Raw genomic sequence first — 71,687 nt, 5'->3', positions numbered from 1 at the left:
GGATGTGATTGAAACTTTGTAGGATTATTCTTTACATCAAAGTATTTACATCTGTAGCCTTTTACGAACGTTATCAGAAAAACAAGGGAGATAACTAGCCTTTTCTGTTCGGCAACACACAACTTAACGTTGGGCTTTTCTCGGAAACTATAAAAGTGACCGGGCTCAAATTTTATGTGAACGTGACTCATTGTGTTGTGAATAGCAATTTCTTCCTGTCCATCTGATGCCTCATATAATATTCAGAACTGCGAAAGTGACTCGATCGAGCGTTTGCTCTTCTTGTTTTAACTGTATGTACCTTTAATTTTCAGCTGCCGTCCGCTGCAGGTTGTTTTTAACCATCATTTGGACGAATGTTCGTTTGCGAACCGCTACCCTGTAGTTGGTAAGAAATCATGCATCCCGCACCGAATATGCATACCAGTGCTCATTGCCATTGGTCTAAAACATATGTAAAATTTGCAGCAAAGGGAAGCTACCCACGGGAGTTTCAGTTTAGGTTTTTGGCATAACAACGGAATTACAGTAACCGTGAACGGAAACGATGCAGACGATTTCAGTCGACCAATGAAAATAATCATCGAATATCCGACCAATGATCGCATCGGACTACTATCTCCTCGGACATACGACGATCATCATTCGCACATGATCTAATAGTCCAAGCATATTAGAGAACAACGTTGAAGTGACAATGACTAGGTTTAAAATGTCCCTTATCAGAAAGTTCAACCTCAGTCCTTTGATGTTTATTAAACACATTTTCATATAAAGTTGGCGCTTCATATGGAAAAGTGGCTTTGAAATTGACCCTAATCCTTCTTTGGGCTCTGTAAATGTCGTTTGGGGCTATGGTTGTAAAACGGTATCTACTGGTCACCCCAATGTATAAACTGAAAACTCTTTCTGCACCAGAACACGCAGAAAGGATTGTATCTGCCTGATGTCTGATGCTTTTCAAAATCCCCAACCACTAACACCTTCAAAACGGACATTAACTGACACTGTTGTTTTTCCCTATATAATCCTTACTATTTTTCCGAGACGTCGTCGTGTTGTGTATTTAGCTTGCCACAACCTCATACATGGTCCTAAAAGTTAAAGTTGAAGAAAATACTAAAGATAAATGAACAAGCTGACGCAGTGTCATTCGCACCGTGAATCCCCCCATGGGAACATACTAAAGTCTGGTTCCAAATAGGCTCAATTTCCTTCTATTTCTTTGTATTTCTGCCTCGTAGGGGTAGGGGTGTTCAAACCAAAGGCACCTTTAAACCAAAATTCAAATCACACATCTTACAATACTAAGACACTCAGCAGTGAAAGGGTGTCTGCTGGTAAAAAATTCCAAACAATCCTAAAAGTACTTCACTACTAAACGTGCTTTTAAAAAGAGCCGTTATTTTTCCCTCTATAATCAGTATTGTGTTTTCTGCGAACATGTAGTCTATTTAGATGGTTGTCATGTGCACATGAGTTGCTAAAGCGTTTTCAGTTGGGCATATGTCGAAAAGCAAAGAATTAGCCCTTTGAAAACCATCAGAACTGTCTCACAAAAATAACATTTACCTATCTCACCAACTGACCAAACATAGGGCTTTTCCTTATGTATTATGTATTGTCGTGTTTTTTGTAGCATACTTGTGAAAACAGCCACCACTGTTGTAAATGATACTTTAACCTTTGCCGGATGCCGCTTTTGACTACACACTCCCGACGATGCGGGTTTGTCTGAACCCATACATTTGAAAGAGGGTTTTTACCGTTTATTCCTCTAACGACGATGCGGGTTTGTCTGAACCCATACATTTGAAAGAGGGTTTTTACCGTTTATTTCTCTAACGACGGGGTGCCGGTTCAGGGAAACCCACAGCGCTACTTCAGTGGTTGCATCGAGTTTCTCCCTTCACCGACCTCTTGCAGGGGAGGGAGAGGGGGAGGGAGAGGGGGAGGGAGAGGGGGAGGGAGAGACTGAGAGAGACTGAGAGACTAAGAAAGAGAGAGAGAGAGAGAGAGAGAGAGAAACTAAGAAAGAGAGAGAGAGACTAAGAAAGAGAGAGAGAGAGACTAAGAAAGAGAGAGAGAGAGACTAAGAAAGAGAGAGAGAGAGTCTAAGAAAGAGAGTGAGAGACTAAGAAAGAGAGAGAGAGAGACTAAGAAAGAGAGAGAGGGAGACTAAGAAAGAGAGAGAGAGACTAAGAAAGAGAGAGAGACTAAGAAAGAGAGAGAGAGAGAGACTAAGAAAGAGAGAGAGAGAGTCTAAGAAAGAGAGTGAGAGACTAAGAAAGAGAGAGAGAGAGACTAAGAAAGAAAGAGAGACTAAGAAAGAGAGAGAGAGAGAGACTAAGAAAGAGAGAGAGACTAAAAAAGAAAGAGAGACTAAGAAAGAGAGAGAGACTAAGAGAGAGAGAGAGAGACTAAGAGAGAGAAAGAGAGACTAAGAAAGAGAGAGAGAGAGACTAAGAAAGATAGAGAGAGAGAGACATAAAGAGAGAGAGAGCCAAATAAAGAGAGAGAGAGAGAGACTAAGAAAGAGAGAGAGAGAGAGACTAAGAAAGAGAGAGAGAGACTAAGAGAGAGAGAGAGAGACTAAGAAAGAGAGAGGGAGAGACTAAGAAAGAGAGAGAGGGAGACTAAGAAAGAGAGAGAGACTAAGAAAGAGAGAGAGAGAGACAAAGAAAGAGAGAGAGAGAGACTAAGAAAGAGAGAGAGAGAGACTAAGAAAGAGAGAGAGAGAGACTAAGAAAGAGAGAGAGAGAGACTAAGAAAGAGAGAGAGAGAGAGAGACTAAGAAAGAGAGAGAGAGACTAAAAAGGAGAGAGAGACTAAGAGAGAGAAAGAGAGACTAAGAAAGAGAGAGAGACTAAGAGAGAGAGAGAGAGACTAAGAAAGAGAGAGAGAGACTAAGAGAGAGAGAGAGAGAGACTAAGAAAGAGAGAGAGAGACTAAGAAAGAGAGAGAGAGAGACTAAAAAAAAGAGAGAGAGACTAAGAAAGAGAGAGAAAGAGAGAGAGACTAAAAAAAAGAGAGAGAGACTAAGAAAGAGAGAGAAAGAGAGAGAAAGAGAGACTAAGAAAGAGAGAGAGACTAAGAGAGAGAGAGAGACTAAGAAAGAGAGAGAGAGACTAAGAGAGAGAGACTAAGAAAGAGAGAGAGAGACTAAGAAAGAGAGAGAGAGAGACTAAGAAAGAGAGAGACTAAGAAAGAGAGAGAGAGAGACTAAGAAAGAGAGACAGAGAGACTAAGAAAGAGAGAGAGAGAGACTAAGAAAGAGAGAGAGAGAGACTAAGAAAGAGAGAGAGAGAGACTAAGAAAGAGAGAGAAAGAGAGACTAAGAAAGAGCTAGAGAGAGAGAGAGAGAGACTAAGAAAGAGAGAGAGAGACTAAGAGAGAGAGAGACTAAGAAAGAGAGAGAGAGAGAGACTAAAAAAGAGAGAGAGAGACTAAGAAAGAGAGAGACTAAGAAAGAGAGAGAGCGAGAGACTAAGAAAGAGAGAGAGACTAAGAGAGAGAGAGAGACTAAGAGAGAGAGAGAGACTAAGAGAGAGAGAGAGAGAGACTAAGAAAGAGAGAGAGAGAGACTAAGAAAGAGAGAGAGAGAGACTAAGAAAGAGAGAGAGAGACTAAGAAAGAGAGAGAGCGAGAGACTAAGAAAGAGATAGAGAGAGACTAAGAGAGAGAGAGAGACTAAGAAAGAGAGAGAGAGAGACTAAGAAAGAGAGAGAGAGAGACTAAGAAAGAGAGACAGAGAGAGACTAAGAAAGAGAGAGAGAGAGACTAAGAAAGAGAGAGAGAGAGACTAAGAAAGAGAGAGAGGGAGACTAAGAAAGAGAGACAGAGAGAGACTAAGAGAGAGAGACAGAGAGAGAGACAGAGAGAGAGACTAAGAGAGAGAGACAGAAAGAGAGACAGAGAGAGAGACAGACAGAGAGAGAGACAGACAGAGACAGACAGTCAGATAGACAGACAGTCAGATAGACGGATAGACAGACAGACAGACAGACAGAGCAACTGACAACAGACATACAGACAGAGAGATACGGACAGACAAACAGAGAGACAGACAGTCTCTTGGAGACAAACAGGCAGACAGACACTGTTCCGCCGCTTTGGTAATTATGGGTGTAGCAGAACCCGCGCCGTCGGCAGAGGGATAGTTACAATCACTACTACTCTTTAAAAGTATGGGTATGTGTGAACCCGCGCCATCGGTAGTGTTTATGTAAATTATCATAATCAATTAATTCTGATGTTTTGTCATGTACACACTAAAAATTTGCAGACAGAGAGCAAATTAGGTGTGTGAGAGATACTTAAAATTTCAAAACGATACCTTTAATGGTTCCAGAGTTACAAGGATTTTAGTGTGTCTCTGGGTACAGGTGAACCCAGGAAGCACGGCAAAGGTTAAAGAGCATTATTTCATTTTTACAGTTGAAGGACAACCTGGACTGCCGTATATTACAGCTGTTTTACAATCAGCCAAAATTTTCTTAACAAACGTATGTTAAGAACAACTCCCATAGTGAAATTGAAGGAAAACAAAGTGAAAATCCCCCTGCCATAGAGGAGCTAAAGAATCAACAATAAACGACTGCATGGATAGCTTGATGCACGAATGCATTGCGGACATGTTTGTCTCCAACCAAGAGAAAGTTCCAAAAAATCCCTTTTGTGCTTCTTATTATACAGTGACGTCAAAGACAGCCTTTTCTGCTGTTCATACATTCAGGGGTTATGGTTACACTAAACGACGTAGTTGTAGCCATACTGCCATTCAGATTTATTTTTTCCTTGCGAGCAGTCACAGGGTGTTTGTGCTGTCTGCCAACCGTTAGATGACCCCGCCAAAGTCTGTTAAGGGACCGTTTGACCGTTATAGAACGCGTCTTTTTGATTTTTTGGCACAGTTGGAAACGGTTGATTTTTATCCCTACCATTGTTTCCAAACATTATATAGGAATGTTTTGTGAACAACGGATAATAGCCGCTACTCGCATGTGTAGCAAAAGTGAGCGTACATACTCACCCTGGTCGTCCAGCCGTTGTCCGTTGCCCGTCTTTATCTGTCTGTACTGAACATTACCTTTGGATATTTCTCCAACGCTATGAAGTGAAGAAACACCAAATGTTGCAAAATGTTGTATGACCCCAAGAGCTCAAAAAAGATACTTGAGAACCTTGACCTTACCATAAGGTCAAGGTCACAGGGAGAATGAATGTGGTCTAAAAACTGCAAAATTTCCCATTGTGCCAGTTTTCTGGAAAACAAATTAAAAACAGCGGGCTTATTTTTGTATGGTATACAAGAAAAAGAAAGCCTTATCTTCTGATACCATTTTGGTTGACCTCGCTTCAATGTCAAGGTGACTTGTTCCCCTCTTCCCACTATGTTCTCTGTACATGAGCTTCCCCCAGAAGTTCGCTGACTTTTTCACTGCGAAGATCGCGCTTATTCGCGAGAAGCTTGATTCTGCTGTTGTCCCGCCTTCACCGGTTGCCGATAGGATGTATTGTGGTCCAGCCCTGCAGCGTTTTGAGCCTGTCACCAGCGAGTTTGTAAAAAAGGTGTGTTTAGGCGCTAGTCCGAAAACGTGCGAGCTTGACCCCATTCCGTCCTCTCTGCTGTGTGATTGTATTGATGACCTTCTTCCATACCTCACTCACGTCATCAACGACTCTCTGACTTCCGGCTCATTCCCAGATGAATTCAAACCTGCAATAGTTAGGCCCCTCATCAAAAAACCTTCACTTGACAAGAATTCCTTGAAAAACTTTAGGCCCGTTTCGAACTTGTCATTCCTTTCAAAAATCACTGAAAAAATTGTCCTTTCACAACTTCTCACTCACCTAGAGCAAAACCACCTTCTCAACACCCATCAGTCTGCATACAGGAAAAACCATAGTACTGAGACAGCACTTCTGAAGATTGTAAACGACATCCTTCTTAGCTTTGACGAAAATCAGGTCTCCATTCTAACACTACTGGACTTGTCTAGCGCATTCGATACGATAGACCACGAAATTCTGCTCCACAGGCTTCAGCACTCCTTTGGTGTTCATGATCTGGCCCTGTCCTGGGTTCGTTCGTACCTTACTAACCGGACGCAGACCGTTTGTGTCAACGGCATCAAATCTCAACCTTCAGCTCTCCAATACGGTGTCCCGCAAGGGTCCGTGCTTGGCCCCATACTTTTCGTTCTATATGCCTCCCCTGTGTCTGATGTTATCAGTCGCCATGCGTTGTCGCACGAGAGTTTCGCTGATGATACACAGCTTCATCAGTCTGCCCCCCTTGCTGAAGTTGACGATCTGGTATCTCGGACACAGGATTGCATTGCGGACCTCAGTGATTGGATGTCTTTAAACAAACTCCAGTTAAATAGTGACAAAACCGAAGTTATGCTGGGCTGTCCCAAGAAATTTCTCAATCCCCCTTCTCTTCCTGCCTCTCTCACTGTCAACGAACTACCTATCTCTTTCTCTCCGTCTGTCCGCAGCCTTGGCGTCACTCTCGATCCAACTCTCTCTTTCCAAAAACACATCTCTAACATCTGCAAGTCCGCCTATCTAGAGCTGCGCAAGATTAGTTCAGTCCGTCACTACCTCACCGCTGATGCAACCAAAACGTTAGTGTGTTCTTTAGTCCTCTCAAAGATAGATTATTGCAATTCTCTTCTGGCCGGTCTCCCTAAGTACCTTTTAGATAGACTTCAAAGGATCCAAAATAACGCTGCCCGCCTGGTCTTCAAATCTTCCAAGTATGAACACGCCACACCCCTTCTTCACTCTCTACACTGGCTGCCAATCACTAAAAGGATCGAATACAAACTCTCCTCTCTTTCTTTTGCCGTCGTTTCTGGTTCTGCCCCAGAATACTTGTCAGAACTCCTCAATCTCTACACCCCCTCTCGTCAGCTTCGCTCCGCCGCCGACACTCGACTCTTCCGACTCCCCACAGTGCAAACAAAAACATGTGGCGAGAGATCCTTCGCCTATCAAGCCCCTGTGACCTGGAATAGATTACCACTGCCTCTCAGACACACAGATTCTCTCACTACATTCAAGACAAATCTCAAAACACACCTCTTTCAGCGCAAGTGATTCCCCCCCCCCCCCCCCCCCCGCATCTCCCCACCCACCCCATCCCGCCCCACCTCACCCCCTACCTAGCGCCTAAAATAACGTGTATATATATTTTCTGCGCTTTGTGTCAGCACTGTGTGTGTGTGTGTAAATAGTACCGTTGACACGTTTTTATATAGAAGCCTACTGTGGTTCTTGTGCTTAGGCTGTGTATTGGACTGTCATTGTATGCCTGCATTATTAGTTGTCAGTAATTATTACATGTGCTGATTGTTCTCTTTGCCTGCGCGCGTATAGTATGTTGGTTATGTTTGGTCATAGTATGTTTGTTTATGTTTGGTCGTTATCTTGCCTGTGCGTGTATTGTATGTTTGGTCGCTTTCTTTGCCTGTGCATGTATAGTTTGTTGGTTATGTTTGGTCGGTTTCTTTGCCTGTGCGTGTATAGTATGCTTGGTCGATGTATGTATTGTAAAGCGCTAAGAGTAGACATTTTTCTAGAATAGCGCTATAAAAGTTTGCATTATTATCATTATTATTATAAGGAAAAGCCCTATGTTTGGTCAGTTGGAGAGATAGGTAAATGTTATTTTTGTGTGACAGTTCTGATGGTTTTCAAAGGGCTAATTCTTTGCTTTTCGACATATGCCCAACTGAAAACGCTTTAGCAACTCATGTGCACATGACAACCATCTAAATAGACTACATGTTCGCAGAAAACACAATACTGATTATAGAGGGAAAAATAACGGCTCTTTTTAAAAGCACGTTTAGTAGTGAAGTACTTTTAGGATTGTTTGGAATTTTTTACCAGCAGACACCCTTTCACTGCTGAGTGTCTTAGTATTGTAAGATGTGTGATTTGAATTTTGGTTTAAAGGTGCCTTTGGTTTGAACACCCCTACCCCTACGAGGCAGAAATACAAAGAAATAGAAGGAAATTGAGCCTATTTGGAACCAGACTTTAGTATGTTCCCATGGGGGGATTCACGGTGCGAATGACACTGCGTCAGCTTGTTCATTTATCTTTAGTATTTTCTTCAACTTTAACTTTTAGGACCATGTATGAGGTTGTGGCAAGCTAAATACACAACAGGACGACGTCTCGGAAAAATAGTAAGGATTATATAGGGAAAAACAACAGTGTCAGTTAATGTCCGTTTTGAAGGTGTTAGTGGTTGGGGATTTTGAAAAGCATCAGACATCAGGCAGATACAATCCTTTCTGCGTGTTCTGGTGCAGAAAGAGTTTTCAGTTTATACATTGGGGTGACCAGTAGATACCGTTTTACAACCATAGCCCCAAACGACATTTACAGAGCCCAAAGAAGGATTAGGGTCAATTTCAAAGCCACTTTTCCATATGAAGCGCCAACTTTATATGAAAATGTGTTTAATAAACATCAAAGGACTGAGGTTGAACTTTCTGATAAGGGACATTTTAAACCTAGTCATTGTCACTTCAACGTTGTTCTCTTATTTGCTTGGACTAAAAGCGGAAGAGGAAGCAGTACAATCAATCAATCAATCAATCAATATGAGGCTTATATCGCGCGTATTCCGTGGGTACAGTTCTAAGCGCAGGGATTTATTTTTTTTATTTAAATTTTTATTTTATGCAATTTATATCGCGCACATATTCAAGGCGCAGGGATTTATTTATGCCGTGTGAGATGGAATTTTGTTTACACAATACATCACGCATTCACATCGGCCAGCAGATCGCAGCCATTTCGGCGCATATCCTACTTTTCACGGCCTATTATTCCAAGTCACACGGGTATTTTGGTGGACATTTTTATCTATGCCTATACAATTTTGCCAGGAAAGACCCATTTGTCAATCGTGGGATCTTTAACGTGCACACCCCAATGTAGTGTACACGAAGGGACCTCGGTTTTTCGTCTCATCCGAAAGACTAGCACTTGAACCCACCACCTAGGTTAGGAAAGGGGGGAGAAAATTGCTAACGCCCTGACCCAGGGTCGAACTCGCAACCTCTCGCTTCCGGGCGCAAGTGCGTTACCACTCGGCCACCCAGTTCACAAACATACTCGCAAAAAACGATCTGCGCACGCGTTCAAATCAAAGGGGGGAAAAGGAAAATCGCGTGTTTGTGTGCCCGATGTAATCCTTAGAACCTTTACACTCTTTCTTTGAACACTCAAAAGCAACTTCAGGGCTGGAAGACTACAAAATTGCACTTTTTGCCGACTGAATCTACGCTTTCTCAAATCAACCGGAACAGGAAAAAGAAGAAAACACTTTAAAACAAGAGGCGAAGCCTTCAAGGCTCCCGTACGAATTATCAACAAACAGTAACATAACACAAACTCACTCACTCCGTAACACACACACCTAAAGTGTGGATGGTTACCTAAGAGGCGGCACTGGGTGTAGTGCCTTTCTAGTGCACTTGCACTACAACAGCACTGGGTGCAGTACTCGCTCCGGCATCGAAGAATTTTGCACTAAAAAATGCACAAAATTTGACCTATTTCGTCGCCTATAGAGGACGGAAAGAATGTCATTTTGAACATTGTTATGACATTCTTTCCGTCAAAAAAGTCAATTTAACGGTGTTAAATGAAGCGACCATCCACACAATTAGGTTGCCATCCAGAGTTTAGGTTGCCATCCACGTGTGGATGGTTGCCTTATGGTGATTTAGGCAACCAAACCTGTGGAAACGGGGGTACACACACACACACACACACACACACACACACACACACACACACACGCACACACACACACAGTTAAAACTAACGCATCATATCAACTCCATGTATAATTTTCAAAAGAAGGCAAACAGATAAAATGACTAGGGTAATAGGTTAGGTACCTGCCATGTGGGCACTTTTTCCACTGCTGTCCTCAGTCCTATACTTTTCATCAAGACTTGTCACCATGCCGAGTAGATCTAAATTCGGAAGTCTTCATGTGGCTGAGGCATATATCATAGCGTCGATCTTGTTGTAGGTTAACCTCCTTTCTGAAACAAATGGCAAAATGCGATTAGTTATGATGACTACAACCTACACAAATATAAACAGTGTTTTGAAACAGAATAGTCAGGTTATACAAGCCACTTTACCTATGCAGCATGGTGACCCTACAATATGCGAAACATGTCGACTGCAGCAGCCTGGTTCTTAAAATAATTCTGACGGTCAACACAGCCAGAAATGCCAACAAAGACAAGAAAGCTGTTGCAAGGTAAGCTTACCAAACGTTACATAGCGAATCATATGATAGTGCGTAAACAGCAAACAGTAGATCTACAATCAAAGAGAGGATCGAGTCTGGAATGAAACGCGATACAGATCTAGCATTCAAAAACTGTCTTTCACGTTCAAGGAAGTTGTTGCAAAGTACTTAAAGGACCAGACCACGCTGTTTTAAAGGTTATTAGAACCACTAACCGATGACTGAAGGTTAGAGAAATGCACCTAAAGATTCCAAAAATGTAAAGAAATTCACCGATTCGTAGCTTAATCATTGTGATTTAATTAAAAACGTTCCGCCAAATTCGTCTGCTAAACGAGACTTCGAAATGGCCGCCAGTAGACGAGAACCGGCTGTGACGTCACTTAGTGTTTGGAAACCGAAAGTTACAGCTTACGCTCAAGTGGGCGTTTGCCTAAATCGAGCATCAACAGCACGCCGAAGGAATGCGCACGGCTGCTGATAGCTATGAAGTATAGAAAAAAGGTTCAGGCATCAGTTGTCACCTTTTTCCGATAGGCTTAGAACTTCTGCAGCAAGACTGATTAACTGGAAACGGCCAACACGATGTGCTGTGTTTCGCGACACTTTCTTCCAATGCGAACGCAGTTAAGCCGGCAAGAAAACCTGGCACACACAAAACAGCTGTTGCCTAACGCAGTTCCAGTTCCGACAATTGTTGACCACTCACAGGAGGTCAGAAACCGGATACCAATGTCATCAGAACGATCTGCTTTCACTAAACGCAGACGAAAGGAAGTGAGTACATGTATACTGAATGTGTTCTGTGAGGGATAGGTGTTCAGTGTCACTGGGCGTTTTTGTCAGACTGACAGTATTTGTAGTGGAATGGCATCTGTTCCTAATTTTAAGCACATGTGTTAAGATTACAGATTAAAACATATATCTGTTACTACATGTCCGTCCCCATGCACCCACCTTAAAGTTCCCTCTCTCTCTCCCTCTTTTACACTCACCTGGGTAATCGATGAGTCTCAGGTTTAATCAGTGTCCGTCCATATACACATAGACATTCACACAAACACACACACGTTGTTATAGTTGTTATCTAATTCAGTGTTGTATTAAATAGATAAAGAAATCGTTAATACAGCAAGCTTGCATGAATAATTTGCTGTTGTCCTTTTTTTCAGATCAGGTTCTGTAATACAGTAATTATAATTAATACAAGTACAAATTCATGTTTGCAGTCATACTCATAGTGTGTGAGTGTGTGAGTGTGTGTGTGTGTGTGTGTGTGTGTGTGTGTGTGTGTGTGTGTGTGTGTGTGTGTGTGTGTGTGTGTGTGTGTGTGTGTGTGTGAAAAGCACTTTGATACTTAAAACATCTGTGTTATTTGATTTTATTACAAAACTGCAGTCAGAATATTAAGCAGACCTATTCCAACAATACATTTTGATCAGCAGTAAATGTAATGTCAAATTATGAACAACAATCATGTGAGCAGATATATCTAACAGAAACAAATAGTCTAGCAAAATAATACAACCAAGTACATGTATGGACATCATCATCCACATAAAAAATTGATTGTAGGAAGAGCACTCTGTGTTATTACCACTGCTTCAGTCAAACTGCCAGTTCAACTTTATCTCTGTGGGTTGTTTTTTTTCTCTCGGAGTAACATGGGGAAAAAAACCTTTAAAAAACTTGCATGCAACAGAGCTGGATTGTTTCTAGTGATCATGCAGCATGATTTATCCGCATAGAAAACTACTGAAACACCTAAACAGAAATAGCAATGTCTACAGAAAAAACCCACTGTTTGATTGCTGTCTGTAGTACTCCTCTTGCTAACAGTGGCATTAAAATAATTAAAACTAAGCTATGCTCTCTTGGGGGGGAAAAAGTGCTCTAAGTACTTTTTGTGTCTACATAGGCAAAACAAAACTATGCAATGTTTCAGATTTCCTGACCCACCCTATGTTTTTCCTCCTTATCCTGGACTATTTTGGACTCTTACAAAAATGTAGGCTACTTCAAAAATGACAAATCTTAATTTTGCAGGCTTACAAGGAAATTGACTCTTCTCTTACAACCAGAATACACCATGATTTCAAGCAAATAAAAAAACTACATGCACCTGAGAAAAAAAAAACTTTAAATCAAGAAGTTAGACCTCCTAACCCCAGCTTTTCAATTCAATTCAATACGTTGTTGATGTTGATTATGGAGCTTAACGTCCTCCCAGGTAACTAGGGACCTATATTGGGGCATGATTTTTTATACAATGTTAAAAGTGTAGGGTGTAATGGGGGGGAGGGGGACTGGAGGGTGACGGGGTGTAGTCGCTAATAAATTTAAAGGTGCGTTTATTATCTAATATACCAGACATTTTGTTTTGGCTGGTGTACAGAATAACATCACATAAAATCGCACTCGCAAAACATACAAAACACATAAAATGTACACATCAGTACACACATAACCCAAACCACACATATCCATACCAGCACCATCACACACATATCCACATACATACTCTAGTTTGTACATTATAAAAATAAATACATTATGATTAATATCATTACTAGTCAACTTAAATTAAGGCTCAAAATAGGTCTTAAGATGGATGTTATTTAGTGTAATGAAGAGATTATAAAAACCAAAAAAAGCTATGAGAAAGAAAGTATGAAAGAATTATGCCCTTTCTCCGGTGAAAGTTCTGCTGATTGTGGTAACTTTTTTTTCTGTCTAAAACAGGCATCAGGTTAACTGAACGAGCTGTTTGAGGGGGTGGTGATCCTAACACTGGCCTATGGCAACACTGGCCTATGGCAGCTACAACAAAGCTCTGCATACACAGCAAGACTACAATGCAACAGTGCCCAGACTTTGACTGCTACAGCTAGACCAGTTGACAAAGCTCAAGTTGTCACCAAGCAGGACGCCCCAACTGGCGACCAACTATATAGACTGAGGCTGCCTATCTCCAAATCTGACAAAGCAAGAATTGTTACGCAAGCTCCACATTTCTGTTTGCAGTTTAAGCCGACCTTAAGTATGCAATGGTTATGCACATCCCCCCCCCACACACACACACACCCCGCAGTTGAGAGTTGTAATGTACCTTTTATTTATCTTACATATATATATATATATATTTGAAGCCTGTGTAGCTCTGTGACAGAATATAGGCACCTCAAAAAAAGTTGTATGTACACCTTCGTGGCTGGTGATGCATTCTTGCTCCCCTGCAAGTTTTCATTCTACAATGTACCTCAGGCTAGCTTCCTCTCTCTCTCAAATCTGCCCCTCCCACACAATACAACAGGTACAGTGGCCACTCTGACACCAGTCTCTGAAATAATCAAGAACAGTTAAAACTGCGATGAGCTGTTGTTCTTTTACTCGTGAATGCAATGCATGAACACTTAAACAATATCCCACTTATTCGCGAGTGCGTTGACAAGGCGAGAGTGAAAAAATAGCACAGACTCGAAAGCAGACGATAAGTTCAGCACAGAGAGCGGGCGTGTTTACCTTTGATCGCTGAGACAAACAGTGTCGCAATTTTCATCGTCACTGTTTCACTACTGCTGGAAGTGGCCTCCGCCCTCATCTTTCATGCTTGATTCGAGGAGAGAAACCGGTAGTTCGAACATGTACGGTTCAATTTCGTCTGCAGTTACGCTTGTTGTTGTCATGTTGGTAAACTACCATCTCCACACGGTGTGACGTCACGGATAATTTATTCATAAGCCAGTCTCGCGAAGATCACGCGGCACAATGGCGGGTCGTTTTGGAGAAGAAATCCGTCGCTTCGGTCACAAAATTCGTCGGATTACGGCCTTAGAAGATTCCGAAGTAAACCAAACATTGTTGAAGACGGTAAGAAAGTGGTTTTCTAACTAACTGCAAACATCGGGAAGTGTTCGGTCGCGCAGGAACACGATTCGAAGCGTTTTTGACGCTAAAACAGCGTGGTCTGGTCCTTTAAGACTTACTAAATTGTACAGACAAAACCATGACAGTGCATGTTTTGAATCTGAGGAAAAAATCGTGATCATTTTGACTTTGAGAACAGATTCATTCTGTTTCCTTATATCTGCATGTTCAAGTAAATGGTGGACAGTTTTTTTCGGGCAGAGTAAACTTAACTTGAGACTCTACTGCAAGTCTTGAAATTCACATAAATCGAACCACGAGCAAAGACATCCAAACATTACAGGCACTTTAGATCAACTCATTTCACTAGAGGTGACTGCCTAGCACTGTGTTTGACATCCGTGTCTGCTGAAATAAAAAGAAATTAAAACAAAACGGATTAACAGTAGGTGACACGTTATCAGAGTGGGAGACACTAGATCTGTCTCTGAACTTACCGGGATACGGCTGCAAGATCGACACTGACTGCCGCGCTTTCGACAGCTCTTCCTCGCGTGGACATTGGAAACACGCTGTGCAGATCAAATTGTAGGAAATCTCCCTTTGGTATCTTCTTTATTTACTTTTCTGGAGCTTAGAAACCGAACAACATGAAATCGTCTTCCCCGGCGAATCGGCGAGGTGAGAACTGGACCACAATCCTTCGCGCGACCCCTGACCTGATCTTGACACCTGACCTGCCGTCTGCATGCCAAACACGACACAAACCAGTCAACTGCTTGTACCCCTTCAAAAACCCCCACCACCCGTTTTCTTTGGATACACGCTTTAACTACACACATGCCGACACAATGTTGATCATTGCTTCAATAATTTGAAGATGGTGCTTGAAAATTAACCACGTGAAATGAGTATTTCGGTGTTTAGCCAAAAATGTTAAAGTTTCTACCACAGACATACACACATACATACATACGCACGCACGCACGCACGCACAGACAGACAGAGTTTACCATCGCATAGGCTACACTTACGTGAGCCAAAAAACGATCTGCGGATGCGCATTTTCTCAAAAACAGGAAACCGGAAAAGAAAGAAGAAGCAAAAGTGCTCGTAGAAAAAGATGTGCGCATGTGCGAATCTAACAGGGCCGCGGCCCTGTTAATCGGTGTCATTTTTGGCTCACGTAAGTGTAGCCTATGCGATCGTAACTTTGTCTGTCTGTGCGTGCGTGTGTGCGTGTGTGCGTGTGTGTGTATGTCTGTGGTAGAAACTTTAACATTTCCGAGTCTATGTGTGAGTGGTTATCCAAGACTATGGATAAAGCTCGCATAAGATTACGTCACGGTCAAAAGTGTTTGACGTCAATTAATGCATCATGACGGCATGCCTCCCTGTAGTCTTTCTCTCTCGCGTGGTGTGTGTGGTCTCGGTCATTGTTATTTTGAGCGGGCCGAGACTATTTGGCAGTCGTGTCCCTGTAAGTAGGCTACATGCAGACACAGACAGATCTAGATCTAGTGTCTCTCTTTCTTGCACAGTCGTCACCTAAGCTTACTGTGTGTGTGGGTGTGTATGTGTGACGGAGTGATTGAGTTTGTGTTACTGTTTGTCTATTTCTTACGTGAGCCTTGAAGGCTTCGCCTCTTGTTTCGTTTTGCTCGCTCAGCATCAAACCGATCAACCAAGACTCGCCAACATATCTCGGCAGTTACATATTGTACACCGAGATCAAATGGGTTTTTTAGACATAAGAGAACGGCGTATTTTGTTGAAGCACGTCATCTTTCTGACGTCACCTTAACTTTTTATGACGTAAAATCCACAGGAAGTGAAAAAAATAGAAAATAAGACCTGTTTCCGCCAAATGTTGGAGTTTGTATGCTCTGAATGATTTCTTGTCCCATGACCGAGGCATGTATTGTGATTCAGGTGATTGAAAACCAAAGGTAAGGATTCCACGTCTGTTAAATGTAGGCGTGATGATAATACACTACGGTATGCATCTCTCTTCAGGACTTAATAAAAAGAACATTAGTCAGAAAAATGTTACGTAGCCTACATGTTGCACTTTTGATAAATAAATCATTCTTACTAAAGTGAGGGTCGCTTTCACTGGCACCGATCGTCTTATGAAGAACGATTCAGGCATGGGAATTGTCTGCGAAATCGCGGATTTCCGCAAAAAGGAAATTACGTTTCAGCGAAAATAAAAACATTTTCCGCGGCAAAAAAAGGTATATTAAATTATAATTATGCATACTAGTGTCTCGCTATTCATGATTTGCTTGCAGGAGAACTATCATACTATGTAAATATTGGTCTCAAATGCTAAAATTCGCTTTCCTCCCGGGCTCTGCCCCTGTACCCTGCCGGGGCCCAGGCGGCCCCTGGACCTCGGCCTTTTTTCTGAGTTTTTTGTGTGTTGGAATTCCCATGCCTGCGATTGCAAGCTTTCCACCTGAACGTGAGCGGGAAGTGCACCATTCAGATAGTTCTTTTCACCAAAGCAGTTGTACAGGATCTCTAGTTTTGTGACGGTAACAGGCGACTCGATACTTCTACTAAAGCACATGTCCAGATAAAACAAAAGATAAAAACCAGAAAAGGTACGTTTATGGGAAGTCCAGTTTTGTACAGAGCGAAACATTCCCGCCAACCTAAAGGTCTTAGCAATGAACGCGTCTAAAAATAAGTATGTGAACAATAAAGAGAACTGAGTAGGCATTGTTTGACCCTAAATAAGGCCACAATCGAAAGGATTATTTCGTTTCGTCAAAAATTAACGGTTGCGTAAATCAATCTGACTTGGGTTTTTTTCTCTCGGATTTTAACATGTCCAGATTGCTCTATCGCGTAACAAGACAGTTCCAGCGAAACAGCATCGGTAACGGAGAGCCACTTGGACTGTTCGTCAGGCTTTGAGAGGAACAGTATCACCAGCGTGGGAGACATGGAATGCTGTCTCTGTGTGTGGATTCTCACCATTAGTGTTGGTAAGAAGTTTGCAACAAGCATTGTTTGTTTGTTTGTTTGTGTGTGTATGTGTGTGTGTGTGTGTGTGTGTGTGTGTGTGTGTGTGTGTGTTTTAACTATTGTTCCCTCCTGATAAGGGGTTCGTTCTTCAACCACACAACTCACAAACTAACCAAGCAGACAAGCCAGAAGCAAACTATAATAAGCAAACAACTTAGAACTTTGCTAGTTCACAAACAACCAGTCACCCTACAAAGCAACTAACTACAGGGTCACCCTGTACATACATTCAGGGTCACCCTGTACATACATTCAGGGTCACCCTGTAGATACATTCAGGGTCACCCTGTAGATACATTCATGGTCACCCTGTAGATACATTCAGGATCACCCTGTACATACATTCAGGATCACCCTGTACATACATTCAGGGTCACCCTGTACATACATTCAGGGTCACCCTGTAGATACATTCAGGGTCACCCTGTAGATACATTCATGGTCACCCTGTACATACATTCATGGTCACCCTGTACATACATTCATGGTCACCCTGTACATACATTCAGGGTCACCCTGTACATACATTCATGGTCACCCTGTACATACATTCAGGGTCACCCTGTACATACATTCATGGTCACCCTGTACATACATTCAGGGTCACCCTGTACATACATTCATGGTCACCCTGTACATACATTCATGGTCACCCTGTACATACATTCATGGTCACCCTGTGCATACATTCAGGGTCACCCTGTACATACATTCATGGTGACCCTGTACATACATTCATGGTCACCCTGTACATACATTCATGGTCACCCTGTACATACATTCAGGGTCACCCTGTACATACATTCATGGTCACCCTGTGCATACATTCATGGTCACCCTGTACATACATTCATGGTCACCCTGTACATACATTCATGGTCACCCTGTACATACATTCAGGGTCACCCTGTACATACATTCATGGTCACCCTGTACATACATTCATGGTCACCCTGTAGATACATTCAGGGTCACCCTGTACATACATTCATGGTCACCCTGTACATACATTCTGGGTCACCCTGTACATACATTCATGGTCACCCTGTACATACATTCATGGTCACCCTGTACATACATTCATGGTCACCCTGTACATACATTCATGGTCACCCTGTAGATACATTCAGGATCACCCTGTACATACATTCATGGTCACCCTGTACATACATTCAGGGTCACCCTGTACATACATTCAGGATCACCCTGTAGATACATTCATGGTCACCCTGTACATACATTCATGGTCACCCTGTACATACATTCATGGTCACCCTGTAGATACATTCATGGTCACCCTGTACATACATTCAGGGTCACCCTGTACATACATTCATGGTCACCCTGTACATACGTTCATGGTCACCCTGTACATACATTCATGGTCACCCTGTACATACATTCATGGTCACCCTGTACATACATTCATGGTCACCCTGTACATACATTCAGGGTCACCCTGTACATACATTCATGGTCACCCTGTACATACATTCATGGTCACCCTGTACATACATTCATGGTCACCCTGTACATACATTCATGGTCACCCTGTACATACATTCATGGTCACCCTGTAGATACATTCAGGGTCACCCTGTACATACATTCATGGTCACCCTGTACATACATTCAGGGTCACCCTGTACATACATTCATGGTCACCCTGTACATACATTCATGGTCACCCTGTACATACATTCATGGTCACCCTGTACATACATTCAGGGTCACCCTGTACATACATTCATGGTCACCCTGTACATACATTCTGGGTCACCCTGTACATACATTCATGGTCACCCTGTACATACATTCATGGTCACCCTGTACATACATTCATGGTCACCCTGTAGATACATTCAGGATCACCCTGTACATACATTCATGGTCACCCTGTACATACATTCAGGGTCACCCTGTACATACATTCAGGATCACCCTGTAGATACATTCATGGTCACCCTGTACATACATTCATGGTCACCCTGTACATACATTCATGGTCACCCTGTAGATACATTCATGGTCACCCTGTACATACATTCAGGGTCACCCTGTACATACATTCATGGTCACCCTGTACATACGTTCATGGTCACCCTGTACATACATTCATGGTCACCCTGTACATACATTCATGGTCACCCTGTACATACATTCATGGTCACCCTGTACATACATTCAGGGTCACCCTGTACATACATTCATGGTCACCCTGTACATACATTCATGGTCACCCTGTACATACATTCATGGTCACCCTGTACATACATTCATGGTCACCCTGTACATACATTCATGGTCACCCTGTAGATACATTCAGGGTCACCCTGTACATACATTCATGGTCACCCTGTACATACATTCAGGGTCACCCTGTACATACATTCATGGTCACCCTGTACATACATTCATGGTCACCCTGTACATACATTCATGGTCACCCTGTACATACATTCAGGGTCACCCTGTACATACATTCATGGTCACCCTGTACATACATTCAGGGTCACCCTGTACATACATTCATGGTCACCCTGTACATACATTCAGGGTCACCCTGTACATACATTCATGGTCACCCTGTACATACATTCAGGGTCACCCTGTACATACATTCATGGTCACCCTGTACATACATTCATGGTCACCCTGTCCATACATTCAGGGTCACCCTGTACATACATTCATGGTCACCCTGTACATACATTCAGGGTCACCCTGTACATACATTCATGGTCACCCTGTACATACATTCATGGTCACCCTGTACATACATTCATGGTCACCCTGTACATACATTCAGGGTCACCCTGTACATACATTCATGGTCACCCTGTACATACATTCATGGTCACCCTGTACATACATTCATGGTCACCCTGTACATACATTCAGGGTCACCCTGTACATACATTCAGGGTCACCCTGTAGATACATTCAGGGTCACCCTGTAGATACATTCAGATGGATGCATGTTTTGTTTGTGTCAACAAAACTTGATGTCATTTTGATTGTGATGTGAATGGCACAAGCAAGCTAAAAAACAACAAACCAACAAAACAAGACACCAACATCAAACACAGAAAACAACTTAAAGCGTGAATAAATATACAAGTAAATTGTAGCTTGTTTGCTTATAGTCCTTTTGTTTGTTTGCTTGTTTCTGTCTTTAATCGTTTGTTTGTTTGTCTACACTTCCAACACACGTGACTAAGTGTGTGTGAGGTGTGTGTGTGTGTGTGTGTGTGTGTGTGTGTGTGTGTGTGTGTGTGTCATTTTTGTATTGTGTGTTTACGGTGCACTGTGCCCCCCCAGGTATAGCGAGTGCGACGTGGACAGAGTGGACAGCGTGCAGCAAGACGTGTGGGGGAGGAACACGAAGCAGGAACTGTGTCGCCACGTGCAGCACAGAGGACTCCCAGACTGAGCCATGTAACACCCAGGGCTGCACCTGTCGTGAGTCCACTGAGTTTGCTTGTCTGGTGATTATTAGACAGACTGAGCCATGTAACACCCAGGGCTGCACCTGTCGTGAGTCCACTGAGTTTGCTTGTCTGGTGATTATTAGACAGACTGAACCATGTAACACCCAGGGCTGCACCTGTCGTGAGTCCACTGAGTTTGCTTGTCTGGTGATTATTAGACAGACTGAACCATGTAACACCCAGGGCTGCACCTGTCGTGAGTCCACTGAGTTTGCTTGTCTGGTGATTATTAGACAGACTGAACCATGTAACACCCAGGGCTGCACCTGTCGTGAGTCCACTGAGTTTGCTTGTCTGGTGATTATTAGACAGACTGAACCATGTAACACCCAGGGCTGCACCTGTCGTGAGTCCACTGAGTTTGCTTGTCTGGTGATTATTAGACAGACTGAGCCATGTAACACCCAGGGCTGCACCTGTCGTGAGTCCACTGAGTTTGCTTGTCTGGTGATTATTAGACAGACTGAGCCATGTAACACCCAGGGCTGCACCTGTCGTGAGTCCACTGACTTTGCTTGTCTGGTGATTATTAGACAGACTGAGCCATGTAACACCCAGGGCTGCACCTGTCGTGAGTCCACTGAGTTTGCTTGTCTGGTGATTATTAGACAGACTGAGCCATGTAACACCCAGGGCTGCACCTGTCGTGAGTCCACTGAGTTTGCTTGTCTGGTGATTATTAGACAGACTGAACCATGTAACACCCAGGGCTGCACCTGTCGTGAGTCCACTGAGTTTGCTTGTCTGGTGATTATTAGACAGACTGAGCCATGTAACACCCAGGGCTGCACCTGTCGTGAGTCCACTGAGTTTGCTTGTCTGGTGATTATTAGACAGACTGAACCATGTAACACCCAGGGCTGCACCTGTCGTGAGTCCACTGAGTTTGCTTGTCTGGTGATTATTAGACAGACTGAGCCATGTAACACCCAGGGCTGCACCTGTCGTGAGTCCACTGAGTTTGCTTGTCTGGTGATTATTAGACAGACTGAGCCATGTAACACCCAGGGCTGCACCTGTCGTGAGTCCACTGACTTTGCTTGTCTGGTGATTATTAGACAGACTGAGCCATGTAACACCCAGGGCTGCACCTGTCGTGAGTCCACTGAGTTTGCTTGTCTGGTGATTATTAGACAGACTGAGCCATGTAACACCCAGGGCTGCACCTGTCGTGAGTCCACTGAGTTTGCTTGTCTGGTGATTATTAGACAGACTGAACCATGTAACACCCAGGGCTGCACCTGTCGTGAGTCCACTGAGTTTGCTTGTCTGGTGATTATTAGACAGACTGAGCCATGTAACACCCAGGGCTGCACCTGTCGTGAGTCCACTGAGTTTGCTTGTCTGGTGATTATTAGACAGACTGAACCATGTAACACCCAGGGCTGCACCTGTCGTGAGTCCACTGAGTTTGCTTGTCTGGTGATTATTAGACAGACTGAACCATGTAACACCCAGGGCTGCACCTGTCGTGAGTCCACTGAGTTTGCTTGTCTGGTGATTATTAGACAGACTGAACCATGTAACACCCAGGGCTGCACCTGTCGTGAGTCCACTGAGTTTGCTTGTCTGGTGATTATTAGACAGACTGAGCCATGTAACACCCAGGGCTGCACCTGTCGTGAGTCCACTGAGTTTACTTGTCTGGTGATTATTAGACAGACTGAGCCATGTAACACCCAGGGCTGCACCTGTCGTGAGTCCACTGAGTTTGCTTGTCTGGTGATTATTAGACAGACTGAGCCATGTAACACCCAGGGCTGCACCTGTCGTGAGTCCACTGAGTTTACTTGCACACCAAAAGTGAATACATCTATATCTATATATACTGCTTGTGTGTGTCTGTCTGTCTGTCTGTGTGTTCACGATTCACGACCATGGAATGCACGCGTATATATATATATATACTAGATGAATACCCGCTTCGCCGGGCTTTGCCGTACGAAGGAAGGGAGATAAACGCGCAAAACACTGGAGAAGATAAGGAAGAGTTACTGGGAATGGATGTACAGAAAAACCAAAATCGGTTCGGCGCTGCGAGCTGAGAGCACGCACGTGTTCAAAATTTTCCACGATTGTGTCCGGGGTCTACCTGAATATGCCCATCAAATTTGAAGCAGATCCATCGAGAACTTTGGCCGTGAATCGTGAACACACAGACAGACAGACAGACAGACACAAGCCGTATATAGATATAGATACGCGTGCATTCCATGGTCTGTGTCGATCCCCCCGAGTGCATGTCTTCGTGTAGAGCCAGGTTTTGTTCGCTTGTCGGAGTGGCTTGAGTGGGGGACGTGTTTGATGACACCTGTCTGTCTGTCTGCAGTCTGTCTGACTCTCTGTCTGTGTGTCTGTCTGCAGTCTGCCTGTATGTCTGTATGTCTGTCTGTATGTATGTATGTCTGTCTGTCTACAGTCTGCCTGTATGTCTGTATGTCTGTCTGTATGTATGTCTGTCTGTCTGTCTACAGTCTGCCTGTATGTCTGTCTGTCTGTTTGTCTGTCTGTCTGTCTGCAGTCTGCCTGTATGTCTGTCTGTCTGTTTGTCTGACTCGCTGTCTGTGTGCAGAGCCGGGTGATGTACGCTGGCAGGAGTGGAAGGAGTGGAGCGCGTGTTCGATGACTCTCGGGTCAGGCGACACGTGTGGGAACGGCTACCGGACACGGCTCCGAATGTGCTACGTTGCCAGGCGACCCACCGCCTGCAAGTCGGACTGCAGCGACATCGCAGGGACCTTCTCTATGGAGGAACCCTGTGTCGTCTGCTGCGGTAAGTGCACGTGTGAGTTTGTCAACCAAGTCTAACGAGGACAACGATTGTGGTGTGTGCTCTGGTCAAAGCAGTATACATCTGACGTTACAAATGGGGTTTTCTGGGTTTGAATTGTTTACTCCGGAGTCAATTTTTCGTGGAGTAAAAATGTCGTGTTACACCGGCTCTGAGCACAAATCCATGAGAGCGTTCGTGAGCATATCATGATGTGCGTGTGCCTGTGTGTCGACCAGACGACAACGACCGGACGTCCAGCTGGGGGGACTGGCTCCAGTGGGGTCAGTGCTCCGTCACGTGCGGTCAAGGGGAAAGGTCAAGGTCACGCACGTGCAACCCGCCCAATGTCAACGAAGCGGGGTCATGTGCGTCCACCTGTGTCGGGGACGCTACACAGTTCGACGATTTCTGTCTGGCCACCCAGCGCTGCTGCGGTTTGTATCTGTTTTAGTCATAATTATGTTGCTTATTTCTTAAGGCGGGAGTCTTCTTGTCAAATGTAGTTGGGTTTTTTAAGGCTGGAGTCTTCTTATCAATGTTAGCTCGTTTCTTAAGGTTGGAGTCTACTTGTCAAAGGTAGCTCATTTGTTAAGGCTGGAGTCTACTGTTAAGGCTGGAGTCTACTTGTTAAATGTAGCTTTTTACATTTAGTCAAGTTATGACTAAATGTTTTAACATCGAGGGGGGAATCGAGACGAGGGTCGTGGTGTATGTGTGTGTGTGTGTGTGCGTGCGTGTAGAGCGATTCAGACCAAACTACTGGACCGATCTTTATGAAATTTGACATGAGAGTTTCTGGGTATGATATGCTCAGACATTTTTTTGATAAATGTCTTTGATGACGTCATATCCGGCTTTTCGTGAAAGTTGAGGCGGCACTGTCACGCCCTCATTTTTCAACCAAATTGGTTGAAATTTTGGTCAAGTAATCTTCGACGAAGCCCGGACTTCGGTATTGCATTTCAGCGTGGTGGCTTAAAAATTAATTAATGACTTTGGTCATTAAAAATCTGAAAATTGTAAAAAAAAATAAAAATTTATAAAACGATCCAAATTTACGTTCATCTTATTTTCCATCATTTGCTGATTCCAAAAACATATAAATATGTTATATTTGGATTAACAACAAGCTCTGAAAATTAAATATATAAAAACTATTATCAAAATTAAATTTTCCAAATCAATTTAAAAACACTTTCATCTTATTTCTTGTCGGTTCCTGATTCCAAAAACATATAGATATGATATGTTTGGATTAAAAACACGCTCAGAAAGTTAAAACGAAGAGAGGTACAGAAAAGCGTTCTATCCTTCCCAGCGCAACTACTACCCCGCTCTTCTTGTCAGTTTCACTGCCTATGCCGTGAGCGGTGGACTGACGATGCTACGAGTATACGGTCTTGCTGCGTTGCATTGCGTTCAGTTTCATTCTGTGAGTTCGACAGCTACTTGACTAAATGTTGTATTTTCGCCTTACGCGACTTGTTTCTTAATGCTGCAGTCTACTGGTCTAATGTACCTCATTTCTTAAGGCTGTTTTTTTTGTCAAAGGTAACTTATTGCCTAAGGCTGGAATCTCCTGGTCAAAGGAAGCTTATTTCGTAAGGCTGGAGTCTACTGTCAAAGATAGCTTATTTCTTAAGGCTGGTGTCTATTTGTGACCCTCCACCACGAAATGAGTCGCATGTCACCTCGCGCAGTTCTGCGCTAGGCTTAATGTAAGTCCGGGGAGTGTCTGGTAACAGTGTGAAGGTCACCTTAGTCACAGGCTTATAACTCAAACATTTGTTGCTCTTTTCTAAAACGGTTTTCACCACTGGATAGAGCATAAAAAACTCTTTAGGAAAATGTAAAAATATGAAAATCATGCAAAGGTGACATGCGACTCATTCCGTGGTGGAGGGTAACATTTTTGTCAAATATAGCTTATTTCTTAAGGCTGGAGTCTACTGTCAAAGATAGCTTATTTCTTAAGGCTGGTGTCTATTTGTCAAATATACAGGGTGACCCAAAAAAAAGAGTACCCAAACAAAACGTCATAAATTGAACAAAAATAAAGCAACCTTCATAAAATTTATTTACACACACAAGTAGCCTCTGCACGATTTCAACAGAAAATGTTAGCGTTCTAGCTTGTGTTTCAGGAAAGTTATGCTCATTCTACAGAACATGCTCCAAATGGCCTCCCCCGGATTTAAATCCCCCATATTTCTATCTTTGGGGGTTCCTGAAAGACAACGTCTACAGGAACAACCCACAGACAATCGCAGAACTCAAGCGAGCCGTCACAACAACCATTCGCGGAATCTCGCAACAGGAGTGTGTGCGGGTGATTGATAACTTTGCGCGGCGAGTTCAAGTTTGCCTGAATCGGCGCGGAGGCCATTTGGAGCATGTTCTGTAGAATGAGCATAACTTTCCTGAAAGACAAGCTAGAACGCTAAAATTGTCTGTGCAAATCATTCAGAGGCTACTTGTGTGTGTAAATAAATTTTATGAAGATTGCTTTATTTTTGTTCAATTTATGACGTTTTGTTTGGGTACTCTTTTTTTTGGGTCACCCTGTAGCTTATTTCTTAAAGGACAAGTCCAAGGTTTTGAAATATCTCCAAAAGCTTGAATATCGAATGCCAAATGTTATAAACATCTCAGGAAAAATATTTTAAAAATTATTAAAAATTTTGTTGTTGTTGTAATTGAACATTTATTATTGGTGGGCTAACCAAGACAAGCCGCCTGGGGTCATGTTGTGGTCACGTGATTTTTGGTTCACTGTGACGTCGGTTCACTGTGACGTCACAGTGTTTGTTTTGGTTCAACCACAGGCGAAGGTGTCGTTCTCTGGACCACTACTTCCATAGAAAGACTACAAGGTTTGACACTCAGCTTCGAGCCTTGCTCCACTAACTTCAGAAAAAAATATGCAAAAAATAATTGCCAATGTCAAGAATCTTTGTAACTTTACATATGCCGTGATAAATGAATGTTCTAACTAGCTGTACCTTTTATATTTAGCTGCCTGTCCGCTGCATGTTTTTAAACCGTATTTTGTGCGACCAAACGTGTCTGCCAACGGCATACCACTTAGACCCTGTGAGTACGATGCCCGTCTATGTCCGAGGAGATAGTAGTTCGATGCGATCATTGGTTAATAACCGGATATTCGATGATTATTTTCCCTTTGCTACAATGAGCACTGGTATGCATATTCGGTGCGGATGCATAATTGCTTGCAACCTACAGGGTGGTGGTTTGCAAACGAACATTCGTCCAAATGATGGTTAAAAACAACCTGCAGATGACGGAAGCTGAAAATTAAAGGTACATACAGTTAAAACAATCATTCAACTGTATTTATTTGACCTCACACATACTGTAGGAAGAGACAAACCGTCTTGAACAAATAAATTGTCCGCAGGAAGCGACTCCAAGAACACAGACGACTCGAAGCTGAGTGTCAAACCTTGTAGTCTTTCTATGGAAGTAGTGGTCCAGAGAACGACACCTTCGCCTGTGGTTCAACCAGCGTGGTGTTCATGCATGTGTAAAAGTGATAACTGGGTCCGGAAGAATGCCTCGTAGGTGTGCAGCCGAAAACTGCAAAAACACGCAAACAACAAGCGGCATTTCCTTCCACAGATTTCCTACCAAAAACCTAAGTTTGTTATCGAAATGAGAGATGTTTCCACAGCTAAAGCGTGCGCATTTAAAAGTGTCTGGCAAAAGCAGGTTCATTTGCAGTGAACATTTCGTGCAAACCGACTTCATCAACTTTGAGCAAAACAGGTTGGGGTTTCAACCGAAAAGATTATTGTCGCGATTGGCAGTACCCTCCGTTCAAAGCTGCTTGAAGGTCAGTGTACTTTGATTGTAGATGTAGTAGATGTTTTTTGTTTTGACCATGCACCCACATATTGGTGCGCAGCAAATGTGAATTGGTGCAGATTAGTGTGTCTTGGTCCGGCTATTACTGCTGGATTACAAAGATGATGTATTGACGTCGAAGCGCCACAGGCAACACTGTTGCATAACGGTCTGAGCTGAGCTGTGGAAAATGGGGGCTGGGCAGGAACAAGAGCGGGTGGGGGTGATAGGGGTGGGGGGTGGCGCGGCAGATTAAGAGTAACACGTTGTCAGTTTGTTTTGTGGAGACATTACACAATATATGTGCCAAGCGTGGGGTAAATATGATCGCAAACTCCAAATGTAAATCCATGACATTGACAGTGTTTGCTTGAATTATAATTCACTATGTATAAAATATCTACTGTAAGCGTGCAGTTTTTGCTACTGAAAGACGAGAGATGTGAGAATCGTGCATGTGATTTGTCTGCATTGACTGAGACACGTAAAACCAGCTTATGTGTTGAAACTTACGCATGGATACACACATGATAATATCCATACGTCTTTCAGTGGGTATTTCAATTTTCAATGTTCTGAATAGGTCAATAGACAATACCAGACCAAGCATACTTTCAAATCAAATTATCATTAGACTAAGTGTCTTTCTTCTTTTACTTCCAGAGGAAAAGGGAACTGTCACGATTCCCAACGGCAAACGATGAGAACAAAAGGACACTCCATAACAAGCCCTGCTGTACTTGCCGCTGTCACGAAAAACCGCCAGTCATCAAAATATTTGCCTGTGCACAGACAGTCAACCCACAGCAATGTGAAAGGTGTACGTACACACACACACACACACACACACACACACACACACACACATTGATACACACACACACACACACACGTACACACACACACAAACACACACACACACACACACACACACACACACACACACACACACACATGCGCGCTAAATATAGAATTTCATGTTTTTATTATGAGCATGAAAGTTGCAAAGGATGAAGTGTTCTTTCTGTTTTAAAGGGTCACAAACTGATGATAAGGTACACCCAGCACCTCTTGTTCACATGAAAAAGGTTGATTTCTGCCAGCAGACGGATCCTGAAGAACCCAAAGGAAACCGACAACCGCTAGCAGTGCATGAACATCTTTTCAAAGTTATGGAGGAAGAGCCCGTCAGCGAGTCAGACGAGGAGGAGGGAATGGTGACAGACCGAGAAAACGAGGACTGGGAACTCAGTAACCAATCCGAGGAGAGCTGTGACACAGTTATCACTGGAAGGTACAAGCTTTTGTCATGAATCTTCTGTCGCTGTTTCTTAGATGAACATGGGGAAATGCCCAATGTCCCGTTTCACGCTTAATCACGAATTTCGCTATATCTCATGTACATTGTTGTAAACATTCCCACCCCCCACGAAAGAAAAAAAAAGATAAAAAGAAAGAAAAGGGAATTTATGCAACAGATCATGTCCGTATGTGATTGTGATGTATACTATTTCTATGTCGTCTGCTCCTGAAGCAGACAATGTTGTTTTGGAGCAACCCGGATGACACGGGGTGGGGTAAAACAGAGGATGATGGGTACATTATAAATATAGCCCACAATCATCCTGACTGTAAACAGTGACAGCCGAAATATTAGCTGAGTTTTTGAGGAGTAGAAAAGCGACAATAATCCCGGCGAGTATCATTGTTTTTTAAGCTTTTCTGTTTTGATATCGTACCACTATCATGGGCTTTCAATTGAAGTGACAAACTTCATGAGAGTGGTAGTTATAGTGTGAAAAACCTTCCTGTACTACTCTGCAACAGTTCTAACCTACTTTGGAAGCGTGGGTATTTGTTCCTTCTGTCAAGATGGTTGAACGTGCTACAGTTTTGTTTGTCGGACACTCGCATGCACGAAGACTTGGAGAATTCCACAAATAACCTCTGCTTTCAGTTTCAATGATCTCTCCCTTATGAGTATGTTTCTGAGTCATAAATTCACTATCTGATGCAAAAGTTTTGACAGACCTGAGTTTAGTGGAACTCCCACTCTATGTCCTAAAAAAGATATGTAACAAAATCAAATCTTAGAAATTAGAAAAATATATAATAGTGAGGGTAAATTTCTAAAAGTTTAACTTCAAGCAGTTCATTTAACCAAGAAAGGTAGTGAACGTTGTAACACAAGAGGGGGGGGGGTATATTTAATGTACCCGTTATACATTCATACCGATGCATATCAGCCACAAACAGTTATTTCTTGAGTCAAATTCATCGATTTAATTTGTATTTCTATTTGCGGGGCACAGGCTATGCTGACCGGCTCACAGAGTATCTGATGCGGGAGTACACCAACAGCCCCAGGAACCTGGAACTAAGTTTGTGGGATCATGTGGACCATGTACCAGACCACCTGGCATCCCAGTACCATCGTCCCACCATGCAGGAAGCTGTTCAACACAGGGTCACACGATTCCCTCCAGCTGGGGGAGTTTGAACCCCACTCTTCCTCCGTCTGGGAAAGTGTCCCTGATCGTTTTCACGGCACAAGCTGGTAGAGGCACCCTGATGCTTTTGCCTAGAAAACCCCAACACCATCGCACCAGCTGCCTGTAGGCGACATATCTGTATTTCCTGCGAAAGCAAGAAAGAAACAAGTGGTGTAAAGCAATCCCAGAATAACATTGAACGCACTGCATTTGTGTCACAAATATAATATAGGCAAATATTTAAAATCTATATATCAATAACCCGTAGCAGGGGCGGACCTGGGGGGGGGGGGGGGGGGGGGGGAGTTCCTGGGTGCCCGGACCCCCCCCCCCCCCCATCCGTTTTTTTTTGTTTATTTTTTTTTTAGTAAAAAAAATAAAGGGCTTGTGCTTTCCTTCCTTCCAAATGCAACATGCTTGAAACTGACGAGAAACTCAAAGGAGAGGCCTCCGTTTCGCCCCCCAGACCCCCCACCAGGGCTTTGCCCCTGGACCCTACCGGGGCCTAAGCGGCCCCTGACCCCTGCTCCAAATTGGAACCCCCCCCCCCCCCCCCCCTTATCCACAACTAGGTCCGCCCCTGCGTAGCAAGAAAATAGATTACAATTTCATACGAAAATCGTATAGAAAGCGTGTGGAGCGATTCCTTGAAAATGATTGCTGAGATCTTCATGAAACTTTGCATCTAAAACCTTCCAGAAGATGTCTTCCTTTTTTTCGATAAATGTCAGGCGGAAACCTCCTTTTCTTCATCCATAAAAATAAAGATATGACATGTTCACTTTAGAAATTTGTGTTGGAATCTGTTATGTAGGTATACTGTATGCAGGCAGTTATCGGACTATGACCAATGTCCGCCAAGTTCTATTACTGTAGGCTTTCACCAACGATCATCAGCTACACACCCATTCTAAGCAATGAGGTACATTTCCGATGTCAAAACTTAAAAAAATTAACAAGCTCTAATCACCACGATTGTGGTGTGTGCTCTGGTCAAAGCAGTATACATCTGACGTTACAAATGGGGTTTTCTGGGTTTGAATTGTTTACTCCGGAGTCAATTTTTCGTGGAGTAAAAATGTCGTGTTACACCGGCTCTGAGCACAAATCCATGAGAGCGTTCGTGAGCATATCATGATGTGCGTGTGCCTGTGTGTCGACCAGACGACAACGACCGGACGTCCAGCTGGGGGGACTGGCTCCAGTGGGGTCAGTGCTCCGTCACGTGCGGTCAAGGGGAAAGGTCAAGGTCACGCACGTGCAACCCGCCCAATGTCAACGAAGCGGGGTCATGTGCGTCCACCTGTGTCGGGGACGCTACACAGTTCGACGATTTCTGTCTGGCCACCCAGCGCTGCTGCGGTTTGTATCTGTTTTAGTCATAATTATGTTGCTTATTTCTTAAGGCGGGAGTCTTCTTGTCAAATGTAGTTGGGTTTTTTAAGGCTGGAGTCTTCTTATCAATGTTAGCTCGTTTCTTAAGGTTGGAGTCTACTTGTCAAAGGTAGCTCATTTGTTAAGGCTGGAGTCTACTGTTAAGGCTGGAGTCTACTTGTTAAATGTAGCTTTTTACATTTAGTCAAGTTATGACTAAATGTTTTAACATCGAGGGGGGAATCGAGACGAGGGTCGTGGTGTATGTGTGTGTGTGTGTGTGCGTGCGTGTAGAGCGATTCAGACCAAACTACTGGACCGATCTTTATGAAATTTGACATGAGAGTTTCTGGGTATGATATGCTCAGACATGTTTTTCATTTTTTTGATAAATGTCTTTGATGACGTCATATCCGGCTTTTCGTGAAAGTTGAGGCGGCACTGTCACGCCCTCATTTTTCAACCAAATTGGTTGAAATTTTGGTCAAGTAATCTTCGACGAAGCCCGGACTTCGGTATTGCATTTCAGCGTGGTGGCTTAAAAATTAATTAATGACTTTGGTCATTAAAAATCTGAAAATTGTCAAAAAAAAATAAAAATTTATAAAACGATCCACATTTACGTTCATCTTATTTTCCATCATTTGCTGATTCCAAAAACATATAAATATGTTATATTTGGATTAACAACAAGCTCTGAAAATTAAATATATAAAAATTATTATCAAAATTAAATTTTCCAAATCAATTTAAAAACACTTTCATCTTATTTCTTGTCGGTTCCTGATTCCAAAAACATATAGATATGATATGTTTGGATTAAAAACACGCTCAGAAAGTTAAAACGAAGAGAGGTACAGAAAAGCGTTCTATCCTTCCCAGCGCAACTACTACCCCGCTCTTCTTGTCAGTTTCACTGCCTATGCCGTGAGCGGTGGACTGACGATGCTACGAGTATACGGTCTTGCTGCGTTGCATTGCGTTCAGTTTCATTCTGTGAGTTCGACAGCTACTTGACTAAATGTTGTATTTTCGCCTTACGCGACTTGTTTCTTAATGCTGCAGTCTACTGGTCTAATGTACCTCATTTCTTAAGGCTGTTTTTTTTGGTCAAAGGTAACTTATTGCCTAAGGCTGGAATCTCCTGGTCAAAGGAAGCTTATTTCGTAAGGCTGGAGTCTACTGTCAAAGATAGCTTATTTCTTAAGGCTGGTGTCTATTTGTGACCCTCCACCACGAACTGAGTCGCATGTCACCTCGCGCAGTTCTGCGCTAGGCTTAATGTAAGTCCGGGGAGTGTCTGGTAACAGTGTGAAGGTCACCTTAGTCACAGGCTTATAACTCAAACATTTGTTGCTCTTTTCTAAAACGGTTTTCACCACTGGATAGAGCATAAAAAACTCTTTAGGAAAATGTAAAAATATGAAAATCATGCAAAGGTGACATGCGACTCATTCCGTGGTGGAGGGTAACATTTTTGTCAAATATAGCTTATTTCTTAAGGCTGGAGTCTACTGTCAAAGATAGCTTATTTCTTAAGGCTGGTGTCTATTTGTCAAATATACAGGGTGACCCAAAAAAAAAGAGTACCCAAACAAAACGTCATAAATTGAATAAAAATAAAGCAACCTTCATAAAATTTATTTACACACACAAGTAGCCTCTGCACGATTTCAACAGAAAATGTTAGCGTTCTAGCTTGTCTTTCAGGAAAGTTATGCTCATTCTACAGAACATGCTCCAAATGGCCTCCCCCGGATTTAAATCCCCCATATTTCTATCTTTGGGGGTTCCTGAAAGACAACGTCTACAGGAACAACCCACAGACAATCGCAGAACTCAAGCGAGCCGTCACAACAACCATTCGCGGAATCTCGCAACAGGAGTGTGTGCGGGTGATTGATAACTTTGCGCGGCGAGTTCAAGTTTGCCTGAATCGGCGCGGAGGCCATTTGGAGCATGTTCTGTAGAATGAGCATAACTTTCCTGAAAGACAAGCTAGAACGCTAAAATTGTCTGTGCAAATCATTCAGAGGCTACTTGTGTGTGTAAATAAATTTTATGAAGATTGCTTTATTTTTGTTCAATTTATGACGTTTTGTTTGGGTACTCTTTTTTTTGGGTCACCCTGTAGCTTATTTCTTAAGGCTGGAGTCTACTGTCAAAGATAGCTTATTTCTTAAGACTGGTGTCTATTTGTCAAATATAGCTTATTTCTTAAGGCTGGAGTCTACTGTCAAAGATAGCTTATTTCTTAAGGTTGGTGTCTATTTGTCAAATATAGCTTATTTCTTAAGGCTGGTGTCTATTTGTCAAATATAGCTTATTTCTTAAGGCTGGAGTCTACTGTCAAAGATAGCTTATTTCTTAAGACTGGTGTCTATTTGTCAAATATAGCTTATTTCTTAAGGCTGGAGTCTACTGTCAAAGATAGCTTATTTCTTAAGAAGAAGAAGTTTAACGTGAGTACATTGGCCGTTATTCGTTCCGTGTTCGTCATTTTAACGTGAGTACATTGCTTTTTGGTCTCTTTATTGTTCCCTCTCACATGCAGTCGCCATTGTTTAATACTTATTTCTTAAGGTTGGTGTCTATTTGTCAAATATAGCTTTTTTCTTAAGGCTGGAGTCTACTGTCAAAGGTAGCTTATTTCTTAAGGTTGCAGTCTACTTGTCAATGTTAGCTTGTTTGTCAAGACTAGAGTCTATTTGTCAAAGTTAGCTTATTTGTCAAGACTAGAGTCTTTTTGTCAATGTTAGATTATTTGTTAAGGATAGAGACTACTTGTCAAAGTTAGGTTATTTGTCAAGGCTGGAGTCTACTTGTCAAAGTTAGCTTATTTGTCAAGGTTGTAGTCTACTTGTCAATGTTAGCTTATTTCTTAAGGCTGGGGTTTACTTCTCAATTGTTGTTGTTGTTGTTGTTGTTGTTGTTGTTTGTTGTTGTTGTTGTTGTTGTTGTTGTTGTTGTTGTTGTTGTTGTTGCTGTTGTTGTTATGGTGGAGGTTGTGGTGGTGGTGTTGTTTTGTTGTTGTTGTTGTTTCTTCTTCTTCTTCTTCTTCTTCTTCTTCTTCTTCTTCTTCTATTATCGTGATATTGTTGATGATGGTTGCAATTGCAGTCGTTGTTACTGTCGTGTTTGTTGCAGCCAATCTTCTACATTGCAGTACTCACCTCCCAATTCTTATGTTGTTTCTGCTTCTCGTGAAATTGTTGTGCAGCTTCAAAGGACAAGGTGTGGGGGTCATGGCAACCTTGGAGCTCGTGCAGCGCGATCTGTGGCGAGGGTTCCAAGGCAAGGTCAAGGCCGTGCGTCAACCCCGACCCGCCGTACGACTGTACGGTGCCGTGCTCCGGGCTGAGCGGCTCGGCCGTCAGATGCTCCGTGTGCTGCGGTGTGTAGCGTGTGTCTTTAGTCCACACACAGACTGACAGACACACAGACAGACACACAGACAGACACACAGACAGACTGACAGACACACAGACACACAGACAGACACACAGACAGACTGACAGACACACAGACACACAGGCACACAGACAGACACACAGACAGACTGACAGACACACAGACAGACTGACAGACACACAGACAGACACACAGACACACAGACAGACAGACACACAGACAGACACACAGACAGACAGACACACAGACAGACACACAGACAGACAGACATACAGACTGACACACAGACAGACAGACACACACAGATACACAGACACACAGACAGACTGACAGACACACAGACAGACACACAGACAGACTGACAGACACACAGACAGACACACAGACAGACACACATACAGACACATAGGCACACAGACAGACACACAGACAGACAGACAGACACACAGACAGACACACATACAGACACACAGACAGACACACAGACAGACACACAGACAGACACACAGACAGACACACAGGCAGACTGACAGACACACAGACAGACACACATACAGACACACAGACAGACACACAGACAGACACACAAACAGACACACAGACAGACACACAGGCAGACACACAAACAGACACACAGACACACAGACAGACATACCGACACACAGACAGACACACATACAGACACACAGACAGACAGACAGACAGACACAAAGACAGACTGACAGACACACAGACAGACAGACACACAGACAGACACACAGACATACACACAGACAGACACACATACAGACAGACAGACAGACAGACACACAGACACAAAGACATACAGACAGACACACAGACATACACACAAACAGACACACATACAGACAGACAGACACACAGACAGACACACAGACAGACACACATACAGACACACATACAGACACACAGGCACACAGACACACAGACAGACAGACACACAGGCACACAGACAGACACACAGACAGACAGACACACATACAGACACACAGGCACACAGACAGACACACAGACAGACACACATACAGACTGACAGGCACACAGACACACAGACAGACACACAGACAGACACACATACAGACACACAGGCACACAGACAGGCACACAGACAGACACACATACAGACACACATACAGACACACAGGCACACAGACACACAGACAGACAGGCACACAGACACACAGGCACACAGACAGACACACAGACAGACACACAGACACACAAACAGACAGACAGACAGACACACAGGCACACAGACAGGCACACAGACAGACACACAGGCACACAGACACACAGACAGACATCACGCATGTAAGAAGGTATGCAAACGTGCATGTAGAGAGGTAGAGATGCGACACGAACAACACGCACACACTCACACATCGTATCTTATATCATCTCATCGTATCTCACCAGAAATGCTGCCCTCCACGTGTCGGGCGTGGAGCGAGTGGACACATATCTTATCATATTTAATCTCACGGCATCTCATCTCACAATATCTCATCCCATCTCAACCCATCTCACCACTGCACCAGAAACACTGGCCTCTAGTGGCAAACGTGGAACGCGTGGACTATCCCACTCTTATCATATTTAATCTCACCGCATCTCATCTCATCTCATCACTAGAGATGCTGGCCTCCACGTGGCGAGCGTGGAGCGAGTGGACAACGTGTGTGCGCGCGGTCGGCTTCCGGACAGAGAACAAGAGTAGGGGGCGCTCGTGTCGCAAGCCCGACCTGAAGGACAGGCCGCCAGGGACGTGTGCCGAGGATTGTCCAGGCGACAGCTACCAGACGGTCAAGTGTCCCCCAACTCGCATCTGTGGTGTGTATTCTTAGCAGTGTATAAGTCGGCAACAAAATGTATTGTATCCATCTTTGAACCACAATTAGATATTAATTCCCATGTCGTTTTGAACATTCAAACTTTTTATGCCATGAAAGGTTCTTGACTTGGCTAACTTTTAACCCTAACATTTCTTTTTCACTGGTCATGTGACATTTCTTTTTCAGTGTTCATGTGACCGCCCTCCAAACAAGGGAAACCCCAAAATCGACCTGACAAAAACTATCTTTGTCTGTCTGTCACTCTGTCTGTCTGTCTGTTTCCGTCTCTCTGTCTGTCTGTCTCTTTCCGTATCTTTTTCTCTCTGTCTCTGTCTCTTTCCATCTCTCTTTCTCTCTGTCTGTCTGTCTCTCTGTCTGTCTGTCTCTGTCTCTCTCTGTCTCTGTCTGTCTGTCTCTCTCTCTCTCTCTCTCTCTCTCTCTCTCTCTCTCTCTCTCAACGTCTGTGTAATACCCTGTGTGCTAGCAGAAGACAAACGTCTGTGTAATGCCCTTTGTGCTTGCAGAAGACAAACGTCTGTGTAATGCCCTTTGTGCTTGCAGAAGACAAACGTGTGTGCAATACCCTGTGTGCTAGCAGAAGACAAACGTCTGTGTAATGTCCTTTGTGCTTGCAGAAGACAAACGTCTGTGTAATGCCCTTTGTGCTTGCAGAGACAACGTGGCTGGAGTGGGGCGAGTACGGCCAGTGTTCAGAGACGTGCGGTGCGGGGGTCAAGTCCCGATCCCGCCGGTGTAGGAGTACACTGTGCATTTGTCGGGGTGAAGCCAATGACACCATTTTCTGCTCTGGGCCTGCTTGTCTTGGTACGGGTAGGTGGTAACACTTGCTTGATTCAATGAAACCATGTTCTGCTCTGGGCCCGCTTGTCGAGGTACGGGTAATAGTCATACTAATGATCATAATGATCATAATAATAATAATCATACAATAATAATGATAATCATAACAAATCACCTTTCCATAGCGCAAGTCACGATAATTGATCTTCGCGCTTTACAGTTCAATCACAAGAAACATGGGTAGTAACACGTGCATGGTTCAATTATTGTGTCGTTTTGACTTACGTTTGTACACAAATTCGACTGTATGGTATACTGTGACTGGGTTGTTTGTTGTTGTTGTTGTTGTTGTTGTTGTTGTTGTTGTTGTTGTTGTTGTTGTTGTTGTTGTTGTTGTTGGAAAGTAGACGTGTGTTTGTGCGTGTGTGTGTGTGTGTGTTTATGTGTGTGTGTGTGTGTTTATGTGTGTGTGTTTATGTGTGTGTGTGTATGTGTGTGTGTGAGAGGGAGAGGCAGACAGACAGACGGACAGACAGAGAGCAAGAAAAAAATGTCTAGATCTTCAAAACAAGTTCTTGCTACTTTCTTACCTCATGGATATAATTATATTTGTCAACTGACGACTGCTTCTCTCTGGTCCCTGCAAGGTGAACATGTGTCTTCCACGCCGGGCACGAGAGGCGACGCCGACCAACACAGCAATCCCCTCTTGAGAGGTAAGGTGACCACAGGGGGGATCTTCACTGTCATGTCTCTCACATACCATACATTACAAAGTAAGGTGACCACAGGGAAGACCTTCACTGCCATGTCTCTCACATACCATACATTACAAAGTAAGGTGACCACAGGGGGGATCTTCACTGTCATGTCTCTCACATACCATACATTACAAAGTAAGGTGACCACAGGGAAGATCTTCACTGTCATGTCTCTCACATACCATACATTACAAAGTAAGGTGACCACAGGGAAGACCTTCACTGTCATGTCTCTCACATACCATACATTACAAAGTAAGGTGACCACAGGGAGGACCTTCACTGCCATGTCTCTCACATTCCATACATTACAAAGTAAGGTGACCACAGGGAAGACCTTCACTGTCATGTCTCTCACATTCCATACATTACAAAGTAAGGTGACCACAGGGAGGATCTTCACTGTCATGTCTCTCACATACCATACATTACAAAGTAAGGTGACCACAGAGAGGACCTTCACTGTCATGTCTCTCACATACCATACATTACAAAGTAAGGTGACCACAGGGAAGATCTTCACTGTCATGTCTCTCACATACCATACATCCACCATAAAGACCATCCCCTCCTCATCGTGGTATGGTGGTGAAACAGAACCAAGCTATGCCGTCGGAAGAAAATCGCTGAAATTTCACTGTCCCTAAAACGTGGGGGTGTTTTTCATTGTGAGAAGTATACCGGTAGGGTTCTCCCATGGCGGACGGGTCGGTTGCTGGCTAACGGGGCTCTGGTAAAGACGGAGATGTGCTGGACAGTACCGGTGTGACGGCACAGAGGCCCAAGGACACAAGCGGTCATCTCAGCAACCTCCAAACGGGTAGACTGGACTCGACAACCATGGTAGGTAACCAGTCTAGGAGAAGGAAAACTCCGAAATAGAACCACGGGCAGACCAAGCTCAACAGCCCAGGAAGGCAATTGGTCTAAGGGAGGGACCCCTGATCAACGTCCATGGCCGAAGCCGGAGATGCGGGACCCCCTGGGTGCCAAAAAGCGCTGCATCACGCAAATCACAAAATGATGGAGACAAATCAATTGATCAAACGTTATAGTGCTCAACCTCTCACATACCATACATTACAAAGTAAGGTGACCACAGGGACGACCTTCACTAGTAATCCCATCCTACTGTAACATGTCCTGCTGCTTCAAATAAGATGTATACCTGTGGGTCATTCCATAAAGCTGTGTACCAAAAGTGTGACATGCATCGTGAAAATTGAAAGTGTATGGATAGCTTGTTTTTATGGTTTATGTGACAGATACATATGCCACGGTGCTAAACAAAAGATAAGTTTATGCTTTATGATACGAGGGGTGGTCGGAAAGGTGTGTAACATCACACATGTTTTACCTTACATGTTGTCCAAACACACGAGACAGATAACAAAAAGCCACAGTATAATCGTAACAAGCTTTATTTGCTTCCCATTCTGATTGTCTTCCATTAATCGTTTTCCGAAAGAAAAAAACTAGTCGATCGAGTGTGTTCAAACCTTGATGAAAACTCAACAGTTTTTTTTTACCTCAACTCTTACAACTGGAACAGGACTAGGCTACAAAGAATAGTCTAAGACTTGAAAAAGAGACACTGAGCACGTATATCACAAAATAAAACAATAAAATGTCGAACGTTTTAAAAAATATTCACTTTTAGAGCGAAGAGTCGCGAAAGGTTGCCTACGTAACATTCGTCCCTCATTGGTAACGACTCATAAAACGCTTTCGCTCGTAGTTCAATATTTAAAAAAACAACTCGTGCAAATCTGGTACGAAACAGCAAGCTATGTAGTATTCTGTTTATCCTACATACTGTACTTACGTGTATTTTACTGAAAATGTCCTGCAGTCGAGGCAGCTAAATTGAAGACGCTTGTTTTGGAACCTCGATCTCTTCTAAAGCCTCGTGCAATCTATTACGTCAAAGCAAAGAAACGTCACTCTGAAAGTGTGGCGTGACGTGTTAGTTCTAAAGATTCATCGAGGGTAATTAGCGAGCGCAATTTTTGTTTCTATAATGACGTTTGTCTCGGTGACTTTGGCATCATAAGCAGTGGAAAAACAGGTCCCTGCCAGACTTGCTTGACATGACCTCATTTACATGATATACACACGTGTGATTTAAACGATTATTATTGATTTTACGTGTATGACCGTTTTAACCCCGCCATTTAGGCAGCCATACGCCGCTTTCGGAGGAATCATGCTGGGTATTTTCGTGTTTCTATAACCCACCGAACTCTGACATGGATTACATGATCTTTTCCATGCGCACTTATTCTTGTGCTTGCGTGTGCACACGAAGGGAGAAAAGCCCCTGGCAGGTCTGCACATAAGTTGACCTGGGAGATCGGAAAAACCTCCACACTTAACCCACCACCCTTCCGATTAAGAGGCCGACGTCTTACCACCCCGCAACAGCGCCCGTCGGAAAAATGTAGTTAAACGCCGACTATTTAGGTGGTCGTTATTAGAAGGTGGTCGTTATCAGAAGGAGGTTGTTATGGCAGATGGTCACCGGGGTAGGTTTGGACTGTTTGGTTTTGATTATAGCTGAGACATCCATGCATGAAAACCGACACATGAAAGAATGTCAGCTTGTCCTTCGTCTGCAAAGTATGACAAGAGCGGCCATCCAATGTCATCTCTAGCTGTTCACTCAACGTCTACCTGCCGTTTTTGGCAAGTTGCTGTGTGTGTGTGTGTGTGTGTGTGTGTGTGTGTGTGTGTGTGTGTGTGTGTGTGTGTGTGCCTTAACTTGTCTCTCCCTGTCTGTGTGTAGTTGGGGCCAGCTCTGTATTGAGGACAGCGGGCATCGTGGTGGGCAGTCTGCTTGCCTTAACTTGTCTCTCCCTGTCTGTGTGTAGTTGGGGCCAGCTCTGTATTGAGGACAGCGGGCATCGTGGTGGGCAGTCTGCTTGCCTTAACTTGTCTCTCCCTGTCTGTGTGTAGTTGGAGCCAGCTCTGTATTGAGGACAGCGGGCATCGTGGTGGGCAGTCTGTTTGCCTTAACTTGTCTCTCCCTGTCTGTGTGTAGTTGGAGCCAGCTCTGTATTGAGGACAGCGGGCATCGTGGTGGGCAGTCTGCTTGCCTTAACTTGTCTCTCCCTGTCTGTGTGTAACTGGTGCCAGCTCTGTATTGAGGACAGCGGGCATCGTGGTGGGCAGTCTGCTTGCCTTAACTTGTCTCTCCCTGTCTGTGTGTAGCTGGTGCCAGCTCTGTATTGAGGACAGCGGGCATCGTGGTGGGCAGTCTGCTTGCCTTAACTTGTCTCTCCCTGCCTGTGTGTAGTTGGTGCCAGCTCTGTGTTGAGGACAGCGGGCATCGTGGTGGGCAGTCTGCTTGCCTTAACTTGTCTCTCCCTGTCTGTGTGTAGTTGGGGCCAGCTCTGTGTTGAGGACAGCGGGCATCGTGGTGGGCAGTCTGCTTGCCTTAACTTGTCTCTCCCTGTCTGTGTGTAGTTGGGGCCAGCTCTGTATTGAGGACAGCGGGCATCGTGGTGGGCAGTCTGCTTGCCTTAACTTGTTTCTCCCTGTCTGTGTGTAGTTGGGGCCAGCTCTGTGTTGAGGACAGCGGGCATCGTGGTGGGCAGTCTGCTTGCCTTAACTTGTCTCTCCCTGCCTGTGTGTAGTTGGTGCCAGCTCTGTGTTGAGGACAGCGGGCATCGTGGTGGGCAGTCTGCTTGCCTTAACTTGTCTCTCCCTGTCTGTGTGTAGTTGGAGCCAGCTCTGTGTTGAGGACAGCGGGCATCGTGGTGGGCAGTCTGCTTGCCTTAACTTGTCTCTCCCTGTCTGTGTGTAGTTGGGGCCAGCTCTGTATTGAGGACAGCGGGCATCGTGGTGGGCAGTCTGCTTGCCTTAACTTGTCTCTCCCTGTCTGTGTGTAGTTGGTGCCAGCTCTGTGTTGAGGACAGCGGGCATCGTGGTGGGCAGTCTGCTTGCCTTAACTTGTCTCTCCCTGTCTGTGTGTAGTTGGTGCCAGCTCTGTGTTGAGGACAGCGGGCATCGTGGTGGGCAGTCTGCTTGCCTTAACTTGTCTCTCCCTGTCTGTGTGTAGTTGGGGCCAGCTCTGTGTTGAGGACAGCGGGCATCGTGGTGGGCAGTCTGCTTGCCTTAACTTGTCTCTCCCTGTCTGTGTGTAGTTGGGGCCAGCTCTGTGTTGAGGACAGCGGGCATCGTGGTGGGCAGTCTGCTCCTGGTTCTCCTAGTTGCCCTGGGTCTCATGTGCGCATTAGCCAGACGCCAGTAAGTATTGTATTCTATGTGTGAGTATTGTATCCTATAAGTAAGTATATATTGTATTTTATAAGTAAGTATTTTATTCTATAAGTAAGTATTGTATTCTATATGTGAGTATTGTATTTTATTTGTGAGTATTGTACTCTATAAGTAAGTATTGTATTGTATAAGTACTGTATTCCATACTTCATCATATTCTTCAGCTGTGGACACTGAATGTGTGGGTCCTACACGAAAGCAGACGATACGTTTCACAGTATAAACACGTTGTACTCGGACATTAAGTGTTTTTTGACACATGTTTTAAAACTTTTTAATGACATTAAGTGCTTAAAGGATGATGGAAGTGAATTCCAAACTGATGTACCCGAAAAAGCAAGACTGGTCTTATAAAGGTCAATTCGTGGAATCGGTGGGATCAAGTTGACCGACCCATATCTGTCGGTAGCTTTATTAAATAATGATGTAATGTAAATCGGCACTCTACCGTAATACAATTTATGCATGAAAATGGCTTTGTTTAATTTGAGATGGTTTTCCAGTACAGTGGAAGAAAGTTAAGCATTTTTAATTTCATATCTGTTGGAGCATTAACCTTTACGATGAGTTTAGCCGATGAGTTTAGTCACTAAAGGCAAGTGACAGGGCTATCATGTCACGTGGGAAAGTATCACTCACTAAAGGCAAGTGACCGGGCTATCATGTCACGTGGGAAAGTATCACTCACTAAAGGCAAGTGACCGGGCTATCATGTCACGTGGGAAAGTATTACTCACTAAGGGCAAGTGACCGGGCTATCATGTCACGTGGGAAAGTATTACTCACTAAGGGCAAGTGACCGGGCTATCATGTCACGTGGGAAAGTATCACTCATTAAAGGCAAGTGACCGGGCTATCATGTCACGTGGAAAGTATCACTCACTAAAGGCAAGTGACAGGGCTATCATGTCACGTGGGAAAGTATCACTCACTAAAGGCAAGTGACCGGGCTATCATGTCACGTGGGAAAGTATTACTCACTAAGGGCAAGTGACCGGGCTATCATGTCATGTGGGAAAGTATCACTCATTAAAGGCAAGTGACCGGGCTATCATGTCACGTGGGAAAGTATCACTCACTAAAGGCAAGTGACCGGGCTATCATGTCACGTGGGAAAGTATTACTCACTAAGGTCAAGTGACCGGGCTATCATGTCACGTGGGAAAGTATCACTCACTAAGGGCAAGTGACCGGGCTATCATGTCACGTGGGAAAGTATTACTCACTAAGGGCAAGTGACCGGGCTATCATGTCACGTGGGACAGTATTACTCACTAAGGGCAAGTGACCGGGCTATCATGTCATGTGGGAAAGTATCACTCATTAAAGGCAAGTGACCGGGCTATCATGTCACGTGGGACAGTATTACTCACTAAAGGCAAGTGACCAGGCTATCATATCACGTGGGAAAGTATCACTCACTAAAGGCAAGTGACCGGGCTATCATGTCACGTGGGAAAGTATTACTCACTAAGGTCAAGTGACCGGGCTATCATGTCACGTGGGAAAGTATCACTCACTAAGGGCAAGTGACCGGGCTATCATGTCACGTGGGAAAGTATCACTCACTAAAGGCAAGTGACCGGGCTATCATGTCACGTGGGAAAGTATCACTCACTAAAGGCAAGTGACCGGGCTATCATGTCACGTGGGAAAGTATTACTCACTAAGGGCAAGTGACCGGGCTATCATGTCACGTGGGAAAGTATTACTCACTAAGGGCAAGTGACCGGGCTATCATGTCACGTGGGAAAGTATTACTCACTAAAGGCAAGTGACCGGGCTATCATGTCACGTGGGAAAGTATCACTCACTAAGGGCAAGTGACCGGGCTATCATGTCACGTGGGAAAGTATCACTCACTAAGGGCAAGTGACCGGGCTATCATGTCACGTGGGAAAGTATCACTCACTAAGGGCAAGTGACCGGGCTATCATGTCACGTGGGAAAGTATCACTCACTAAGGGCAAGTGACCGGGCTATCATGTCACGTGGGAAAGTATCACTCACTAAGGGCAAGTGACCGGGCTATCATGTCACGTGGGAAAGTATCACTCACTAAGGGCAAGTGTACTCACTAAGGGCAAGTGCACTCACTAAGGGCAAGTGTACTCACTAAGGGCAAGTGTACTCACTAAGGGCAAGTGCACTCACTCTTTTACAACCCATCCAAACCCGACAGAGTTATTTCCGGAATTCGTGTATCACGTGGTCTATCATGTCACGTGGTCTATCATGTCACGTGGTCTATCATGTCACGTGGTCTATCATGTCACGTGGTCTATCATGTCACGTGGTCTATCATGTCACGTGGTCTATCATGTCACGTGGTCTATCATGTCACGTGGTCTATCATGTGCAATCACTGACGCGGATGTGTTGCTCCTCCCGCCAGAAGGTCCTCCACGAAGAGGTCAACCGTACCCGGCGTGCTGGAGTCCACAGAGAGAGAGGAGTACCCGGCCTCCTACGCGTCCCTAGAGGAGTACCCCGTTGCCGGTAAGGTCCACTAACACTCGCATCATTTTGGTTCATGAACAATGGGAACCCTCTTTTTAGACCCCCCCCCCCCCCCCCCCCCCCCTAACTTGACTCCCCGATCCATTTTAAAACCCTGTTTTCTCTGACTGTGTCCATAAGCTCTGTAAAGTTACCCCATTTTTAGACTCCCTCCTTTCTCAGATTGTTGGATGTCTTAAAAGGTGTGTTTCATTGTACACCAGATCACTGACATTGTACACCATACCACTGACATTGTACACCAGACCACTGACATTGTACACCAGACCACTGACATTGTACACCAGACCACTGGCATTGTACACCAGACCACTGATATTGTACACCAGACCACTGACATTGTACACCAGACCACTGACATTGTACACCAGACCAATGACATTGTACACCAGACCACTGACATTGTACACCAGACCAATGACATTGTACACCAGACCACTGACATTGTACACCAGACCACTGACATTGTACACCAGACCACTGACATTGTACACCAGACCACTGACATTGTACACCAGACCACTGACATTGTACACCAGACCACTGACATTGTACACCAGACCACTGACATTGTACACCAGACCACTGACACTAACGGAGCCTGCAGCACGTGACCTGTAATCAACCATGTAACCATGTGAACCAGCATAGACACATGAAGATGAATCTACATACGCTGTCATTATTGTTATTATCATTGTTAATATGAATCGATCCTTTTTCTGTTGCAGTGGGCACGCTACCAAAACCGCCGAGACCCTCTCTAAAGCTGCCATCATACGGCTTTCCCCCTGCAGGGTCCGCGCGACGTTCACTGGACGGTCGGTCGGCCATGACGCATCCATCGTTCCAAGTCAACTACTTTCCCTCTGACCAAAGTGTAGCGTCCTGTGTGGATCCTGGAAGTGAGGCGGATGAAAGTTCCACTCAGTTCTCTGACGCTGATGATGTCTCCTCTTCCATGGCTTCGTCCCACTACTGAAGATCATATTAGAGTTCCACTCAGTTCTCTGACGGCTTTGAGACCGATGATGTCTCCTCTTCCGTTGCTTCGTCCTATTACTGAAGATCAAATGAAAGTTCAACTCAGTTCTCTGACAGCTTTGAGGCTGATGATGTCTCCTCTTCCGTTGCTTCGTCCTATTACTGAAGATCATATCAAACCTGGCCTAGGGGTTAAGCAACTGGCGCAGAAGGGACCCTGTCCAAGTCGACCAAAAGTGGGTGCATTCCCTGTTGGTGCATTTTCTGTAGGCGTGTTTCCTGTATTCAGGGAATCATCCCGGGTGCATTTCCTGTAGGAAAGTACGACACTGCTCAACCTCGCGATTCATCTTCGCGTTGCTTCCCTTGTGAGGATTTGATGGATTTTCAAATTGTTTTCATTTATAATTAGAACACTAAACCGAAGCTCCTTTGAAAAGTGAAACAAGAAGAGCAAACGCTCGATCGAGTCACTTTCGCAGTTCTGAATATTATATGAGGCATCAGATGGACAGGAAGAAATTGCTATTCACAACACAATGAGTCACGTTCACATAAAATTTGAGCCCGGTCACTTTTATAGTTTCCGAGAAAAGCCCAACGTTAAGTTGTGTGTTGCCGAACAGAAAAGGCTAGTTATCTCCCTTGTTTTTCTGATAACGTTCGTAAAAGGCTACAGATGTAAATACTTTGATGTAAAGAATAATCCTACAAAGTTTCAATCACATCCGATGAACTTTGTCAAAGATATAAAATGTCTAATTTTTCCTTTGACGCTGACCTGTGACCTTGAAAAAGGTCAAAGGTCAACGAAACCATCGTTAAAGTGTAGAGGTCATTGGAGGTCACGACTAAACAAAATATGACCCCGATCGCTTTGATAGTTTCCGAGAAAAGTCCAACGTTAAGGTGGTGTCTACGGACGGCCGGCCGACGGCCGGCCGGACGGCCGGCCGGCCGGACTAACACTGACCGATTACATAGAGTCACTTTTTCTCAAGTGACTCAAAAAAGGATAAAAAATATCAAATTTACCGAATTGGCTAAGCACGTGACTCTCAGCGAGATCGGCGAAACGCTACAGGAAAAGCACCCAGGTGTATTCCCTACATACAGGAAAAACGCCTGCACAAAGTGGACCTGCAGAGATGACACCTTCAGCGTCACTGGCAGAGATAACACCCACTGTTGGTCGACATAGACCCCTTCAGCGTCACTGGCTGGCTAATGTTATTCCTGTCAGAGGTGAAGCAGGGTCAGATCCTTTGCTGCTACACTTTCAGCCTCGCCCCCTTCCCTCAGTCCCCTTTGCTGCTACACTTTCAGCCTCGCCCCCTTCCCTCAGTCCCCTTTGCTGCTACACTTTCAGCCTCGCCCCCTTCCCTCAGTCCACTTTGCTGCTACACTTTGCCTCGCCCCTTTCCCTCAGTCCACTTTGCTGCTACACTTTCAGCCTCGCCCCCTTCCCTCAGTCCCCTTTGCTGCTACACTTTCAGCCTCGCCCCCTTCCCTCAGTCCCCTTTGCTGCTACACTTTCAGCCTCGCCCCCTTCCCTCAGTCCACTTTGCTGCTACACTTTCAGCCTCGCCCCCTTCCCTCAGTCCCCTTTGCTGCTACACTTTGCCTCGCCCCCTTCCCTCAGTCCACTTTGCTGCTACACTTTCAGCCTCGCCCCCTTCCCTCAGTCCACTTTGCTGCTACACTTTCAGCCTCGCCCCCTTCCCTCAGTCCACTTTGCTGCTACACTTTCAGCCTCGCCCCCTTCCCTCAGTCCCCTTTGCTGCTACACTTTCAGCCTCGCCCCCTTCCCTCAGTCCAGGAGACAGCCTTGACCAGTTACCAGACTAACTCCCTTTCTCTCTGAGGAAAAAGTGTGTGTGTGTACTCTGCCTGTATTGTTAGACAGTCATGTTCTGTTAGTTTATCCATACCACAACTGATATCAATCAATGGTAATCAGGGGCGGACCTAGTTGTGGATAAGGGGGGGGGTTCCAAATTGGAGCAGGGGTCCAGGGGCCGCTCAGGCCCCGGTGGGGTCCATGGGCATAGCCCTGGTGGGGGGTCTGGGGGGGCAAAGCCCCCCAGATGCTGAAGGAATTTTATTTTTTTAGGTCAATCGGAGGCCTCTCGTGGAAGATAACAAGGTAAAAAAACAAACGGATGGGGGGTGGGGGGGGGGGTTCCGGGCACCCAGGAACCCCCCCCCCCCCCCCCCTAGGTCCGCCCCTGGTAATGTTCAGTTTTCTTGTCACGTTGTGTCAAATAGTTTTGTTGTTGTTCTTTCTTTCTTTATTGGTGTTTAACGTCGTTTTCAACCATTCAAGGTTATATCGCGACGGTTTGTTGTTGTTGCCTTACAAAGAGAAGGATTGTGGTTACTATACTGCAGATTTGTTGCTCAGCTTTTGAAATGTGAGTAGCACACACACACACACACACACACACACACACACACACACACACACACACAGGCAAACATAAAGTCGGCAAGTATGTTATTTTGCGTTTTGCATTGTTTTCTTCCCATAAAAGAAGATAATGCTATCTAAAGTATATTCATTAAACATCAAGTATAACATCAAACACAAAAATCGCCATTTATTACAAAAAATGTTCAGTTCTGTCATTTGTAAATTGGAAGACTACCTTTACTTCAGATCATATTTCATCTGAAGCATGACATAAAAGTCAACAAAACAAACAGAACACTTGGAATAACATATCAGTCTAATGCCCAAAGAATACACGTCTTTTGGGATGAAAAAAAACACACATTCACATGCTACAACCATATTGCACTCGTCTATGTATCAGTATGTATCTTATAAAAAAAAATAGTTGACCAACATCAGAAATAACCTGGGTATAAAATAAAATGCCTGAACAACAGCCCAGCTAGAGACATGTTAGTCCCTTGATATTCATCCGCTGGGTCTTGACTGAAATACAAGCCATATAAAAATCCACTCGTGTTGTAACCTCTATATACACATTCAAGGCTGAAGAATAATGCATCTTGGTCTAGGCTTTGCATCCCTCGGCCACACCCCACCCGGCCATGAGAAACAGGGTGTGGTCTTCCTTGCTGTGGTGTCGCATGAGTGGAAGTCATTTTAAAACCAGGTTATGAACAGAAACTCTTACAAAAACAAGGTCTAAAAAAAAGGAGAGGGTCTTACATTGGGGGGGGGGGGGGGGGGGGTCCTCAAAGGGGGATTTCAGTGTAAGCCAAAGACAGGAAGATTTGGAATGTTTCACTCACTTTCCTTCATCTGTCATTTTGTGCACACTTTTTTTCTGACTAACACTACATTGTACACTGCGAGTATGAGTATATATTTATGCATAGTCATATCACATTCAAACATTACCTTGGGACTCCAGTCTTTGGTCAACAGTTTAACATTTGGCGATATTGATCAGTATCTGTGATCCCAGTAATAAACGGAAATCATGATTTATGTACGGTAGGGTCAATCTTGACTCTTACTAACATGTTTTCATGGAAATAAATATGATGAATCATTCACTGGTCATCCTTTTACATAAATTTCTTTCTTTTCATAACTGATGTCATTTTTTGTGATCTGCTGGAACTATTCATAATTATGATTAAACTCCTAACCAGAGTCTTTCGGGCTGTGTGTGTGTGTGTGTGTGTGTGTGTGTGTGTGTGTGTGTGTGTGTGTGTGTGTGTGTGTGTGTGAATGTGTGCATGCGTCTGTGTGTGTACTTGCAAGTTGCTTGGCTAAAAAAACCATACAGTTACAAAGAAGCATTCAAACATGTGAATGTTGAGTGAGATTGGCACTGGTTGCATGAATATAAATTACATGTACACACGAGCAGATATTTCCATGTTAAAGCTTGCACACTATATCAGAAAAAATGTGGAATATAATATGTTCGGAAATAACTGTCAGGCTTGCACGAGTTGTGAAAGAGTAAATACTGTTGCTTTAAGCAAGTCATACTTCCCCACGTGACATTATAGGCCAGTCACTAGCGAGGGGTGTCTCTGAAACACATGGACAAGGCGCGTGTATCTATATAGAAACCTTGCCTCACTAAAAGCAAAAGTATTCACCCTAAAATAACCCATACGAACCCGACAGTTATTTCCAGAGATAGTCTTGTCAGTCATGTGGATAGCTTTACTTGTTCCCCTTCCCCATCTTCCTCTTCTTCCTCCTCCCCCTCCTCATCATCATCCTCTTCATCATCATCCTCTTCATCATCATCCTCTTCATCATCATCCTCTTCATCATCATCAAACTCATCCTCTTCCCCCTGCCCCTCAATGTCAATATCAACCATCCTACCGTCCTCAGAGTCAAGCAAAGTTCTCTTCTTGCTCAGCCACGGCTTCTCTCCGTTGTGTAGAAACATGTGAGCTCTCAGGTAATCCTTCTTCAGGAACTTGGCCGGGCAGTGCTCACACAGAAAATAACGACTGTCGTTGTGAATTTCTAAATGGCGCCGAAGCCCATGCGGAAGTCTGAAAGTCTTGGGACAGTGTTCGCACTGGAAGCTTTTCTCCCCCGTGTGGATCAGTCTGTGCTTCTTGAGGCTGGAAGACTGGGTGAACGCTCGAGGACATTGTTCGCATAGAAACGGCTTTTCACCGCTGTGTGTCCGCATGTGCACCTTGAGGTTGGTGGACTCCACAAAAGCTGCGGGACAGAGTTCACACCGATGTGGTTTCTCTCCTTTGTGCATGAGGGTGTGGCTCTTGAGACTGGACGACTGAATGAACGCTGCTGGACATATCGTGCATTTATAGGTCTTCTCTCCTGTGTGAATCCTGTAGTGAACTTTCAGCTGTGAGGAGACACTGAACGACTTGTTGCACACATCACACTGGTACGGCCTCTCTCCTGTGTGAGTTCTCCTGTGTCTCTTGAGGTTGCTGGAGAGGGTGAAGGCAGCAGGACACTGATCACACTGATACGGTTTTTCACCCGTGTGGCTGCGCATGTGAACTTTGAGGTTGACCAGCTGATGAAAAGCCGACGGACATTGTTCACACTTGAACCTTTTCTCCCCACTGTGTGTCTGGGCGTGACGCTTGAGGTGTGTGGTGGACGTGAAGGCGGCTGGACATTGGTCGCACTGGTGTGGCCGCAGGGCGTGCGTTCTGGTGTGGACAGTCAGCTCCTCCATGCTGGAGAACATCTGGCAGCATTTCCCGCACCGCACGCTCTCACTGTGGCTGTAGCGCTGCATGTGGCGTCTCAGCTTCTCGCCTTGCGGGTAGGACTTGTCACAGACGCCACACTGAAACAGCAACACTTGGTCCTCCGCAGCAGGTTTGGGCTGCGACTTCTGTTTTCTTTTGTGTCTGATTTTAGAATCCTCCACAGAATCAGCACCTTTGTCACTTTTCTCTTTGGCATACACTGGCAATTTTCTCCTCCGTTTTCCTACAGGTTTTGAAGGAATAACTGACATGGTCTCCTCCCCCTCCTCTTTCTCCCCCTCCTCCTCCCAGTGGAACTCTCGGACAGGTCTTTTTCTTGCAGGCTGAGTTTTTCTTCTTGAGCGACGTGGTGCCACTTCAGTTTTCACAGCTGTTGTTTTCTTTGCCCGTCTCCCTGAAACCATGGACAACAGAGTGAGAGAAGCAATTGGCGCATTAAATCTTAAAATGTCCCATCACAATTCCCTTCAGTGCGTCAAAGGGCGCACTGAGATTACGTACCACTGCGCCACCAAATGTACACTTTACATCGAATTACACATACACACACACAAACACACACACACACACACACACACATACATGGATAACACGATATAGCGGACTGGTTGGTCCGGTGTCAGAATAATGTGACTGGGTGCGACGTGAAGCCTGTGCTGCAACTTCTGTCTTGTGTGTGGCGCACGTTAAATGTCAAAGCAGCACCACCCTGATATCACCCTTCGTGGTGGACTGGGCGTTAAGCAAACAAACAAATGAACAAACAAACGATATAGCGGCTAATTTTGGATGGCACTATATTGCACCATATTGCATCATTGTTGAAAAACGCGTACAGGCCTCTTTGGCATTTCTTGCCTTCGACTATGTCCCATCGGAATTTGGTTGAGGGGGACAAATGTCCCATTGCCTTTTTCTCCCAGGTTAAACCCTACTGTTAGGGCGCTCACATTGAATAAGATAAGATTTAGGATAAGACAAGATTTTTGTATACAGTCCTGTGAGGTTACCCTCATGGAAATCCAGACTGCTTTCTCACAGGAAAGCGAGCTCCCATGCAGTTTAACAGCACTACCCTTCTTTTCTTTTCCTCTCTCACCTGCATGCATGTACATGTATCAATTGGTATTTCCAAGCCCTGAGAGTTTCGTTGTAAACTTGGGTTCTTTATTGTACACATGCTTGCACACAGAGGTTCACGGACACCGAGGAGAGTCTGCACAAAGTTGACTCTGGGAAATAAATCCCTTGCTGAACTTGGGGAACAAACTTCAGAACTGTACACCAAGAACTGTATACCAAGAGCTGTACACCAAGAATCGTACACCAAGAACTGTACACCAAGAACTGTACACCAAGAACTATACACTTGAGAACCCTACACTTGAGAACAGTACATTACAGAACCATACACCTCAGAACCGTACACCAAGAATTTATCAAACCCACGCCGATAGCAACAACTTGTTATAAAGCCAGCGCCGCTACCGACTGAGCTATTTACCCCCCCCCCCCCTCCTTCAGACACCCCATGGCAAGGAGACAGCTCCGTCGGTAGAGGCACTAGCTTAAACCAGTTGGTCCCATTGGCGTGGGTTCGACCCCTACGTACGTTCTGCAAGGGATTTATTTCTAAGAGTCAATTTTGTGTGGACGCTCTCGGGGTCTGAACACACCAGTATGCACGCATTTGCACAATAAAGATGTGTAAATTAGTGTGTTCAGTTGTCCGGCGAAAACCAGAAAGGTGTTAGCCCTGCAGAAGTTCTGAACAATAAATCAGAGAAAACAGGGTCATAAAACAGAAGGGAGTCTGAAAGGGTGGTGTTAAAAGGGTGGTGTTAAAAGGGTGGTTTCACTGCAGTGCCATCTGTGTGTGTACCTGACTGCCTGGTCTTCCTTGTGCTGCGACACTGTGAGGAATATTCACGCTGCTCTGCCGCTTCTTTACGCTGCTCTGCCGCTTGTGTCAGCGCTGCCAGCTGAGACAACGCTGCTAGCTGATCGCTGTCAATGTCTGTGTCCTCGCTGTCTTCTTCACGCTCTGACGTCCCATGACCTTGAACTTGATTTTCCGCTGACAAATGATCTGCTGTATCTGTTGTCATGGGGTCCTCTCCAGCATGAGGAGGACTTTCTGTCTGCAGAACAGGGTCTGAAAGACAAATAATGCATTACAATCTTTATCAAATGAGGCACAGCGCTACTTCAACATCTGAGAAACAAACTACAAAGGGACATAATCGCTTTAAATGCAGTTGACAAAATCGTGCAAAAAGAACAAGTGAGAGTTACATGGAACCAATCTCCTGGCACCTGAGAAAATAACAAGCACTAAAATCAACAAGCCACTTTCATCCTCAAAAACATGATCGCCTCAAGCTTAGAGTCATTATGTTCCTCATTCTCTAAGTGATGCCAAAGTTAAAATGTTGATTGGATTTGTTTCCTCATCAAATGACTTTTACTGACAACAAGCCATTTCATTGCACAATAATGTGCACACATATGGCTATCAAAGGCACAGTAAGCCTCCCGTAAACCATCACAGATACTGTCAGGCTTTTACACACAGTACAAACACCTTTCCATTTGAACGCTCACCGAACGGGAACATCCAAAGTGCTCTAAGTAAAGAGCGAGCAATTTCCTGAGAATTAATTTTGCGGATTGTCTGAAAACAAAATCGGACCGTGGTGCGTTTTGGCGCTAGATCTAACTTTTAAAATCTAAATAATAAATTGACAGCTTGTTACACAAACATTCTTTCTTTCTTTCTTTATTTATTTGGTGTTTAACGTCGTTTTCAACCAGTTACACGAACATTCTTAAATCATAAAACTAAGAGAATTCTTTATTCATCAAGACAAGATCAGTACAATTCAAAGTTTTGAAAGTTTGAAAAAAGAAAAGCCCGGAAGCAGGGTCACGCAAGGTCATGGTTCTCGTAGCAGACGACGGTTTATGCCTATCGCCAGTTCCTCTTAACTGTCAAAATCCATCGCTAGAGTTCTTGTGAATCACAGCCGTATGTTTCGTTTAGATTCAGAGGTACATAATAACGTGCTATTGCAGATAAGCTTACAGTGAGTCCCATTCAAATTACAAACTGACGATTACATTGTGAAAAAAGGAAACTGGATCACACAGGTTCACGATGGCTCAGGGGTAAGATAAACCACGCAAAAATAAATTATTTAAAAATTACTCCCTCTTTACGGAGGGCACCTAGGATGTTCTGAAGCGGTGAGTGTTTAAATGAAAGGGTGTTTGTACTGTGTGTAAAAGCCTGACAGTATCTGTGATGGTTTACGGGAGGCTTACTGTGTGTAAAAGCCTGACAGTATCTGTGATGGTTTACGGGAGGCTTACTGTGTGTAAAAGCCTGACAGTATCTGTGATGGTTTACGGGAGGCTTACTGTGTGTAAAAGCCTGACAGTATCTGTGATGGTTTACGGGAGGCTTACTGTGGCCTTAACCCTTACACAGGTGCAATTCTCTAACACATGTTACATAGCCACTGGTGAATTAACAGAGATAAAAATAAAGAAAAACGATCATATAGGTTTTCACATCCATGGGAGGTAATCGGAACCGACCAAACAGTTTGTTTGTTTGTTTGTTTGCTTAACGCCCAGCCGACCACGAAGGGCGGTGCTGCTTTGACATATAGATAACGTGCGCCACACACAAGACAGAAGACCGACCAAACAGACTGAACCAGTTGCGCGACATGTGTTGTGACAACCAGGTGACAGTATACGCAAAGTAGCGCGACATATGTCGCGACAACCAGCCTAAGGGTTAATATTGTATCAGGAGGCAACTTATTAAACTTAAAAGGTTATGAAACCTAAATCGATACAGAATAATATTCTTAAACTTTGTTCGTTCATGGGCTGAAACTCCCACGGCTTTTACGTGTATGACCGTTTTTACCCCGCCATTTAGGCAGCCATACGCCGCTTTCGGAGGAAGCATGCTGGGTATTTTCGTGTTTCTATAACCCACCGAACTCTGACATGGATTACAGGATCTTTTTCGTGCGCACTTGGTCTTGTGCTTGCGTGTACACACGGGGGTGTTCGGACACCGAGGAGAGTCTGCACACAAAGTTGACTCTGAGAAATAAATCTCTCGTCGAACGTGGGGACGAACTCACGCTGACAGCGGCCAACTGGATACAAATCCAGCGCGCTACCGACTTAGCTACATCCCCGCCCTGACTGAGCTACATCCCCGCCCTGACTGAGCTACATCCCTGCCCTGACTGAGCTACATCCCCGCCCTGACTGAGCTACATCCCCGCCCTGACTGAGCTACATCCCCGCCCTGACTGAGCTACATCCCCGTCCTGACTGAGCTACATCCCCGCCCTGACTGAGCTACATCCCCGCCCTGACTGAGCTACATCCCCGCCCTGACTGAGCTACATCCCCGCCCTGACTGAGCTACATCCCCGCCCTGACTGAGCTACATCCCCGCCCTATTCTTAAACTTAAAAGGGAGGTTCCACTGTCCTCCAGTGCAGGTAACCAGTGCAGGTAACCAGTGCAGGTAACCAGTGCAGGTAACCAGTGCAGGTAACCAGTGCAGGTAACCAGTGCAGGTAACCAGTGCAGGTAACCAGTGCAGGTAACCAGTGCAGGTAACCAGTGCAGGTAACCAGTGCAGGTAACCAATGCAGGTAACCAGTGCAGGTAACCAATGCAGGTAACCAGTGCAGGTAACCAGTGCAGGTAACCAGTGCAGGTAACCAGTGTACCTGTTTGGACCGCTCCTGGCCGCCATGGTTCAAAATGGACAGGGAGAGTGTCCACCTCCTTCACCTCCACTGCAGCAGACTTTGACGCCGAGACCAACAACGTCGCTGCCAGCGAGTCCTCTCCCTTCCCCTCCTCCCGTTTTGCATCATGCCGGGCAAGTGTGACTTCAGAGTCCACAGTCTCTGCAGCCAGACACCGCTGCTCACTGCCTGCAAGGAAAGCCTCAAGTTTAGTGAGCGAAGTGTACTTCGCGAAGCTGGCCGTATGGAGCGTTAGTACTGAGTTTTGGGTAAAAAGACTGCGCAGCCTTCGTGAAGTTGACTTCGGACTCAATGATTGAATTAAAGACTGATTTAACAGTACAGTAAAGTGTCCCCTCAAAACACCTGAGAAAATCAAGTAGGAGCAAGCCTTTAAATGAAGATAAATTTACAGAGGCCAAGGAACAGAAAATCTTAAAAAACAGGTTCTCAATAAGGAGGTAGTTAAATAAGCAGTTTCTACTGTATGTACTATGCGGTTACTTGCCTCAAACAAAATGTCACGTTTACTGGAATTTGAAGGTGAAAAAAATATCTAGACGAAAATGAACGTGTAAACTGACATTAGTTCTTAATTCAATATAAAATAAATTGACATGCAAGCACGCATGTGTGAGCTTACACACACAAAATATAGGACAGAAAGTTCTTCAAAACTAATGAGTATTAAGAGGCCGGCATTATCAGTCTCACCTTCTTCAGTGGCAGTCTCTTGCTTGATAGTTTCCGTGACAGCAACAGGGGTATCACCACCCGACCTGCTATCAGCTCCATCACCATGCTCTGGTTCTTCCTTTAACTGCATCTCCTGCCACACCTCCATCTCCATGGTCCCTTCCGGCCACCAGTCAAATCTCACACCTTACGTCCACATCAGTCCCTCCGGCAAGTGACATTAACCATCTTAAAGTCCTTCGGGCAAGTGACATCAACCATAGATCTGTGACTCTTGTGTTATTCTGTTGGGCAAGTGACAACTGACATCAACCAGCTTTAAGTCCTCTGGGCAAGTGACATCATTAACCATCTTTTACTCTAGTTGTCAGTCCTTTGGGCAAGCGACATCAATCTACATCAACCATCTAAATTAAGTCCTTCGGGCAAGTGGCATCAACCATCAGTTACTGTAGTGCAAGCGACATCAACCATCTGAAGTCCTTCGGGCAAGTGACCATCAGTTGTTTTTCCTCCTACCGGTGCTGCAGAAATTCTGAAACCAAAACATCTTTTCATTAATTTCTCTGGACATGCAAGGAAAACATTATTCTTAATGCACATTTTTACCTTCAGTGAAGTTAAACAATAGAAACTTGTTTGCACTTGCACGGTGACACACTGGCACTAGCACCAGCACCAACACCAGCACTAGCACCAGCACCAGCACCAGCACTAGCACCAGCACCAGCACCAACACCAGCACTAGCACCAACACCAGCACCAGCACCAGCACCAACAACACCACCAACACCAGCACCAACACCAGCACCAGCACTAGCACCAGCACCAGCACTAGCACCAGCACCAACACTGGCACTAGCACCAGCACCAACAACTGAATAACAAGCTTAAATTCTAAGCTAACTATAGAACCTTACCTATTTTGCAGCTGAAGAAATGAGAACTATGTTGGGAAAAGTAGTGTGGGATGCCCGGTCCATAAATCAGTTAATCAGTAAATTACTACAGTACAGTACAATGTACATAATTCAGTTCCGAATGTACTTTCCATTTGCTTGTTTCATTTCATTTTTGAACTTATTTTTTCTCTTATTATGCTGTTCACTTCTCTTATTATGCTGTTCACTTCTCTTATTATGCTGTTCACTTTGTCTGGCTGAGGAACTTTTCTTTCATTGAGATCATTTCATTTATCAACAGAAAGGGAAATCACTAGGCTGAGAATGGTTAGACAAATAACACAGAAATTGTTACCTCCCTTGTCTTTTTTCTCCACACCTCCCCCCCCCCTTCTTTAAAAAAAAGAAGAAAAAGTTACATCTCTCTAACTACTAACATGGAGCATCTCTAGGTGCAAATTTGTATCTGAGGCTGCATGAGCGTAGTTGGTGTGAAGTGGTTTTGTTTCACTAACAGACCTGGGAGCCTTAGTGTTGCACTTGGAGTACATGTATTCTCAAACCAACTTGGTGTATTTTCAGAAACACGAGTGTACATTTACTTCACACAGCATTTGTCAACATCCATGAGTCAAACATGCTTTGCACACATCCGTTTCATCGTTAAATAAGTTTGCCTATAGATACATTTAAAGAGATCGGACACCGATTGACAAAAAAAGTAGATAACGCTAATATTTTGCGTGTGATATTTTCAGTGTGATGAAACAAGTACAAGTATGACAAACATGACAGCAATCAATCGGACAGATTTGATGCTACAAATCTTTGAAAATGATGACATGCAAAGATTCAGATAAACGAGGGTTGGGTACTTGAATTGGGTTTTTGCCCGATCAGTTAGCGAGTTACAACCACCATGACCTATTTTGGAGGTGATAACTATTAAACCCTGGTTTACGCGTGTTGAATCTTATTGATCGTGACAAATCTTTCATCCAAAACGTGTATTTCCTCCAGACAATGATGCATCGTTTATTGGTGTTGCATACTCTACGTTTCTTTACGTAAGTTTTCTGTTTTCAGACAATTCGCTTAGCATAAGATCGATAGTGCGAGTTGATACATGATAGTTGATACCATTACCAAGACTTTACCAACGCGTGATCCCCTCAAATTCGCAAAAGCACTCGGACCCAAATTGTCTCCGAACTCGTCAAACATATCTAGCAAAAATAAAGCTTCAATCTGCGGGACGAAATAACATCGTACGTACCAAGCGTGCAGAATCTTAGCGCTGTAGCTGGAAAGGGTCTAGCACAATCAAAATGGCCGTCGGCGACCTTATCGCAAATGATGATGCTATTTAAACTGCCTTTTGCGAGGTTTACACGCTTTTCAACACATTGTACAACCAATTATGCCGATGTATTGTTGCAATATACTAAGTTTACCTCGTTATTTTATGTTATCGGTCGGTTTCGTCGTCTTCCTGGCTTCGTAGCATCCTTGTTCACCAAGGTGTGTAGACAAAGGGGAGAGCATTTGTTTTCTGTTGTTGTATGCCGTTTGACCGAAATATAGATAAATACTGGGGGTGGTGATGTTGAACTTTAGCAGTGCATACAGTAGTCTCTTACAGTCCAGTGACATTGTTGACTTAGTTCTTTTTATATATAAGTGACTAAAATCAAAGCAAAGAATAATTTTGGTGAAATTACTTGACGGACTGAGCCCCGAAATTAAGCATTATTAATTAATTCGGTCCTTTGTCCAATGAAAATAGCTGCTACGGTTGTCTGCCCTTGCAGAAATCGCACACGTAGAGAAATACTTGTCTCCCTTCCACCGCAGGTTGCGCCGATGTTTACCTTGATCTTCTAAACCCCATGTGAAGGGTCTGACTAATTACTACGCGCGACCGCATGTGGGTCTGACTAATTACTACGCGACCGCACGCGACCACACGCGACCTTGCAATACCTTTCGCGACCTCAAACTAAAGCATGTACATGTCATATTTTTATATATATAGTATCTTCACAACAATATCTGACTTTATACCAAGTTTTAAGTCAAAAAAATTAAAAATAACGGAGTTATAATGTATTTTGCGACGAGCTATCGAGCGAAAGTGAAATCATCGTGGTTCAGCGTCCGACCATTGAAAATGCATCAGAATTACCTTTGTTTTTACTTCTCTGACTTAAAACTCGGTTCAAAGTATGATCATGTTGTGAAAATACTAGATATATAAAATGTTACATGAATATTATTTAGTTTGAGGTTGAGCCTGTGTTCTTAAATCAATGCGAACATGGTCGGACGCTGAACCACGATGATTTCACTTTAGCTCGATGGCTCGTCGCAACATACATTATAACTCCGTTATTTTTAATTTCTTTGACTTAAAACTTGGAATAAAGTCAGATAATATTGTGAAGATACTATATATATAAAAATATTACATGTACATGCTTTAGTTTGAGGTCGCGCAAGGTAGTGCAAGGTCGCGTGTGGTCGCGTGCGGTCGCGTAGTAATCAGTCAGACCGCATGTGAATGAAACACTTTCGCACTGACCATTCCGTAAACTGAAAGGATTTGTTATGATTAACAGAAAAAGTTCTGCTTGCTACAATGCTAAAGTTTATTATTACCCCGCATTTTATCCTTTTACTGTATTACGACTGTCCGGAAAAGCTTATTTCAGTAGTTTGGCGTTTTAATGTCACACCAAACTGCATCACAATTATTTATACGAAACGGTGTCTTGCTTTAGCTCCGCAGCATAGGGGAGGCAACTGTCATTTCCTCAACAGACGACGAAATGACCGAGTCTGAGGTTCCTTTTCAAATTTCATTGCAAGTAAATAGGTGGTTGCCTTTGCATTAATGCATATTCTGTAGTACTTGTCACTTTGAGTCAGCGACGGGGACGGTCAGTCGTACAGTCGAACCCCATTGTAAGACCTACACAAATCTGGCCTCAAACTTAAAGGCGGGAGTCTTAAAACGGGGGTAAATTTGCGCTGATGGGGTCTACCAAAAGAGTGGGATTCCCTGTTGGTAGATTTCCTGTATGGGGAATCTTACAGGGTGGAGTTTTTCAATAAAACTTGCAAACCATACTCGTCGAATTGCTAAGAAATTTAAAAAAGACAGAAAGTCGCTAAGCATCACGTGACTTTCAGCGAAACGCTACAGGAACTACACCATGCGGTATTCCCTGATTACAGGGAATCCACCTTCAGGAAATCAACCTACAGGGAGTCTTAAATATGGGGGGTCTTTAAAGGGGGGTGCACTGTATAAGCATTTGCTTTCCTTGTTTTCCAGGTTATATAACGCACAGCCAGTCAAGATGAACGGAGGGGGAGGAGCGGAGAGACTGCGGCCAGACAACAAGTGTCTTGAGCTGGACCCAGCAGCCAGCAGGCAGTGGAACTCCATCCGCAGAGCCGAGCGTCTCGCCACCGACACTGATGTTGCCCGGCTCCTTCTGTCTCTGTGAGTGACGCTTCATTAAGTGTAGTCGAGCCAGTTCCCCCCCCTCCCCCCCTCCTGCTGAGTCCTAGTACTACACCACACTTGGCGTATCCTACTGAATGGTTTTGCTGCAGTTACTCTTTATATTATATATTGATCCGTCTCTGTTTTTTACTGCACTTCTTGTTTCGTCTTCTGCGTTGAATGATGCGTTACCCTTGTTGAATCATATCATTGAATGATGCGTTACCCTTGTTGAATCATATCATTGAATGATGTGTTATCCTTGTTAAATCATATTGAATGATGCGTTACCCTTGTTGAATCATATCATTGAATGATGCGTTACCCTTGTTGAATCATATCATTGAATGATGCCAAAATGGTGGGGTTTTTTTCTGCAGAAAAAAGAACATACTGCAGACCAAAAAAATTTCAGTGGAATAATAATGGATTATTTTTCAACATTGTTTTTTCCTCAGCAATTTTCACATTTACTTTTTCCTCAGATTGATGTTTTGTAGTGTTTAGTTGTTGTTTTGTCTGTGGGAAAATTAAACCCCTAAACCTTATGCTCTGGTAAAAAAAAAAAGTGTTCAACACATTCTGAGAACTGGCATAAAATGTGTTCAGCTAGCGGGCAGATAATCTGATTTATTTTGTAAAGCCACATGATGTTGTGCTGTTTGGTTGTGTGATAAAATAACACCGCCACCCCCCCCCCCCCACACTCGAAGACAAGGCCAAAACAATTTTCGGATGGTAGCTTGGGTACATTTTTATTATATTTTTTTTACTACCATGAGGCGGTCTTAAAAAAAGGAGTCTTCTGGGGGGGGGGGGGGGGGGGGGGGGGGGGGTGTCCACAGTAATAAATAAGTGTAATGAAACATGATGAAGGGGAGCCATTGTAAGCATTGGCTTTTCTTGTTATTGTACTAGTTTGTCAATTATTTACGCAAGCACTTTTATTGGCCTAAAATTGTGCAACTTGTGTGCTGTGGATTTCAGAGAAGAGTAATTTTTCTTTTAAAGTCTTCAGAATCCAGTTTTGTCTTTTTTTTTTTTGAGGGGGGGGGGGGGGGGATGATAAAAAAAATGTATGAGTGGATAGAGAGGAAAAAATAGTGTCAGTCAGAAAAATCGAAGCATTGAATTTTTTTTTTTTAACTTAAGGTATTAGAACACACCTGACAGTACGCTGGAGTAGCCTCCCTTCCCGGATTTAGAACGCGTTTCGTGTCGTAACAGATTATCCACTTATTAGCCATATCCGTATGCAAAATAATGAAATAAACATTAGGAAATGTCAGAAGTTTACAACTATCGACATTCTCTATCAGTGCAATAAAAAAACAATCGTTAGAACTTGCATTTACGACATGTCGTGCGTGAGAACGTGTCACTGTAAACAAGCACTTCTTGCCTGGCTGAAGAACCATACGAGTCAATCTAAAACAGACAAGTAATGGAAAGCAGTCTGCGGATAAACATAAGAAACTGCTGATGAAAAAGTGTGTTCGTCCCTGCTCTGGATAAAAGACATTGGACTGATGACAACGTGGCAGCGTTCACGCGAACAGATTTTTTTCAGATTATCGCTTCTACATTTTATTGCACGTACTTGGGGCAGATCAGAATTTCACACTGGAAGATGACAAATTGGTCTTGTGAGTTGAGAACCACATGTTCTTTGCCGACATAAATCACGATGGGACAAGATGCAGATTGTGTTGAAGAGATGTTTGCAGATTATCGCATCTACATTTTATTGCTCAGATCAATGCACGAAGTTGGGGTAGATCTGAATTTCGCAATGCCGGAAGACGACAAATCGGTCTTTTGAGTTGAGAACCACATGTTCTTTGGCGGCAGAAATCACTATGGGACAAGATGAGGATTGTGTTGAGGAGGTTAATACTGACTGACTTTAGATGAAGAGTTCCTAGACCTGGTTTTTGTAGAGAGGCATCATGATGATATCCTGTGTTTTTTTAACGTTCTTGGTGACAACGCGCCAGAATCGCACGAAGATCGAACTCTCGAAGAAAACAAGTTTATCGCTGAACATCGGAAATGTGAAAGTATTACTCTTCCTGTCTGATCAGTCTCCACGTTAAATCTACAGGCTACATTATTTATCAGGTAACTTACCAAACCGGAGTGTGTGTGTGTGTGTGTCAGTGTCAGTGTGTGTGTGTGTGCCCGGTGTGTGTGTGCCGGATTACCACCATTAACGCACCCTTTTGGACTTTTCTACGTAACCTTACTATGCCTGCTGTGACATTCACGAGGATTATTGTGATTCTTGGACAATCGTGTGCCTGTGCTGGACTTGCAGGAAGACAAACGGCGTCGGAACGTATACGTGCTGCCAAGTGTGCATGCCCAGAGCGCAGTGTGAACCGAGAGTGAATGTGTCATTGTGTGGAAGTTTTGCTTGATTGATTTATTCATGATTTAATTTGCCTTTTGGTTCAATAGAAAAATCTGTGTACGTTATACTTTGTATTTTGTGGTGTGATTCGCCCGAGTGCGAGACCCCCATCCCCGAACGCCTCTGTGGGTAGAATTGTATAATTGTGTGAGTAACGTGAGTGTGTAGATGAGAATGTGAAAGTTGCTTTGGACCCAGACACACACAGCAGACTTCAACGCAACAGCTAAGTTTCAGCCTGACAAAGAAATTCGAGTGACACAGCTAAGGGCTGTACTTGTTATTTCTCTATTAAAACAAATGTTTCAAGATCTTTAGGCCAATAAAAAATAAATTGTCTGTTTCTAATAACATGGGTAAACAAAATAGGGTAGGTAGGTAGGGATTTTAAAATTTTTTTGCCAGGATAGAATTCTTCAAAAAAACTAAATGACACAAACAGACAAGACTCGCTATAGATAAATTTATTAAAAAAAAAAGTAAAAAATGTGACAAAGAATATAAAATGATTGTTTTACCTGGTCTGGAATCTTCAGTAGTAATTGCATAAAAAAAAGTCTGATATATATATATATATCAATTATCATGTTAACTTTTTCTTAAAATGGGTGCGCTAAATCCTAGTCTGTTTGTTTTTAATGGACTAAGCAATCCTTGGACTGACAGAAAATATGTATTTTAAAAATGTCCAGTTGCAAATTACTTATTTTTCTAATTGGAAGAGAATATACACTCTTTTGTGTTCAAATGGGTAGGGGGCGGGGGTAGTAAAAGGATCACAGTTCAAGATTGTGCGCGACAAGAGGTGTGTTTCTTTTAACTGTGATAAAGAGCGACAACTCAACTTGGTATCTAACACTATTTCTGAACACTGTAACCACTTTAGCACTTTTAATTTATTTTTTCTGTCTTCCAAACTTCTTCTTCTTCTCCTCCTCTTCTTCTTCGTTCATGGGCTTAGACTCCCACGTTCACTCATGTTTTTAGCACGAGTGGATTTTCACGTGTATGACCGTTTTTACCCCGCAATTTAGGCAGCCATACGCCGCTTTCGGAGGAATTCCAAACTTCTAATTCAGCTTCAAAAAATGAGAAAAAAAGGTGTTTTTTTGATTCAACAGTTAAATCACTATGTTGGATATTCTATTTATCTTAAGTTTTTGATCATCTGATTACCTTGCTTTCCTATTTGTAAGATAATATGCACTCTTTTCTGAAAAATAGGTAGGGGGTGGGGGTAGTAAAAGCATCAAAGTTCAAGATTTTGCGCGACAAGAGGTGTGTTTCTTTTAACTGTGATGAAGAGGGATAACTGAACTTGGTATCTAACACTATTTCTGAACACTGTAACCACATTATAATTTTTTTTCTGTCTTCCAAGCTTTAAATTCAGCTAATAAAATGAGTAAAAAAGTGTTTTTTTCTGAATTCAACAGTTAAATTACTATGTTGGATGTTCTATTTTGCTTCCCTATTTCTGTTCTGAAGTTTTTGATCATCTGACTACCTTGCTTTTCTATTTGGAAGACAATATGCACTCTTTTCTGAAAAATGGGTAGGGGGTGGGGGAAGTAAAAGCATCACAGTTCAAGATTTTGTGCGACAAGAGGTGTGTTTCTTTTAACTGTGATGAAGAGGGATAACTAAACTTGGTATCTAACACTATTTCTGAACACTGTAACCACTTTAGCACTTTTAATTTATTTTTTTCTGTCATCCAAGTTTTGAATTCAGCTTACAAAATGAGTAAACAAGTGTGTTTTTTCTGAATTCAACAGTTAAATAACTCTGTTGGGTGTTCTTTTTTGCTTCCCTATTTCTGTTCTGAAGTTTTTGATCATCTGATTACCTTGCCTTTCTATTTGGAAGATAATATGCACTCTTTTCTGAAGAATGGGTAGGGGGTAGGGGTAGTAAAAGCATCACAGTTCAAGATTTTGCGCGACAAGAGGTGCGTTTCTTTTAACTGTGATGAAGAGGGATAACTCAACTTGGTATCTAACACTATTTCTGAACACTGTAACCACTTTAGCACTTTTAATTTATTTTTTTCTGTCATCCAAGCTTTAAATTCAGCTTATAAAATGAGTAAACAAGTGGGTTTTTTCTGAATTCAACAGCTAAATCACTCTGTTGGGTGTTCTTTTTTGCTTCCCTATTTCTGTTCTGAAGTTTTTGATCATCTGATTACCTTGCCTTTCTATTTGGAAGATAATATGCACTCTTTTCTGAAGAATGGGTAGGGGGTAGGGGTAGTAAAAGCATCACAGTTCAAGATTTTGCGCGACAAGAGGTGCGTTTCTTTTAACTGTGATGAAGAGGGATCACTCAACTTGGTATATAACACTATTTCTGAACACTGTAACCAGTTTTGCACTTTTAATTTATTTATTTCTGTCTTCCAAGCTTTAAATTCAGCTAATAAAATGAGTAAAAAAGTGGTTTTTTTCTGAATTCACCAGTTAAATCACTATGTTGCATGTTCTATTTTGCTTCCCTATTTTTGTTCTGAAGTTTTGATCATCTGACTACCTTGCTTGTCTATTTGGAAGATAATATGCACTCTTTTCTGAAAAATGAGTAGGGGGTGGGGGTAGTAAAAGCATCACAGTTCAAAATTTTGCGCGACAAGAGGTGTATTTCTCTTAAAATTTGTGAAGAGGGATAACTCAACTTGTTATTTAACACTATTTCTGAACACTGTAACCACTTTAACACTTTTAATTTATGTTTGACTGTGTTCCATGCTTCAAATTGGGCTTCACAAATGGATACATAAGGGTTTTTTTTCCAAATTCACCTGTAAAATCACTATGTTTGATGTTCTATTTTGCTTCCCTATTTCTCTTCTTCAGTTTCTGATCATCCGATTGTTTTTTTGTTAACATATTCACAATACAATATCACAATTTCTTCAGTAGGGTTTGCGTGAAAAAATCTCATACCTATGCTCAAACTTCAGTCGCTATCTCAAAATTTTGCGCGACAAGCTCTATTCATTTTGTTTTTTCCTGATAAACAAAACACTGAACTAACATAAAAACAAACCTTTAAAACTGCCTAACCACTTTGAAATATGGCCTCAGGTGTGAACTCCAGCCTTAATTTAAGATATAAATTTTGCTGAACCTTTTTGTGAAGTGTTGGTCTGTTGAGGCTCAGCTAGTGTCATAAATGTTGTCTGTACTTTTTCACTGTCAGGTACCGGGGCCCAGGGTGTGAAGACGTGTGTCTGCGCTGCAGTGCGTCATTACCCAGGGTGTGCACCCACTGCCACAGTCACCAGCCACTTGGGCCGTCAGCAGACAGTGACAACAATCCACTCCCAGTCCGGGGGTCAGGAACACAACATAACAGAGACAACAATCCACTCCCAGTCAGGGGGTCAGGAACACAACATAACAGAGACAACAACGTGTCAGTAGCTAGAACAAGATCAGGGTTGATGCTAGCACCTTCTGGCCCTGAGGCCAAGAAGAGCAAGAGAACAAGCGACAGTGTTGGCACTGCAAGCATCACGCCACAAGCAGGCTCTCTGGGAAGGAAACACAATACGCCCCTAGGTCAGGAGGGTGCACCTGTCACAAAAACAGATGTAGACATTTGCTGTGTGAAAACAAACAAGCACCGTGCAGTGCCGGGAGACAGCCAAAGCAGGATGTCCTCTGATGTCGGTCAGGACACTGTTTGCCTGTGTGTAAAGACGGAATTTGAGTTTATTGCGATTAAGGCTGAACAAAACCAGAGCAATAGTTTTGACACCCACATGGGACAAGATACCAAATGTGAAATTGTGAGGCAGGAACCAGCTTCTGAAGATAAGAAGGGGAACTGGGCATTGGAAGGCACGCTGCAAGCAGCACTGTTCTTAGACATGATAAAACCAGAGTCAGAGGAAATTTCTGTGCCACAGACACCAACTGGAAATGCAGATAGACTGTCTGATTCAAAGTCAAAGCAAAATGAAGCTTTAAAACAGAGCAAAGGTCCGACAACAACAAACAATAGCCCTACCAGTACCAGTACCAGTACCAGTACCAGGAAAGACAGGAGACAGGATAGCTCACTGACATTCAGCATACACCGCACTGAATCAAGTATGGCAGAGAACACATTGTCATCGAGCCAAGAACACGCAGAGCAAGACACAAATCTAAAACCATCAGAAGGCAGCGGAGTTGAAGTATCTCACGCAGAACAAGACGCAAATCTGACACCAACTGAAGGCAGCGGAGTTGAAGTATCTCACGCAGAACAAGATGCAAATCTGGAACATTCCAAAAGCAACGGGTTTGATGTACCTCACCGCAGGGGGCGGAGTCAGAGGGGGAGGAGTCAGAGGGAGGCCCCTGTCAGTTATGCAGACTGTGACAGTGAGTCTTTGTCCAGGAGCTGGGGGACTGGTCACAGTGATGTGGACACGGACACAGACATGCAATCAACAGAAGACGAACAATCCCCACAGCAGTCGCTTTTAGCATGCAGGCCAGATACCTCACAGTGTGAACAAGATCAACTGGCTCTCTCCCACACAGGACAGACTGATGCGTTCCAAGCTCACCATAAATCAGCCCAGCAGCATCTTGAGAACAAAGCAGACATGGCAGCTCCCCATGTGACTGACACTGAACGAGAACAACATGTTGGGAACAGTTCAGTCGTGTCGAGTCCTCTGAGAGAGAGTGGTACCAGCGGGCAGGCGCCAGTTATAGAGATGGTGTCGTCCGCTCTGAATGAAGTCACGAGTCCTCTGAGAGAGAGTGGTACCAGCGGGCAGGCGCCAGTTATAGAGATGATGTCGTCCGCTCTGAATAAAGTCACGAGTCCTCTGAGAGAGAGTGGTACCAGCGGGCAGGCGCCAGTTATAGAGATGATGTCGTCCGCTCTGAATGAAGTCACGAGTACTGAAGTTCAGCAACATATTCAACGCACAAAAACACTCATGTCAGCTCCTCTCAGCAAGAAGGGTAAGAGAGGGCAGGAGTCAGCTATTGAGACGATGAAGTCTACTGTACAGAAAGGGTTGCATACAGAAGAAAAGCAACCTGTTCAGTATTTGTATGATACCGTCACACCAACTTCTCTTGAAGAGATTGATGACACAGAGCAGCAGCAGCCAGTCAACGAGGGAGAGAGCCAATCTCCCCTGCCGTCTCTCCAGACTGCGGCACAAGATCCCTTGGAGTGTGAACCTCAGGCATCAGCAAGCAGCCAAGGTTGCCAGGCATCAGATGAAAGGACTGGAAAGTGCAAATCACCAACAGTACTGCCTGCCAAACCTTCCAAACCCCGACCGCGCAAGCAAAAAGCAAAAGGATCACCATCTCATCAAGGGAAAGGGAACGAGCCAGCTGCGAGTGACACATATTTCCAAAAATGCCCCAAATGTTGTGTTTCGCTTAGAACTAGAAGTAAAGAGGAAGCCTATTACCACATCACCACGCAGGCCCTTTGCACCCAGTGTAGTGCCATGCTGACCTCATTGTGTGACATCAGGAAGCACAAACAACGTCACACCAAGGAAGATCCCAAAAGAAAAGGTTGCCGGGTTCTGTATTTCTGTAACTTTTGCTCTAAAACATACAAAGTAGTTAACAGATCATTTCTTGAGCACAAAAAACGTCACCTGCAAATCAATGGTTTCTACATCAGCGAGCAGGAAGACTCACAGCATGCAGCAGGGGAAGAGACCATGACTTCCAGACACGGAGCCAGGTGTGAGCAGTGTGGATTGAGCTGTGAAGCAGAAGAGAACATTGACGGTGCAAAAAGAGATGTGACTGAGAACACAAAGTGTCTTCCATGTAAAACTATGTGCCCAACATGTTTGCTGTGCATGACCAAGGGAAGTGACCTTGCTACACACCAGGACACCAAGATTGTAGGTCGGTGTACTGAGTGCAACTCACTGCACACCTCGCTGTGTCAAATCAGAAGTCATAAACGAATGCACGAACATGAAATGAAAGCGAAAAAAAAGGGGCTCATGCGTTATTTGTGTAACGTGTGTGACAGAGAATACATGTTTTGGAAATCTCTGAGAAACCACCAAAAGAGTCACGCTGCCGAGAGATCTCACCGGTGCGATCAGTGTCCAAAGACTTTTTATACACGTGATGCTTTGAACACGCATTTAAAAATTCATCAGGGACTTAAACTTAAAGTTCAAACTAAAGAGAAAAAGTACCAGTGTGAAGTCTGTGGCAAACGTTTTGTAACCCCCAGTATTTTAGCAGGGCACTTGAATCTGCATTCAAGTCAAAGACCTTTTAACTGTGACACACGTGAAGCAACTGTAACTTCCAAACATAATTTACTGAGGCATAAGAGGATTCACCGTCCTTTGGTGAAACAAACTTATCAGTGTCCCCAGTGCCCTGCATTCTTCAGATCCATGAATCGTCTCAAGATTCATGTAATGACACACAAGCCTGAACGAGATTTACCTTATGGGTGCTCTGTTTGCAGGAAACGCTTCTGTATAAAAGCTGTCTTGGAGACACACATGCACACACAACACTGGTGAGAAGCCCTACAGTTGTCAAGATTGTGGCACAAGCTTTGCTCGGACATCCAGTCTTGCAGTTCACCGGAGGAATGAGCATACTGGTGAGAAGCCGTATGCATACATGTGACAAATGTGATGCAAAGTTTGCACGGTCAGACTACTTGAGAAAGCACAGCCACACCCATGCGGGAAAGGCTGTACTCCAGTGCAGGGATTGTAAAGGACGTTTCACAGACAAGAAGGCTCTCAACTACCACGGGAGAAAGCATCACAAGGCACAGCCACACACTTAGGGGAAAGGCCGTACTCCAGTGCAGGGATTGTAAAGGACGTTTTAAATGAACATGAAGGCTCTCAACTACTTTGTGAGAAAGCATCATAAGGAACAGGCCGATAAGTAGACAGTATGGCAGAGAAATAGCTTAGTCAACTTAAGTTCAAGCCAGTTGTCACTACCGGCGTAAGTTCAACCTCATATAATCATAATCATATTTGACAAGGAATTTATTTACAATGTACCAGAGTCAACTCTGTGCAGACTCTTCACGGTGTCTGGAGACCCATGGGATTCCAAGGTCACAGAGAAACATGATTACGTACATGTATGCATTCTACGGAAAGGTCTCCCCGCGGGTTAGGGGGAAGAATTTACCCGATGCTCCCCAGCATGTCGTAAGAGGCGACTAACGGATTCTGTTTCTCCTTTTACCCTTGTTAAGTGTTTCTTGTATAGAATATAGTCAATTTTTGTGAAGATTTTAGTCAAGCAGTATGTAAGAAACCTTTTGTATTGGAAACTTGCATTCTCCCAGTAAGGTAATATATTGTACTATGTTGCAAGCCCCCGGGAGCAAATTTTTCATTTGTGCTTTTGTGAAGAAGAAACAATTGACAAGGGGCTCTATCCCATCTCCCCCCTTTCCCCGTCGCGATATAACCTTGAATGGTTGAAAACGACGTTAAACACCAAATAAAGAAAGAACTACGGAAAGGGGGGTAAATTAGCCATGCTGTATTGCAGCTCGTTTTTTTTCCCAGTGAGGCTGCAGCCCAAATTTACAAAACACATGAAATAAATACCAAAAGATCAAAATGAATCGCTCCAATTAGCATGTGGGCTGTGCTCTGCTTCTACATGTATACATTGACATTTCTTGTGTTTATCTCCTTGTACAGGTACATGTACAGTACACAACAAATGTGTGTGTGTGTGTCTGTGTGTGTGTGTGTCTGTGTGTGTGTCTGTGTGTAAGGAGTAAGTGATAGAGTACATACTAACAACGTTTGTGTAGTAAAGTTGATTTCGTAGACTTGGACTGTTTAAGTCTCAGAGCCAGCAGCATTAATTTAACAAAACATGTGTTTTATCAATTTTTAATACATTTACAGTTCACTGTTTTTAATGTACATATTTTTTCCAGTAATTTTTAGTTCTACCATTGGTGCTTTTGCAATTATTCAATTAATCTGCCACCATGATATGCCATCTTTTCTTGTTTACAACGCTTTCATCAATAAAGTCTGGCTACCGGCACGGTTGGCCTAGTGGTAAGGCGTCCGCCCCGTGATCGGGAGGTCGTGGGTTCGAACCCCGGCCGGGTCATACCTAAGACTTTAAAATTGGCAATCTAGTGGCTGCTCCGCCTGGCGTCTGGCATTATGGGGTTAGTGCTAGGACTGGTTGGTCCGGTGTCAGAATAATGTGACTGGGTGAGATATGAAGCCTGTGCTGCGACTTCTGTCTTGTGTGTGGCGCACGTTATATGTCAAAGCAGCACCGCCCTGATATGGCCCTTCGTGGTCGGCTGGGCGTTAAGCAAACAAACAAAGTAAAGTCTGATAGGACGGCTAGCGGAGGACCTT

General features: G+C 43.9%; 5 protein-coding genes across 5 annotated transcripts; 4 read left to right on the top strand and 1 right to left on the bottom strand.

The window, feature by feature from the left end:
- The first annotated feature begins 17,024 nt into the window (after positions 1-17,024).
- On the top strand, positions 17,025-28,032 carry LOC138974452 (thrombospondin-1-like). Its single transcript, XM_070347169.1, has 5 exons — positions 17,025-17,160; positions 20,522-20,662; positions 23,264-23,464; positions 23,701-23,898; positions 27,992-28,032. Exons 1-5 carry the CDS (start codon positions 17,118-17,120, stop codon positions 28,030-28,032), a joined length of 624 nt encoding a protein of 207 aa, XP_070203270.1. The 5' UTR covers positions 17,025-17,117.
- Positions 28,033-30,379: 2,347 nt separating this feature from the next.
- LOC138974450 (ectin-like) lies at positions 30,380-41,761 on the top strand. The gene is made up of 7 exons (XM_070347166.1): positions 30,380-31,182; positions 34,415-34,588; positions 36,259-36,456; positions 37,131-37,289; positions 37,907-37,975; positions 41,316-41,392; positions 41,741-41,761. The coding sequence occupies exons 3-7, from the start codon at positions 36,261-36,263 to the stop codon at positions 41,759-41,761; spliced, it is 522 nt and encodes a 173-aa protein (XP_070203267.1). The 5' UTR covers positions 30,380-31,182; positions 34,415-34,588; positions 36,259-36,260.
- LOC138974451 (ectin-like) lies at positions 30,671-34,596 on the top strand. The gene is made up of 3 exons (XM_070347167.1): positions 30,671-30,692; positions 30,985-31,182; positions 34,415-34,596. The coding sequence occupies exons 1-3, from the start codon at positions 30,671-30,673 to the stop codon at positions 34,594-34,596; spliced, it is 402 nt and encodes a 133-aa protein (XP_070203268.1).
- Positions 41,762-42,140: 379 nt separating the features above from the next.
- LOC138972539 (uncharacterized) lies at positions 42,141-46,248 on the top strand. The gene is made up of 3 exons (XM_070345183.1): positions 42,141-42,268; positions 44,697-44,800; positions 45,553-46,248. Exons 1-3 carry the CDS (start codon positions 42,246-42,248, stop codon positions 45,801-45,803), a joined length of 378 nt encoding a protein of 125 aa, XP_070201284.1. The 5' UTR covers positions 42,141-42,245; the 3' UTR covers positions 45,804-46,248.
- Positions 46,249-48,300: 2,052 nt separating this feature from the next.
- On the bottom strand, positions 48,301-58,941 carry LOC138972538 (zinc finger protein 431-like). The gene is made up of 5 exons (XM_070345182.1): positions 58,847-58,941; positions 56,509-57,025; positions 55,774-55,983; positions 52,890-53,162; positions 48,301-51,401 (listed from the first exon to the last, which is right to left on the bottom strand). Exons 2-5 carry the CDS (start codon positions 56,642-56,644, stop codon positions 49,948-49,950), a joined length of 2,073 nt encoding a protein of 690 aa, XP_070201283.1. The 5' UTR covers positions 56,645-57,025; positions 58,847-58,941; the 3' UTR covers positions 48,301-49,947.
- Between the last annotated feature and the right edge of the window lie 12,746 nt (positions 58,942-71,687).

This window comes from Littorina saxatilis, linkage group LG8 (genome assembly GCF_037325665.1).
Source record: "Littorina saxatilis isolate snail1 linkage group LG8, US_GU_Lsax_2.0, whole genome shotgun sequence".
Lineage (NCBI taxonomy): Eukaryota > Metazoa > Mollusca > Gastropoda > Littorinimorpha > Littorinidae > Littorina > Littorina saxatilis.
The sequence above is the reverse complement of the archived record's forward strand: the minus strand, read 5'-3'. Positions and strand labels throughout refer to the sequence as shown.

Bases quoted from the DNA above. Each gene is read 5' to 3' on its own strand.
- LOC138974450 (XM_070347166.1), top strand. From the start codon at position 36,261: ATGCTGGCCTCCACGTGGCGAGCGTGGAGCGAGTGGACAACGTGTGTG. The intron at 36,457-37,130 runs GTGTGTATTCTT...TTGTGCTTGCAG, and splicing joins TCCCCCAACTCGCATCTGTG to AGACAACGTGGCTGGAGTGG. The intron at 37,290-37,906 runs GTAGGTGGTAAC...GGTCCCTGCAAG, and splicing joins GCCTGCTTGTCTTGGTACGG to GTGAACATGTGTCTTCCACG.
- LOC138974452 (XM_070347169.1), top strand. From the start codon at position 17,118: ATGGAATGCTGTCTCTGTGTGTGGATTCTCACCATTAGTGTTG. The intron at 17,161-20,521 runs GTAAGAAGTTTG...GTGCCCCCCCAG, and splicing joins GATTCTCACCATTAGTGTTG to GTATAGCGAGTGCGACGTGG. The intron at 23,465-23,700 runs GTAAGTGCACGT...TGTGTCGACCAG, and splicing joins ACCCTGTGTCGTCTGCTGCG to ACGACAACGACCGGACGTCC.
- LOC138972538 (XM_070345182.1), bottom strand. From the start codon at position 56,644: ATGGAGATGGAGGTGTGGCAGGAGATGCAGTTAAAGGAAGAACCAGAG. The intron at 55,984-56,508 runs GTGAGACTGATA...CTTTCCTTGCAG, and splicing joins AGAGACTGCCACTGAAGAAG to GCAGTGAGCAGCGGTGTCTG. The intron at 51,402-52,889 runs GTACACACACAG...CCATGGTTTCAG, and splicing joins AAGGAAGACCAGGCAGTCAG to GGAGACGGGCAAAGAAAACA.
- LOC138972539 (XM_070345183.1), top strand. From the start codon at position 42,246: ATGTGCGCATTAGCCAGACGCCA. The intron at 42,269-44,696 runs GTAAGTATTGTA...TCCTCCCGCCAG, and splicing joins TGCGCATTAGCCAGACGCCA to AAGGTCCTCCACGAAGAGGT. The intron at 44,801-45,552 runs GTAAGGTCCACT...TTTCTGTTGCAG, and splicing joins AGAGGAGTACCCCGTTGCCG to TGGGCACGCTACCAAAACCG.
- LOC138974451 (XM_070347167.1), top strand. From the start codon at position 30,671: ATGTCCGCCAAGTTCTATTACT. The intron at 30,693-30,984 runs GTAGGCTTTCAC...TGTGTCGACCAG, and splicing joins GTCCGCCAAGTTCTATTACT to ACGACAACGACCGGACGTCC. The intron at 31,183-34,414 runs GTTTGTATCTGT...ATTGTTGTGCAG, and splicing joins GGCCACCCAGCGCTGCTGCG to CTTCAAAGGACAAGGTGTGG.